The sequence below is a fragment of the Rhea pennata genome, chromosome 11, assembly GCF_028389875.1.
Source record: "Rhea pennata isolate bPtePen1 chromosome 11, bPtePen1.pri, whole genome shotgun sequence".
Classification (NCBI taxonomy): Eukaryota; Metazoa; Chordata; class Aves; order Rheiformes; family Rheidae; genus Rhea; species Rhea pennata.
This window is the reverse complement of record NC_084673.1, coordinates 21,041,394-21,110,812: the sequence shown is the minus strand read 5'-3', so window position 1 is coordinate 21,110,812 and position 69,419 is coordinate 21,041,394. Positions and strand designations below refer to the sequence as shown.

Here is a 69,419-nt window from a genome sequence, read left to right as displayed (position 1 = left end):
ATCTGTGGTTAAAGGTCTATTTTGGCCAGATACGAATCCTCTTCCCAGGCACTCCTCCGCCTCACATCGGTGCACGGTTTTCTTTGGACGCCTGCGCGAGCCGAAGGGGCCATGGCAAACGGGTAGCAATACACAGAGACCGGCAGGCCTGCGTACACGTCCCGAAACAGCGCGGCTCTCACTGCTCATGGCCAGAGGAGTCAGCGCTCTTCCAGGACTGAAGTCATCTCCCTGACGTTTGCAAAGGAAGGGAGTAGAGAGCTCCACAAAAACTTGCTATCCTTCTACTTTCTGCACGGAGGACCATGCAAAAGAGGTGAATAACTGATATAACTGATACAACTTACCTTCCTCCCGCTTCCTAGCCAACTCTGTTCAGCTGCCATATGCTCCCACTGACTTGCTGAAAAACACAGTTCCCCTTATGTGTCACCACCAAAACCGGTTCCTGGTGCCAGGGCTGGCTGGCGTCAGGTCCCTGTGGCAGGACTCGAAGGCGGTTGTGCAGGGACAGCCAACCTGTGCCCAAGGGACCCAGCCCCAGCAAGGTCACGAGGCCCAGTGACACCAGCCTCGGAGCCATGGGAGATTCCCTGGAAACCACCACGATGGCCGAGGCTGTCAGTCAAAACTCTTTAGGGGTCACAGAATTTGCTGCGGTTGACACAGGCTGTTCAGTTCCTGTTGTCCTGCAGCCTGGCTGGGCTGGTGGCCAGACAGGGGACAGGAAGGCAAAAGAGGAGAGCATTTAATGAGCTGTCAGGGCCCAGCAATTACAAGCTGGGCACAAAGAGCGATTCTCAGCATTCACTAGGGAACTGGTGCCCAAGCCCCAGCAGTACGTGCAGCCTGCACCCGTCGGGACAGGACCAGAAGGAATAAGCAACACGTAACAGTGAGCAGAGGGAAACAAAATTGAGAGGTGAATCTAGACCCCTTTCAAGCAGCCCAACACAAAGTTACATGCTGAAGGACAAGGGATGGAGGCTGGATTTGCAGGAGATGGTCCTCAGTTGTGGGTGGTGACACAGCCCGTCCCCAAATCGAGGCGTTTCTACTCCAAGTAAAAACTGGGGTCCTACATACATTTCTGATGGCCATTGGGTCACTAAAGGAAACTTAAGGGAATGGGAAAAAAAGAAAGAAAGAAAGGAAGGAAGGAAGGAAGGAAGGAAGGATTTGAGGTCTGAAAAAATTCCCAGCAAGGATAGACCTACAGACCATCAAAGAATTTAGCCTAGAAAAAGACTGGCATGTGATTTGGTCACCACATTTGAGAACATACCATGGGAAAACACGCCTGGAGAAAAAGGATCCCTTTAATCTCCTCCAAAAAGCCTTAGAAAGAGCAAGCCTTGAGAGCTTCCAGCAGAAAAAGTCAAGGAGACTTTTCCCCACATTTTTAACAGATAAAATGACTGTCCCCAGAACAAACTGCCAAGGGAAGTGGAGGCATCTTGCCTCTTCATTAGTGGCATCAGATACCCCTCTGTACCTCAGGAAAGAGACTGAGCTCAGCAGAAAGGTAAATGAGTGAACCTACACAGCCAGGGCAAGTCATTGAAGCATCCCTCCTTGCCTTGAACTCCCTGCAGCAAAAACCCCACTGCCTTGCTAGCTACCCCCTCATCATGAGCCGGCTGGCTGGAAATGAGTCACCGCTGCTTCGGACATCTGGGACACCCCAACTACGAAGCTCTGCTGTGCCTCCATGCGGGCAACCAATACTGTGCCTCAGACTCCCTGGACAGATGGACATGTATTGTATACAGGCTAGGAAACCTCAGCTCTGATGGAGGCATGGGACATCCCCAGAGCCAGCTTAACCCTGACCACACACCGCTTTATCCCTCTCTGAAGATCCTGGATCAAGCTGCCCAATAACAAAGTCAGCAAGTTTGGCTCCTGTTAGATTTTTTTTTCCTCATAGAAGAAGATGACATGAGATGGAAATCCCAATAATGTCTTCAAATGGGCAGGCTCTGGGTTTCCATTTCAGACAAACCTACTCACTCAAAATAAAATGTTGCCCACTACAAAATAAGCTTGTGTCCCATGTGCCTTCCATCTTTCCTGCCAGGACGAACCCCCACAAGCTTTCACAGCCCGGCTTGCTTGTATGCAGGGACACAGGATTCATGTGAGGGATCCTGTTTCACAGGAGGGACATTTATGAATAAAACAGGGAAAGAAGACGCTTTTTAAATCTCTGCAATTAGTGTCTGCTAGTATGAACATACAGATTATAGATCTCTTGTCCTAAGTGCAATATAAGTGTGTTTGTAGCGTAACATCCCTAGTGCATCCAAGGCATCACGGATCAAGCCTCCTCCGACTTTGGAATTTAAAGCTGAACTTCTGATCTAGAAAACATTAGCCCAAGGGATGAGCTATACATAACTGCACAGATGCCAGCGTCACTCCTGTCCTTGCAGGCACATTGTCCTCATACACACAAAGATGCTGCGTGCAAATCCTGCTGCTGCTCATGCAAACCAGCCTGCTCCATCTTTCAGAGCACTGCTGTGTACTGTGCGCGAGCAGGATTTGCCCCTGTTCCCATAGCTGCCTTGGTACTGCAGAACTAAGGAGAGCCAAAATTATCAAGCCTGTATTTTTTAACACCTGAATGACTCTGGCTGGTCTTTGCGTACACACAGGGATTTGACCGATGGCACAGGAGAGTGCAATTTCATGCAGTTGCTCTTCAGAAGCACATTTTAAATTGGTCTCCAAAACTTGCCAGCTCTGTCACTGGAATTTCATTAATTCCTAATGATGTGTTGGTGCCTCTGTTCGAGGCATTCTCACCGCCCACCACCTCTGACCAGCCTGAGAAACCTCTCCACCTTTTTTGCTGGGTCTTCAGCCTAGCAAGGTCCAGCCCTCTTTGATCTGGCATCTTTCTAGAGAAGCACCCCTGGTTCACAGGCATCCCTCCAGAAACCCCCTCTGAGCTTAGGTTTTTTGACAGTTGGATTTTTTTCTATTGCTTTTAAAGTCATCTCATAGGAATCATACTCCACTGATAACAGGAATGCTCTGAAAAACAACAGTTTCCAGCCTCGTGGCCAAGAGCACAGACTGGGCCAGCATCCTGCTCAGCCTGAAGCCCCGGGACAGCAGACTGAATCTTCAGTAACCAACACAGCAGTAACCATCACACTACTACAACCCTCAGTTTCAGTGTGTAACTATTAGCCTCCACATCGAGTTGAGTCTACTATCCTTTTGCATTATGCCACAGAAGCTAAAACAGGGGAATCAAAGTCTCATTTTTCAAGGCATAAGGCTGATATGCGGCCAGGAGGGAACTCTGGCTTTCTGTACACCCAGAGCACGGACTTTGCAGTCAGAGTGGAAAATTCTCTCATACCAAGTATCCAACATTGCTAATAATCAGATATTGATCTGGATGCAAAGCATGATGATCCTGCTTGCATATACTGTGCCATCAACCTTGAATTTATTTCAAAGCGAGAAGAAGGCAGTAGATGGTGGTTTAATGAAAACTTGTTTAATGCAGTGGGAGAATTGCCTATTGCAAGGGGCAAAAACCTAATCAAGGTTTTTACAAGGGTAAGAAAAATTCACTATTTCTTCCATAAGTCTATGGTTGTATCCGTGCTGTCTGAAAAGCACAGCACTCAGCACTGCCGCTGAAAGCACAGCCCCTATGGGCGATCAGATGCTGAGGGTAAGTCTGTCCCTAGCCATGACCCTGCTTCCTGGATGAACCTTGAACCTATGCCTTAAGTAATCTGTCTCCTGGAAGGACCTCTTTGAGGGATGTTGTAGGTTGGCTTAAGCCCTGCTTCTGGTGCTGTCTCCTGGTTGGACTTTGTATTTGTCTTGTAGCCTTGTTTCCAGCTCTGTCTTTGGCCTCATCTCCTTTTGCTTTTCTGGACTCTGGGTGAATGCTAGCCCTGACCACTTGACTGTGGACACTTGCCTTGTCTGGGACCATTGATGGACCTGGCTACCAGCACCTGGCTCTGCCTGCTGCGCTCAGACCCTCTGAGACTGCACGCTGTTGGAGCGGACAAGCTCACACAGCAGAGTGAGTATCCTGCAAGCAGCACTTGCTTAATATATGCAACTGTAACCTTCTTTGGACTCAATGGGTGCAAAACTGGATGGGACTAGCTGTATATTTTATGTTCAATGTTGCTGGGTGGAGCTGACTTAATCCAGAGCAGCCAGAAGGGCAGGTGGGATGTCTGCACATGGCTGTTCAACTTTGACATGTGGAAGGGTTTTTTTCCACCTTCCTGCTCTGCCCTTTCCCAGTGTGCTCCAGATCTGCTGCAAGGCTTTCCCACCTAGTGCAGGCAGCCTGAAGAGGGCTAATGAGCCTGTTTTGAATGAGATTGGCTCTGCTATAAAATGCCTGCTCTGCTGCAGAGGGAGCAACAGCAAAAGATTTGCTTGGCATTCATTTTTGTTGGGGTGAGGGGAAAAGAGCTCCTAAAAATTCTTCTCTTTGGTGCAGCATCTCGCAGGTGTATATCCTTGCTTGGTGATGCATGTGTGTGTGGGGGGGTGCATCCCCCTCCCTTGGGGCTTCTGCTTTCTCTTCAGACTCATTTGCAATTTCAGATTAGGAAAAATGCCAAGCCTTGAGGGTTTGTGCTTTCTGCTTCATCTGAGAGCACATTAGGAGATGCAGCCAACTGCATCAAGGCTGCTAGGAGACTCCAGCCACTGTGGCTGCACTGCTGTATGCAGGTCTAACACTTCCCTTAAGATCTCACCATTAAGTTATTCTTAGGTAATGGTTCAAGTGTCTGTGATGCCAGAGCTGTGCATCCTCTGAAGCACTTGCCTGGCTGCCAGTGTGGCCAATGCTAGTGCTTCAAGGGCGACAACCTAACATCTGAAGAGAGATGTTAGGGGGAGGAGCAAGAGGGGAGAAAATGCTCCTGGGGGTGGCTCTTACTCTAAAGACATGGAAGGGAATTTCTTTACATTCCTCATTGCAAGAAACAGTGGGAGTAATAATGCAAGAAAGGTTACGGTCATCTTCAGATCCTGGATGCAGCAAGTTCTCCATTGCACCAGTGCCTGGAGGGTGACCAAAGAGCCAGTGGACATTTCAACAGCTTCTTTTCCTAATCTGAGCCCCAGCTCAGTCAGGTAGCTGAGGCTTTCCTTCCTGTTCACGTTTGCTGATGCACAGATGGATATGGGATAATGTTTAGTGCTTCTGAACTTCCACAGCCCAATATGCCAAGAGATGCCAACAAGACAAGAAGCCCCGCATTTCCATCATCAACCATTTTTGTCTCTAACATCTCTGTAAAATAGTTCTTGCTGTTTATATGGGCTTTTTTCTACCGGCCATTCCCTTCAATCTCAGCAGTTTGCTTATTTTGGTTCTCACGTAATGGTCTGAGTTTCTTTAGGCACTGCACAGTTCCTTAACTTGCCCCTACCATATCAGCCTCGGCTGCACATGGGCACTCAAGAGCACAGTCACTGCCTCTGCTTCAGTGCTGGCTGCAGAGACTGATTAGTCTGCGCAACTCCACCAGTCCTTCGTTCTTCTCTGAAGACACCATGTAGTGGTGTGAACACTCACTAGCATTGAGGAGCTGGCCATCCTGTGGCCAAAAAGCCCTTTTCTGCAGGCAACTGAGCAACAAATAGATGGGAAAAGCTTCCAGCTGCTGGAGTTTGAAGCCATGGGTAAAAGGCTTAAGCCTCTTCCTCCCTTTCACAATGCTCTGAGCCTTCCAGTTCCTCTGCAGATCTATGGGATATTATTTGTAGGGTGATCCTCTCTTTTCCTGGTTATATGAAGTTGAGGTAGATCCTGGTATCATTAATGTGGATTAAAGTCCACAAGGTCTTGTCTTTCATCAGCGTGGATCAGGAGTCTTCACTGGAATAACTCTCCTATCAAGCTGGAGGAGGAGAATCAGAATCACAAACTCAACAGGAATTTTTTAGAGGGAAAAGATGGAGCAAGTTAGGACTGGCCCTCCTGGGCTTTTGGGGAGCAGTTGCTATGTGGGGCCATCCTTGCACTGTGTGGCTGCATCAGTTGCCTTCTCTCTCCTGAATGTTGGAAAAAAAAAAAAAAACTCAAACTTGCCATATTGGAAAATATCTTTGGTGAAAGGCACAGTGACAACCTCCTGGAGCTGTCAAGATGAGAAGAGACTCATTGCTGCTGATGCTAACTGGAAACCATCTGCTTCCCAGCAGCACATCGCTGCTTCCTCTGGTAGCACGTTTCAGTTTCCGTAATACATCTGTCAAACATCCTTGGCATCTCGGCTGTGGCACTTGCATTGACCTCCCCAAGCTGTTTGAGTTCTGGGAGACAATTTGTTTTTTCTCAGCCCAATTCACTGCGTTTGCTAGATTCAGTGCACTCACTGCTGCAGGTGCCAGCCCCTCTACTAGATTTGGGGCTTGTTCTCAGGATACAAGGCACCCTGGCTTTCTCCAGGGCCACAGATACCCCAATGCTCACCACCTACACCTACCCAAGCTGGGCACCAGCTTGCAGACAAGGTAGCAATGTGACTCTTGCCTTCTCCCTCTCTCTCTACCAGCTGCTTTCCAAACTAAAGAGCTTGGAGGAAAACTGCCTCTACCTCTTTACCCAGGTAAAGACTGGCTGAGAGTCAGGAACACCAGGGCAAGGAAGGTGATAAGACAGAAAATGAGTAACAGCTTTAACTTGTGCCATGACAAGCTGCTTTCATTAGGGGAAAATCAGGAAACATCACAGTAACCCTGACACATTGGCTATTGATGCTGCTGAAGGACCAGCCCTTGCTTTCCTAGACCACGCAGGAAGCCACCACAGGAGGGACTGAGAATAAGCAGTGTCACAGACCAACAACTGCCACCCTGTGGACTGCACCTGGCCTCTGAGCAGAGTGCACCTGCCCTGAGGATAGCAGCACACAGGTGACTCTTGTGTTCAGCTCCTTCCAGCTGCTGTTATTGGCAAGGACATGTTGGGCTGTCCATCTTCATCTCAAGTTACCAAATGTGATGGCTGTTAAGTCCTGAGAAAACCTCTGAGCCCTACAGTGGACCAAAACTTCAGAGGACCTTTCCTGCCTCCCCATCCAGGGACATTCACATCCAGTTTTGGCCTCTCTGGCCCTGAATGGAGTGAAATCTCCATTTGTTCCACACTGCCGTGTCCTACTGGCAAACTGTGCTGCAGCCTTGCTGCACAACATGTTTGTATCCCAGTCAGGAGGGGAAGCCCTGGGCCAGGGCACCTGGAAATGTGATGGGTGAAGGGGAGCAGCTATGCATAGCAAAAGGAGTTGGAGGATCACCCCCACTTGATATCACCTGCTGAGCAGTTCCCACTGTTCTACAGGGAAAAGTGATTTCTTTTGTAAGAAGGCTGATAATGTGGCTTCCTGTCCAACCATAGCTCCTAACTATTGCTTGGAATGGCCTTTTAGGCATATAATTGTCCTATCATCTCTACTGTGAGCCTGAAAAACCACTTTCCAGCTTGCTCTGGGCAGGGTGCTCAGCAGATGTGGGGAAGGGACAGGCCGGGTGCAGGTGTTATTTGGCTCTAGCCCCCAGTTGTGGCTAATCACTGCAATGGACACCAGCGGGGCCTTGCTGTTGATGCCCCTTGCACACAGCCACTCCTGCAGGATGTGGGATTTGCTCTCTGGCGCTCCAGCCCTGTGAACGCTTCCCTTCAGCCAAACAGATGACACCAGCCAAGTCCTTTGGGAACCTTTTTAAAGGAAGAATGAAGAAGAGGCACAGAAGGAATGAGGAGGGACTGATGGCACAGAAAAGCTGGTGACAAGGGGCTAAGCAAGGCAGGAGATCAAGGAGTGATGGAGGAGGTGAAGGTCTAAGTCCCATACCCTGTTTCTGACGGGTGATTGATGATGTGAAAAGAGTATATGGTCAAGGCAGAAACGTAGAGTTGCTCCTCCAAACTATTCCCCAGCTTCCAGCTGGCTCAGCCCCAGGCTGTTGCCTCAAATTGCAACAGATGCAAGAGAAATTCCTCTGCTCTTTCACCAGGCCAGGGTGGAAGATGAGGCAAAGTTTGGGTTCATTTTTTCATGGCTGTCTGGGTCCTTCTTGCAGAAGAAACCTAGTTTGGGACCAAATCCACTGCAGACTCAAGCAGAGCTGCTTGAGGGAGCATGTCTGCAATGCATGCTGCTGTCTTGCAGAAGAGACCAAATTGGCCATCCCTGCAAGAAGGTATTCAAGCCAGGCATAGAACTGGGTGTAAAGTACAGGCTGACCTCGCACAGAGTTGTCAAGCGAAGCAATTTCGTAGCTGGGTCCATCCAGCAATACTCCAGTTCTCACTTCAATCATTTTGCTCAGCCCTCGGGATCAGAGTTTCTGACACAAGCTCACCGGAGTCCTGCTGACCCCAGACTATCAGACATTGCCAGGAACTGGAGCACCAGAGTGCTGTCAGGAACCAGAGTATTTTGCAAAGAAGCAAAAGCTTTGGATAGATGCCAGAAGCCAGGGTAGTACAAGAAAAAATAAAGCAGTATATTGAAAATCTATAATCCTTGAATGGCGAAAGACAAAAAGGTTTGCAAATGAATATCAAAAGAACAGAATGTGCCAGACCCTGCAATCCCTGTTCAGGTCAAAAGCCCTTCTTTAGGTGCAGACACCCTGGGAACAGGCAAGTGAGAAAGGGCTGTGGGATCAGAGGAAAGCTGTACACAAAGAGGAAACAGCCCTTAAATATTTAAAGAAGCGAAGAAGCAGACACAGGAGTCAGGAAAAGGACAAGAGATGGGGATGAGACTCGGCTGAGCTCTGGCATGTCTGAAGGGACTTATGGCATGTGGCAGGAAAGGTGATGCACTGGGGAGCGGGCTAGGAGGGGTCCTGGTGGTGTGACATGTCAAAGGTGTTCCAGCTGCAGCACAGAGGTGGGAACTGAACCTGTCAAATGGCCTTTCTCAGCAGGCAGAAATGAGTGGTGGTAGTGCAACAGGATCAGACTTGAACTGTTGATTTGTGAGCTAAAGCAGAGACTAAACAGGGCTTTCTTCTTAAAAGAGGGGCAACTGATAGAGAGACCAGCAACCCCAGAGGTTTCTAAAACCATGGGTAGTGCCGAGAATGTGAGCAGGGGATGGTTACTCACTCGTTCTGCAAGAATCAAGTGCAGCCAATGAAACCATCAAAGTATCAAATATAAGAAGCAATGTTTTAGTGTAACTCCCAATTAAATAGCAGAGCTCCCTGCCCCAGGAAGTTTTGAAAATCATCAGTGCAGAAGGGTTCAAGAAGGGACAAGAGGAATCCATGAAGGACAAGTCTACCAGCAGCTACCTAGTGACGGAAGGGTAATGTCTACCTCAGGCCTGAACTCGTGAGTCTCGAGCTCAAATATTTGGCTGATGGGGCCATGCATGTAAGCTAGGAGCAGGCGCAGAGTCTGTCCTGTGGGGGCTGAAGCACCAGCTGGCATAAAGTGTGGAGGCAGCTCTGTAACGCAGGGAAACTTGCTTGCTAGGAACCAGACCCAGATCTACTGATTTTACTTCACACAAAATGGAGCGTGATCCACGCAGAGGACATACTGGTCTGATTTATGAAATGCATCTGTGCTCACTTAATTTGTTGCTAGCAGAAATAGCTATAAACACTAATGACACATGCCATCGCTTCACATAAAGCTGATAACCCAGAACTGCTGTCCAAAGTTTAATTAAATCCTGTTGGATTGCAAATGCCCCCCTTGCTAAAAATAAAATGGAGGGCAGGCCTTCAAATGGAGAAAATTCATCCGATCGCACCGAGGCCGGCGGGTGCGGGAGGAGCGGTGCTGACGGCCTGCCTTCCTCCCCCCCGCCGTCGCTGCGCCTGGACGGTGCCCGCGTCCGCGAGGGTCTGCTGCTCGCTTCACTCCACGGAACAGCTTCCCAGCCCCCTCCTGGGTGAGAAACCTTCGGCAGCACGTCAGGCGACAAAATGCTTTGGGGACTGAAAAGCCAAGGTGAAGAGCGGGGGCACGCGGAGGCACTGCGTTTCTAGGTCACCGGGCTAAAGGCTATCGGCTCAGGAGGGACGGAGAGTCGCTGCTGGGCACCGGCTGCTTCAGCAGCACGTATGAAACGAGCTGAGAGGTCTCAGTCCCACCAGCCCTTCCGGCGCGAGCGAGCCGTGCAGGGGGATGGAGCCGGGAAAGCCATTGCTAACGGAGAAGTCATCGGTCTCGGGGCGCTTATAACAAAATAATTTCCCACTTCTCCGATCAGGGCCCGCTGCCAGCGCTGGGCGATCTGCCCCAACGGGGAAAGGGTCAGGCTCCGGAGCCAAGCGGCCGAGAGGGCTCAGCTGGAGCGAGCGGGACGCGGGTGGCCGGCCCCGGAGCGGAGCTAGGTTGCTCCGGGCGAGGGCTGGGTTAGCGAGCCGGGCCGTGCCCCGCGGGGACGGTGCGAGAGCTGCCCCGCAGCTCTCCCACGGGCCATCTGCAGCTCCCCTCCTCTGCTAGATCACCGGCATCTCTCCCGGCGCTGATAACTGGGAGGAGGTTTCAGCAAGCGAAAATTTTCCTGTAAAGTGCAACATAACATTAAATCATGGCTAAAAATATTCCTGAAGAGCTTTATTAATAAATGCCACAGCATTTTTTTTCCCTCCCTTCTTCCACTGCAAAATGCTCCAGCTCTAAGCGCAGCACTTGACTAAATTGCCTCTTAATCACAAATACCTCCGAAGGCCGGATTCTGCAGCAGAAACCTTAGCCAAAAAGCCTCGCTCCTAGAAGGATGCCATAAACGCAACTGCCTCTTAACCCGGTGGTTACCGTGGAAAGCCAGCCCTGCTGCACACGTGCTCTAAAGCAGAGGCCTTAACGTGCTGCTCTAGCCACGTTACACGTGCCTGCGCGGATAGGTAGCTAGCGGATGCTGTAAAGCGATTAGGAAGCGGGCCTGCAGGCAGCTCTTCTCCTTACGCGGGTTCTGTTGCTCGGCCGTTTGGTGCCTTGGAGACAGGGAGCCCTTGGAGCCGCGCGGCCGCCAGGCGTGGGATCGGCTCCCCGGGCCGGGCGGCCGCCCCGCACCGCTCCTCTCCCGGCAGCTGCTTCGGAGCCCGACGAAACCCGCGCGCGGGAGGAGTTAGCTGAGGTTTCAGCCCCAGAGGAGTCACAGAGGAGTGGGTGACGCTAAGCGCTGTTGATCCTTCTCCACCTTTAATCTGCTCCGCGCCTGGCTTTTTCCCGCGAGTGCCCGGGGGAAGTACTACGCCTCGGTCTTCAGAGGAGCAGGCGCGCCAACGGAGCTAGGGGATGGGGCAGTGCCAACGGCGGAACGAACCCTGCGTGCATTTTGGCCGAAAAAGGCCCCCCCGGCCCAGCAACCACGTGCTGATTCCTAATGGCTCTTTACCACCAAAGGGGAAAAAAAAAAAAACCTTCAGCGACGTTTCTCCCTTTACGCTCGGCTCGGTAAAAGCCGCTGCTCTTTAGCGAGCGGTCGCTGCGAACAGGACGCTGCCTGGCGAGCCGGCCCCGGTCCCGTTCTCCCCGCTACCCAGGGCGCCTCGATAGACCGCGGGAAGCTCCCTGGGGAAAGCCAGCTCCTGCGCTTCGTCGCGGGCCTGCCGGACGGTTCGCCCCTTCCCGCCGCCCGGCGCCTCCTGCCAAGGGCCGGTGGGACCCGTCGGTGCCACCTCCTGAGCCGCAGGCTCTCGGGCGCACGGCGGCCGGGGCAGGCGGCTCAGAGGGTCAGGCTTTCGGCTGTCCGCCAAAAAATAAAACCAGAGGAATGCTCACGTTTCTTGGCCGCAGGGCTGCTGTTCGGAGCTTGTCGAGATCTCGGCACGCCCCGCTGATTTGTCGGCTTCCATAAAATGGAGGCTGAGTGTCTTCAGCACAGAACTGGGCCAAGGGAGGTGATGGCTCAAAGCAAACGTGCTTCAGCTCGGGCTTTCTCTGGGGGCTCCAGCTCCTACTTCAGAAGTAGCCACGTGGGGACCCACCACGAGCTACGTAAGAGCCCTTCTCCGGGTGGCTCTGGGTTTCCAGCAGAAAGGCTCTGTGCACATTAGCCCTCCCACTGCCCTAGGAAGTGCTGCTGGGCCAATGCCCTCTTCCACCTCTCCTAACCATCCGGCTGTCAGACTGGATCTGCTGGCCAAGAGGATAGAGAGATACCACCCAAATGCCTTGTCTTCAGCCCGAATGAAGCTACCAGCCTTCCTCAAACACAGGCGCCAAGGAGCGGTGTGCCTTGGCACGCCGAGGTTTCAAAGACCAATTCTGCCACTGCTGATCCGCCTACACGTCCGGGGCTCGAGCTAGCGTCCGGCCGAGCACCTCCGAGAGCGGCCAGAGGCAAGGCAGCGACGGACAAAGCAGCCACGCGCAACGCTAAAGAGCGCCGGTCTCGGCTCCTGGTCCGCCAGGGTTTTACCATGCTGACGCAGCCACGAGGCAGGCAGAACTCGACCGACCTGCGAGCGATGAAATTAAAGCTCCCCGCGAGCAGCTGAATCACGGAGCACGGGGGCCGGGCTCCGCACCCGTGGGCGCGCCAGTGCCTGCGTGCAGCCAGCCTGCAGGGGTGCTCCGGGCTTGGGGGGGGGGCAGATGGGGTGATGCCCCGGGGGGCTGTGGGGAGGCTCTGGGCCTTGGAGGAGCTCCAGGCCAGCGGGAGTGGTGGTGCACGGCTGCCGTGGGTTGCCGGGGTCGACGCAGTGCCCTGGCGTACCCTGCCCTCCCCAAACCCCCTGCCCCATGGAGACCGCAGCTGCGGGGCCTGGTTTATCCACCCACCCCACAGCTGCAGGTGCAAAGTGGCAGAGCTTTCCCCCCACCCTCACAAGGGTGCAAAGAGGCAAGGGTCCCCCTGCCGCACAGGAGTGAAGCAGTGGGAGACCCACCTGCCCATGCAAAGATGCAAAGCAGTGGGACGCCCCTCTCCCCGGCCGTAAGGGTCCCAAGCAGCAAGGAACCTCCGTAGTACAAAGAAGCAAAGCCCTGGGAGATCCTCCCCCCAATGTAACGATGCAAAGCAGTGGGGACCCCTCCTGAGGCAAAGGTGCAAAGCAACGGGAACCCTCCCCCAGCAAGATGCCAAGTGGTGGGGGTGCCCCGATGCAAAGGTGCGAAGTGGTGGGAAACACCCCCTGCAAGCAAAATGCCAGTGGGGATGCCCATGTGCAAGGATGCCAAGCGGCAGGGGTGGCACCCCCCAGCGCCAAGCTGGAAAGTGGTGGGAGACACCCCTCCCAGGCAAGGATACAAAGCAGTGGGGACCTCCACCCTGATGCAAAGGAGCAAAGTGGTGGGAGACACCTTCCCCAGGCAAGACGACGGGTGGTGGGGACCCCCACAGGCAAAGATGCCAAGCAGCAAGCCCCCCCCCCCCCAATGCAAAGGTACAAAATGGTGGTGGATATTCCCCTCCATGCAAAGGTGCAAAGTGATGGGGACCCTCCCCATGCAAAAGTGAAAAGTGCTGGGAGACAACCCCCCAAGGAAGATGCCAAATGGTGCCCCCCCCCATGCAGGGATGCCGAGTGGCAGAGATTCCCCCCAGTGCAAAACAGCAAAGCCATGGGAGACACCCCTCCAAGCAAGATGCCAAGCTGTGGGGACCCCCATATGTGAGGATGCCAAGTGGCGGGGGTCCCTCTGATGTGGTGGGAGGCACCCCCTTCCATGCCAGCATACAGAGCGGTGGGGACCCCCCCGATACAAAGGTGCAAAGCAGTGGGAGACAGCTCCCCCCATGCACAGATGCAAAACAGTGGGAGACTCCCCCTTCCCGATGCAAGGATGCAAAGTGGTGAGGGGCACCCCCACGCAAGGACGCAAAGCGGTGAGAGACCCCCAGTGCAACGATGTCCACTGGTGGGAGACACCCCCCCTTCCGATGCACAGATGCAAAGTGGTGGGGGACCCCCAATGCAAGGATGTCAAGTGGTGGGAGACACCCCCCCCTTTGATGTAAGGATGCAAAGCAGTGGGGCACCCCCCACGCAAGGATGCAAAGTGGTGGGAGAAACCCCCCCACACACACATGCACGGATGCAAAGCGGTGGGAGACCCCCCCCCCCCGCCCCGTTCCCGATGCAAGGATGCAAAGCAGCGAGGGGCACCCCCCCTCCTCCAATGCAAGGATGCAAAGCGGCGGGGGGCACCCCCGACGCAAAGGAGCAAAGCGGTGGGAGACACCCCCCCTATATGCACGGATGCAAAGCGGTGGGACCCCCCCACCCCGCAATGCTGCCGAGCGGTGAAGCTCCCCCCCCCCCGCAACCCCCGGCGCTTCCCCCGCCGCCCTTGCAGCGTCATGCCCCGCACCCCCCCCCCCCCCCCCACCGCCGCCGTCCTCCCGCTCGCTCACCTGGCCCGGGGCTGCGGCTGCTGGGGAGGGTCGGGAGCGCGCGGGGAGGGGGGTGCGGGGGGGGGGGGGGGGCTCGGCGGCGGCGGCGCCGCGGGGCGGTGCAGGGCTGCGGCGGCCGCCGCCGCGCTGCCCGGTGCGCGCCTGCCCGCCAGCCCCGCGGCGCTCCGCAGTGCCCGCACGGCGCATGTGCCCCCGCCGCCGCCGCCCCGGAGCCCCCCCCCATCCCCCCCCCCCCCACACACCCCACAGCCCGCACCCCACCCCACAGCCCACGCCGCGCGGGGGGGCGCGGTGCGCGGGGCCGGAACGGCCCCACGCACCGCGACCACCCGCGCGGCCCCGGCTCTCGCTGCCCCCCCGAAGTTCCCGTATCGCCTCGCCCCCTCGCTTCGGAAACCCCGACCGACCCGTAGGACCGAGAGCTCGGGTCGTCCAGCGCCCCTCAGTACGGACAGAAATCCCGCGGAAAGCGAGATTTAAGACCTGAGTTACATCACCGATGGAAATCCGGAGTAGCCGAAGCGCCGCGCCCGGAGCGTACGTGTACGTATATGTACCGGCTTCGTAGATCGTCTTTCCAGCTCTCGGTCTGGTTCCTCCATCACAGTATTGACACTGTAGCCTCACTTCTCCCTCCGCACCCCGTAACATCACCGTTCCTCAGGCCTCCCCGGGGTGCTCCCCCCTCAACGCCCCCTCAACACGGCCGTAGCACGCTCGTGGGAGGAAGCAGTCTGCTCCATGCCGCATCACATAGCCGCCACCTTTCGGATGCTTGTCGTGTGTTTAAGACCTCTTCCTGGAGGTGAATTGCTCGCTACTGCTTTGGGTCAAGGTGTCCAGTGGGAGTTCACAGCTACCCTACGGTGGTGGCACCTTCCAGGCACCTTCCTGCCCGCCTCGGCCTGTGCCCCGGCAAGAAGAGGCCCAGCACAGGAGCAGCGCACGCATGCTGCTATAAATTCAGCTACTACTAGAGGGCAGAATGGGCCAGACTAGAGACCGGCTTCAGCTGTGGAAAGAGCTGGGGTGAGGGAAACAGTGTTTGCTCCTCGCTTTCACTTCCATGGAGGCGCTTTGGGAAAGCGCAAGAGAATCTCCGAGAACAGAGCGACTATCTGCAGCGTGGTTGGAGGTTTAGATCTGAATGAGTCATGCTTTGATTTCCTCCTGAGTGCTCCAGGGCTGGATTAAGGTGGGTTTGTAACGGAGGTGCCGGTTAGAAAGCATCACCAAGGTAGCAGGCCTAAAATCCTTCTTCCCCGGCACATCAGCCTGCTGTACCCCCAGCAGAAGGGCCCTTTGGGCTCCGGTCTTCAGATTTCTGTTCAACAAAGAATGTGGAGAATATGGCTGGGGTGGGAGCCTGCTGGCCCTGCGCATGTCCCCCAGCTGTCACGGGCTACCTACAGCTGACGGAAAACCAGTGACTCTGCGTGTGTGTCAATACACAGGTCCCTCAGGCACGTCCTGGCTGCCAGCTTGTGCCCGGGGGCTCCCACGGCAGGCGCTGACCAGCTAACTGCTCGTGCAAATGCCCCTCGGCAGTTTGCTGCAATTACCAGTGCCCCGCGCACGTGTAGCAGGTGGACTCGGAGGTCTGCAAAGTGAATCCCCACAGCATCCTTTCCGAGAGGGGGGACGCAGCCAGAGGCATTTCGTGTTGAGGCGCTCAGTCCTTCAGCCCCAAGCCTTGGAGGCTGCTCCTACCTCTCCCCGTCCTGTCTGCTTGGACGTGGCTCACGGTGGCTCGATGCGGCGGGGCAGCCGCGAACGCACTGAGCGGGCCGGTGGCGCTGGCGGCGCCGGCGAGCTCGGGCGGCTTGCAGGGCGCGCGGGCGACGTGCCCAGCTGCGGAGCGCCTTGTCCCCGGGGACACGTTCGCACCCTCCCCTGCTAGCAAAGCCCTGGATTTGCGTCCCACGGCCGATGCTGCAGCTCCCTTCGGCAGCATGCGGAGAACTGCACCAGCGCAGGGTAATCGCAGGGCTGCACCCGCCGTCCTCCAGTCGCTGGCCTCGGCACTTCGGGAAGTGAAACCCCGCGTGGCTCCCGCCGAAAGCCGGGAGGCCCGGGAAACCGGAGCTCGTGGGCAGGCAACCCTAGGTAAGCCTCGACTGCCTGCCGTGGAAACGCCTCGAGGCCCAGATGATTATCACTGTAATTAGCCTCTCTGATTTTCCTTGGTGTTCTATAAAATATTAATTTGCAGTTGGATGCCTGCCTCCTTTGTGCGCCGTCTCGGAGGCCGCTGGCAGCGGCGCGGCCCCGGCACCTCTCGTGGACCTCCCGCCGCGTTGTCCCGGCACCGTCGCCGGTGGTGGGAAGAAACCGGGTCGGCGCTCCGGCCGCTTCCTCTTCCCAGCAAACACTCCCACTCGTCCCTCCTCTTTTAAAGATGCAGAACTGGTGAAATGCTCTCGCAAATGGCCCTCTGGCAGCCGCCGCCGCCGTTCCAGGTTCCCCTAGCTCCGCGGCTCGCCGGCCGATCGCAGGGCAATGTTACACGGCGGAGAAACCCCATGAAAAGCTACTTCTCGCTTTGCGCGTCCGCATGCCAGAGAGCAAATATTTCCACCCGGTTGGGCACTTTGCTTTTGGCCTTTTGCTTTCTTCCCGCTCCGTGGGTGTGCTTGAAGGGGGAGCCCGCGGGAAAGGCAGCGGAGCGGGACGAGAAGGCTCCTCGCGGGCCGGCGAGGCTCGCCTCCCCGGGGCCCCGGCTCGGCGAGCGGGCCGTACAGGGGCTACGCCGGTCAGCACCATTTTGCTCCTGAGGCCTGGTCAAGACAACTCCACGGTGGGGCTAAAGTCTCCATCGCGCCGCTGCCCGTCGCCGGGGGAAGCAAAGCGAGCTTGCAAACGTGTGGGTAATTCGTACTCTGCTGCTAGGATGCAGCCTGCTGCGAAGCCTCCCCAGGCGTTTGCGTAAGGTATTTCCACGCAGTCGCTCTTCCCCGTCTGCAAAACTGACTTTGGTTTTTGCAGCTGCCGGTACCTTTGGCGTAAGCAGAGGCACCAAGGCTCCTAGACTTGGGCCGGGCCTCCTGAGCCGCTGCCTGCCGTCACCGCCCAAGGGCTTGCCCCGAGAGGGGCAGAGGAGCACACCGCAGCCTCCCGAGCCGCTGCGACGGGGACGCCTCGCAGTTTTGTCATTGCCCGCCAGCACGGGGGAGCGGCTCTGCCTCTGTTTTCCTATCTTTTTTTTTTTTCTCTCAGTTGTTGATACAGAGCAGCAAACCCCCTGGACCTGGTGCTTCACTACAAATAAAGGCTGCTCCGGCTCTTGCAGAAGAGAGCGGGGCTCTGCCTCCCCCCGGCGCTGCCTGGCTCGCTCCCAGGCGAAGTCCCTGGCCCCAGGCTAGGCGCCTGCACCTGCCGAGGCCGCGACGTCGGGCAGCCGGGCCGAGGGAGGAATAATTATTAACACGCAGCCTTGAACCTGCTGCCGAAGGGAGGCGGCTGCGGCCCGCGGGCGGCCCTGGCTGGCGTCGGCAGAGGGCAGTGGAAGATGCTCCCAAACCTCCCCGAGAGCCGCTCGGCTGCAGAAACGGGGATCCGGGGAGGAGACTCGGCCGGAGGAAGGGAAAGAAAAGCGCAGTCCTCCAGCGGCGAGGCTGACCCGGGACGGGGTGTGCTGCCGGGCACCCCGAGGCGCAGGGACGGTTTCTGCTGCCGGAGGCGAGCGGGAAGCAGGGGCAGCTGCGGAGCCCGGGGGCACGCTGCGCTCCTCTCGCTCTGCCATGCCCGTCCGGCTCCGGTCTCACTAACGCGCACGCCGGTCACCAGCGGGGCTGAAATCGCCGCGAGTCCCGCCGGGCGGCAGGAAGCGGATGGCGATGGAGCGGCAAGAGACGCCAGCGGCGGCGATTCGCGAAGCGGCGTGGGCGGGCAGGCCGCGGGGCTGGGCTCAGGCCCTCCGCCTCCACGGAGGGTCGGCACAGACGCGCGGCGAGCCGCAGCGCGCGGGCAGAGGCGTCGCGTGCCCGCGGCCTGCCGCTGCGGGGGCCCGGGCGTTTCTCCCTGCCCGGAGCCTTCCTCCGCCGAGACGCTGCCGGGAGAGGAGGGAGAGGAGCCGGCGATGCGCCCCGGCGTGCTGTATTCTTCGCCTCTCTGCATCCTGCCCTGTTCCTTAGCAGACATTTTTAATTAATACCCCTGCAGCTAAAGAAGGATCGTGGCAAGGTTGGGATATATTATTTTACTCTGATAGAGATCTGACACTGACACAGACATCAGGGTAAAGAAAGAACAACTTAAACTTGGCGTATACAGGAGCGCAGATAACTTGAGCGTGTTAAAAGACAGGCTTTTACATATTGGTGGGTTCGTCATTACGGAAAGCAGAGGAAAGGCAGAGATATTTCCAGACAAGACAAATGCAGCTCCCCAGCAGGTTCGCACCGCTGCAGCTCCCAGCCCCGCGTGGCTTTGGGGTGGGAGCGCCATGAGGTCGCCCGCGCCGCTCGGCGAGCACCCGCGCGCGAGCGGCGCGGGACGAGCGGCTGCCTCTCGGGTACGTCCCGCAGCTGCTGAGGCTGTAATTAAGCAGGAGGCTGCTCGCTCCGCGGGGCCCGCCACCCGGCAGCAGGAAGCCTGCGTGGCTTCGGGCTGCCGTGGTGAAGGCGCTCGCGGGACCTTCCTGGGTGAGGGATCCTGGCGAGCTGGAAGTTGTCCTGGCAAAACGGGCCTGAAGGGGAATAAATATCCGTGCCGAGGCTACGTTTTACTACCCGGCTGGCCCGCTCTTGGCGCCTCCCTTATCCCGGGCAGCAGAACTGGTCGGTGAACATCTGTCTCGGTCAGCGGGAGGTCAGGCGGCTCCCCCGGGCCGCAGCCCCTGGGTGCCGGGGGTCCCCGGGGTGCCCCCCGCACACTCCCCCGCGCGCGGTGGCGGCGGCCGGGCAGGGCAGGGCGGGCGGCGCGGGGCTGCGCTGCGCTGCGCGGGGCTGCGCTGCGCGGGGCGGCGCGGGGCGGCGCCGGCGGCGGGGACCCGCCCCGGGGGGCTGCGCCCGGCGCGGGAGGCGGTAGCGGCGGCGGCGCGGGGCCGCCTCGGAGCGCCGGGGGCGGGCGCGGGCCGGGGGGGCGCTCGGCGCCGCCGCCGCCGCAGGTAGGGGCCGGGGCCGGGGCCGGGCGGCGATGGAGGAGGAGGAGGATGGAGGCGGCGGAGAGGAGGCGGGGAGCGAGGCTGCGGCAGCAGCAGCAGCAGGAGGAGGAGGAGGAGGAGGAGGAGAAGGAAGGGGGGGCCGGGCGGCGGGGCCGGCGGGCATGTGGGACCGGCTGCGGGGCAGTCGGGCGGCGAGCGGCGGCCGGAGCGCGGCCGCGATGGCGCAGCGCGGCGCGGCGGCGGGCGAGAAGGCGCCGGCGGCGGCCGAGGGCGCCGGCGAGGGCGAACCGCGGGCCGGGGCCGGGGCCGGGGCCGCGCCGGGGCCGCCCGGCGCCGCCGCGCCCTTCCAGCCCCCCGACGGCGGCTTCGGCTGGGTCGTGGTCTTCGCCGCCACCTGGTGCAACGGCTCCATCTTCGGCATCCACAACTCCTTCGGGATCCTCTACATGATGCTGCAGAGCGACCTGGGCCCGGGACAGACGGACCCCACGCTGGAGTTCAAAACAGGTGAGGGGCCCGCGGCGCAGCCCGCCGGGCCGGCCGGCAGCGCGGCTGCCCCGCGGCGCCCGGCCGGCCTCTGGCCGCGGAGCTGGCCGCCCCCGCCGCGGCGCCGGGCCGGCTGCGGCGCGCCGCCGGCGGGCTTGGGGCGCGCTCGCCCCGGCAGCCTCGCCGCCGGGAGCGCAGGCCCTTTCCGAAGCAGGCAGCTGAGCGGGAGGAAGCTGTTTTCTCGGATGCATTGAACTGTGATTGCTCCCTGCCCCCCTCCCCCCCCCTTGCAGTCGTTACTATATTTATCTACAACAGTATCAGATGTTTCGAAGCTACTCTGCAGCCAATTAAAAGTAATTCATCTGAAAAGCTTGCCCTCAGCCAGTCCAGCCTGACGCGCTCTGGAGTAAGGAAAATAATGCGAATCAGCCGATACGAGGGAGCTACCTGTTTTGTGGGGCTTTTTTCCTAGAATTGTTATTATGTTTTTTTTAAGTGCCGTCTCTGCTGTATCTACTGGCTCGCGCTTGGGGGTGGCTGCAGGGAGAGCATCTGTCTTGCAGACACGCTTCCCAGGAATTGTATCCGCTCGATTATGCAGGCGAAGCCTGGCAGCATTATCTACGTGTGGTTGCGCAGAGGGGTAGGGTCTGTAATTTTTGGTGGTCTTCAGCAACGAGGACCGCAAACAGTGCGTGACAGCGTGCTTTGGTGGGACCTAGAGGCCTCAGCGGAGGTGGGGGCTGCGTTGTGCATGGACGTGCAGAAGGGGCTTTTGCCTCTGCAAAGACCTCGCTCGCTATTTCAGCAGCCTTGGCAGAGAGCTGCCGGGGCGACGGTCCCCGAGGGCGGGTTGGCGACGGACACGAGCACCCGGCCTGGCCTCCTCTATCGCGTTCCTCTCAGTGGAAAGATCACAGTGATCTTCCCGAGGAAAACCCGCGGCTCACCTTGCTTTAGTCCGGTGGGAAGGGACAAGCGCTTAGCGCTGGCGGGGGAAACTCCCAGTGAATGTGTCGTACCTCCGGATGCTTTGGTGGGACAGCGGTGATGGTCAGGGACCGAAGCAGGTGCTGGCAGGGCTGGGGGGTGCGGGAGGAGTTTAAGGGCTTGCTGTGGGGACCACCGGAGGCAGAGCTGCCGGCGTTCCCTTCGCTCGGCTAACGTCAGCTGCGGCCGCGAATGTGCAAGAGGAAAACAAATTCCAAGCTGGATACCACATCTAAGGCTCGAGAATTAACTACGCGATATCGCTCCCGGAGAAGGGATGTGCACGTGTAATTGAGGGCAGCCAGCGCGTTGCCCGGAGCTGGGAATGCCCGGGTAACTTTAATTCCTGTGACTGATGGGCTACCGGAGATGTGTGCGTGTGTGTGTGCTGGAGCTCCAGGAAACTCATCGCGCAGGTGCCCGTTTCCTGCTCGCCGCGATCCTGTCTAGAAAGCCCAAGGCGCAGCCGTGAAGGCAGGAGCTGTAACAAAAGAAATGAAAATAATGAAATTTTGGGTGGTTTGCAGGCTGCGTGCCCGAGACGGAGTCTCTGGGAGTCAGCATCTGTCTCCCACTCCCGAGATCTGTTGATGCGTGGCTCTGACCGCGCAGAGGCCTCTGAAAAGAGAGGCGTGTAGGCGTGCGCGGTGAGCCCACGCCGCGCACTCTGGCTGCCTCCGCGACGAGCGCGCGCTTTGGCCCGTTGGTAGCAGCCGCGGGCCCAGCGTGGCGTCTCCAGGAGGCTCCTCCCGGCTCCGCCAGCGCCGGCTGCTCTTCCGGCGCGGCGGGCGCGCGCGGGACGCGAGCTCGGGCGGTTGCCGTTGGCTTGGGGAAAAGAGCGAAGGGGCTCGAAACGCCTGGCTCGGCGCCTCCTCTTCCCCGCGCCGATACGGGGCGCCGGGCGAGTCCCAGCGCGGCGGCGCCGCGGCCGGGAGAGCATCCCGGACGGTGCGGGAGCGGCGAGGCCGAGCTCGGCCGGCTTCCCTGATGGATACCATATGTGCCAGTCGGTAGCAGCAGTAAATCTCCGGGCTCCAGCTTCCCTGTGCGGGAGCCGAGGGCAGCGCCAGGGCAGCGCGGGGGCCCCCTCCAGCCTCTCCCACCCCACCGGCTCCGGCGCTGCCATCCCTCCCCTTCGCCCGTGCATAATTTCCCCACTGCGCTCGTTTGCACGCAGCCGTAATCGGGAAAGTATCGTAGCCACTTCGCAAGCGCTGAGCGCCCTGGCCGTCCTGCAAAGAGCCGCACCGCCTGTTCCTGCTCCAGCCAGCTGGAAGGGGGCCGGTGCCCGGCTCTGCGGCCGCCGGCACAGCGGGCTCTCCCGGGCTCGGGGCTCCCCGGCTTGCTCTCGGCCCCGCTCTCGGCCAGGGGCTTTGCATCGGAGCGGGGTTTTGCTTCTGCTGGCGCTGGAGCGGGCGCCGGCCCGGAGCGAACAATAGCCGCCGCAGCGCCCGGCTATAATTATCCGGGTTTATTCCGTGTTTGCATCGGTCACGTTTTCACGCGTTTGATCTCCAGGCCCGCAGGATCCTCCGAGTTCAAATTCGGGGTCAGGCTTTGAAAACAAGCGCTCTCGCAGCGCCCCGTCGAATGCATAGGCGCCTTTGTTTAAAGGGATATACCGCGGAGGGTACGTAAACAACGAGCCCGTGACCAGCGCCGCGGCCCCGAGCAGCGTGAAGCCGGGGACAGGACTTTCGCACGGCACGCTCTGTGCTTTTGGGTTTGTTTTCTTTCAAGAGGGGAGGGTGGGTGGGGGGGGAATCATCGGGAGAAGCCGCCGGCGCTGGAAGCGAAACGCCCGGGAGCGCGCTCGGCCGGAAAGCCGCGGCTCTGCTCCGCTGCGGAGGCGCCGCGTGACGTTGGAAAGCGGCCGCCCCGGGGGGGCGAACGGGCTGATTTCCCTCCAGTCGCGCGAGCGGCGCGGTCTCGGCGAGCCGGGGGCTGGGTCCCGAGCTCTGCCCCTCGGGCGAGGGATGCCCGCGGGAAAATTCCTCGCCGGCGGGACGCGAGGCAGCCGGGGCGCTCGGTCCCTCTGCCTCCTGCCGCTGCGGTGGGTGAGCGCCGGGGGCTGAGCCCAGGCGCTTGGGGCCCGGCCAAAATCGGGTCCTCGGGCGGGCTGCGAGAGGCGACCTTTGCCCAAGGCGTTCGATTTGGGCCGGTTTTACCGCAGCCACCGCCTGCGTGGGCCGGAACGGGTGGTTTTTGTGGGGAGCCTGGAAGTGCCAAGGGTGCCCAGAGCGCTGCCGTCCCCGTTGCCCGTCCTTCGCGGGCGGGCGAGCGAGCCTGAGGGGCTCCAAGGCAGCGTGGCACCCGCTCCGTCCCCGAGCCTGGGAGGGCTTCTCCTGAAGGTGGCACTGTGGATGTGCCCTCCTTACCCAGCTCCCCCGGAGGTGACGCTGGCCCCCGAGCCCCCGCCAGCAGCGGGAGCAGCAGTGCGCCCCGGCCGCGGAGCCCGTCCCTTCTCCCGGGTGCTTTTACTGCGGCCCGGCGCCACCCAGGTGGACCGGGACGTCCTCCTGGGATGCCCAAGGCCACCGAGGATGTCCTTGCCGCCTGTCCTCCTCCAAGCCTTTCTGCCCCGCTGTCCTGCCTGGTGCCCCATTGTAACCAGCGGGTGATCCGTCTCCTATCCAAACAGGCTTTTTACATTTAATTTTTTCGTAGTTAACCCAAAGTCAATGAATGCCTCGGGGTAGGATTCAGTTATTGAAATACCCCTTCCTCTGGCGTTTCAGGTGCCGGAGGTGTCCTGAGTAGCCTTTGGGCAGGCTTGGGTCTGCCCTTGGTCGGTGTAGGTCTGCTAGCCCCGGGCTGGGTGCCCAGGGCGTGCAAAACAGCCCGCAGCTTTGCAGATATTAGTGTGCAGGAGCTCTGTTTTAAGGGAGAATCTTATTCGTACACCCAGGTGGTGTTTTGAGGTGGTACTGGCGTTGCTGGAGGGTGACCTTCAAGGCTGGGGGGATCCCATCCGCTCGGGGCGAGAGCACCGCGCCACCCCCGACGGGGTTTGCTTTGGAGCACCTGCAGGCTGAGAGCAAGGCCGTGCCAAACGCACCGCTGTGAGCTTTTCTCCCATTTTCTCCTCAGCGAGGAAAAGCTTTGCAAACCTTTTCTGTATTTTCCCGTTTTTGAAATGGAGGGGAGGGGAAAAAAAAGCCCAACCCATCCGCGCAAAGGATGAATGCGGGATTAGCAGCACGGTCGGGCTGTGTACGCAATGCACCGCGCGGGGCTGGTGGAAAAGCAGCCGTCACGGGGACGTTCATGCCGTTTTAAGGGGTTTTAGCTTTCTTTTAAGCGTCCTCCAGCAGCCAGCGAAGGGGACGCTTCAGTCTGGGGCGTGTTTCCCAGCGAGCGTCGTACTGAGGTGGTGGCAGCTCCACTGACCTTGCTGTAGCAAGTGCAAAGTCATGTCTGGTGGGTCTCTCTGGCCCCGCTTCCCCGGGGATTGCGCAGTCATCCCTCACCCGTTCATTTTCTTTTTCAGTCACTGCTGTTGCGGCAAAACAAACAAAAGAGCTTTGCCGTGGTTTGAGCCCGTTTCGGCCTTTTCAGAAACTTCCAGACAACCAGGGGGAAAAAAAAATCAAAAGCTTATGGTTATTACACTTAATAAAGTGCAATTTTTGCTTTTTTGTCTGTTTCTTAGACTCTTCCCCTGCCCTTTCTCCCTTCCCCACTTGGGCAGCAAGATTTCTTCTGAAATTAATTGCTCAAGGTGTTTGGATGCCAAATTTAGGCTCCGTTGCCGAGGCTGTCCTCTCCTAGATTTTCAGTCCAGTTCAGCACAGCACTGTTTCTTTGCACCTCAAATCCCAGTGATACTGTGCTGGGTAAGGAGAGGTTGTGGTAGGATCTGAGGTTGGGATCTAAAACCATCGACTCTTTAGGCTCATAGATGCATTAGCAGAACCTCTCAAGCATCTATCTCAAGGAGCATTTTACAAAGTCAACGCCCAGAATCTTCCGGCTTGTTTTGTTGGTTAAGTATTCTTCAAAAATAACTTTGTTTCCTCTTTCAAAGGCATCCAGAGCTTTCAGTGCAGCTTGGAGAAGCTGAGCACAGCAGGGAATTCAACAGAAAGTGGAAGTGCCTTGTACCAAGAAACGAAGGAGCGGTTTCATTTTCCCTTCTCAGGGAATTCCAGAAATACGTCAAGTTAACACGAAGGAGCAGGACTTGGACACCAGGAGAGGCAGTGTAAATCAGAAATCTTTTACAACCGGCCTTTCTAAGAAAGGGTGTGATAAGGGAAGGGGACGCTGGAGATTGCATACCCCGACTGTCGGAAAGCAGGCCAAGCAATGCTACAGCATGGAACGAGCCGGGGCAGTTGAGTTGTAGGACCTTAAAATAGACCTGAACCATCTGGTTAGGTGAAACTCTCTACCTGGAAGGAGACAGCAGCCCTGCTGATCTCTGCGGTAGTCCCCTGGGAGGAGGAAAGCAATTCCAGTTGAGTGGGATGGTTCGTGCATGACTAGCGAGGGTGTTGCCTCGTACCCCTGCAGCTACCCTTGCTGCCCGCCTCCTCAGGGCAGCACTTCTGCTTGTGGCTGTCTCCCTCTCTCCTTATCGTGCATGTTGATTGATACAGTCGGTTGAGCTCTCCTGTGGGTTGTGGTACCTCCCATGGCCCAGGCGGAAGAGCGGTCCCAGGCTGGCTTGGCTGCGGGAGGACCCTGTCCTGCAGAGCCATGCTGGGCTGATAGAAGAGGCTCATCTTACTTGCTGGTGCATCTGGTACCATTGGGTGCTGTGTGCTGGGGGAGTAGGGCAAGCAGGAAGAGAAGCCATCTTCTCATCTCACGGAGAGACAGGTCTTGAGGGTTTTATAACTAACTAAGGGGTTTCCTTCAAGTTGGGTGGTGTGGCAGTGGCTGACGCTAGAGCAGCAAACCTCTGCATCAGGTTTTCTGAAGGCATTAATCTTCCCTGGTAGGGTTCAGTGAAGAGCTAGGTTTCCTCTGTACGCTGATATTAGGAGCCAGAGCACTTTTGTCCCCAAAGAAGCTGATTAAGGGCCATGAGCCCCAGAAGCCAGGGCACCAGAGATCTCACCCGCTCTGTCAGAGTGAAGCAAGGGCAGCACAAGCTTGCAGCGATGGTAGCACCTCCACTGCCCTTTACAGACCAAATCCTGGCTGAGTTCGGGTGTTTTCACTGGTGGGGAGGTTCAGCAGAAGTCTGAGTTGTTTTTTGGTTCAGACATGGTAAGAACAGTGGGCCTGGGAGCTCCAAACTGGAGATGTGTTGGGAGGCTGTAGTGGTTTGTGTCTCTTTCTGATGGGCACCTTCTCCTAGTGCTACAGTTATGGGTTGGAGACAGCCCTGCATAGAGCTGGGAGCCTGTAACACCAGCTCCCTGTAGGGTTTTCTAGGGAGCTGTCAGAAAGAGGAATAACCTGGATTTTGACCATGCAGCTGGCTGTCCTTAGCTGTAGGCGTGAGTGTTCGGGAGCTGATCGGCATCGACAGGGCTGAGCACCGTGCTATTTGGGTTAGCTCTGCAGCCCTATGTGCTTTGGAAAGTCCCTGAAGGAATGTCTGAAGTCTGTTTTCATAACCTGCAATGAGCAGGGGGGAATTAATGCTCAGGGCATGGGTGGCAGTAAACAAGCTATGATATTATAGTGTTAATGGGGAGCTAATCCCAGTGGGACCTGCTCGCTGGTAGCTGCTGTGTCGAGAGGAATTTGTTTTCTGGATTTGGAGCAAGTGCTTTCGGTTGGCACCATCTGAATATAGGGACCGGGTAACATTTTGCTTTTTCATTCTAGTGACTCTTTGGGATCTCTGCCAGAGCTAGGCTAAATTCATGTCAACAGCTAGATTGACAGTGCATCTGTGCAAAAGCCCAAGGACCTAAATAAGGTGCAGTCTAACGGGAGAGCTCAGCTGTGTGTGGAGGCAGCTTCTCCATCTCCACGACAGCATGGCTGAAAGCACTGGGGTTTGCGCCCTCCCCCGTAGCTGGGGGTTTGGCCCACTTTGGGCTGGCATCGGGGAGATGTAATTAACAGATCCCCTCGTTTTGTGAAGGGCTTCACCAAAATCCCTTGGTCTACTCTGATGGTCTCCCCATCACCTCTTGGGCCCAAGAAGTCCTCCAGCTTCTCATACAGGCTGAGCAGGTGCAGAGGAGGCTCTGCAGGTGTTTTTCAGACTGTAACCAAGACCACGGGATGTGGCCTGTCACCAAGACCGGTGCCTCTACTCGGCGCTCGAGGCCTCTCCCAGCCGCTGGTTTTCGTGGGGAGTCACTTCTCCCGTTTTTTTGTGCCCTGGAGATGGAGGCGAAGAAGACCGTGTACCCTCCCGCGCTCTGTATGCTGATCATGCACATACAAAAATGCTGCACCCACTACAGCCTGGATTTTATTTTTTTCTCTCCCTTCCTCGAAGGCTGGATCATTCCATCTTTCGGCAGAAGGAGACACTGTCTCTTGGCATTTAACCCTTGAGGAAAGTAGGGCCGCGTGTGCGGCGCGCAGGACGCGGACGGCGTCCCCGCTGGGTTCGACGCCGGGCCGTTTCTCGCGCCGGCGGCGGCGTGCGCGTTCGGGCGGCTGGGGCCGCGCTGCGGGGAGCTTGGTTCACCCCGGGCTATTGCCGTTCATCCACCCCAAGACAGTTGGGGCGGTTGCAAAACCCGCATGACGTGTGCTCTGAACTGCTGCAACACGCTTTCATTTGTCCGCGGTTCGAACGTCTCCCAGGCACCTCGTACAACAGGTCCTGCCGGGTGCTGCGAGCCCGTTGAAGCCGCAGCGGTCCCGTTCCTGCGCGCCGGGCGGCCCCGCGGCGGGCCGCGAGCGAAGCCACCCGCCGCAGCGGGGCCCCTCTCGCGCCGCTCCTTAATCCGCCCGATCGCGCGCCCCGCGGGCCAGCCTCGGACGCGGCGGGCGTTGCAACTACGTTTTGGATTAGCAGCCTTTTATTTTATTTTTTTTAACCCTCTTTTATTCACGGATTCCTTAAAATCACCCAGTGCGCGTACAAGCACCTTTAGGAGCCCACCATGCATCGGTTGCTCCGTGCAGTGTAGCAATTTTTCCGGGCTGCCTTTCCCGACTCCCTTTGGATCAGCCCGCAGCCGCCTGGGAGGAGGTCGCCGCGCCGATCCCAGGCTGCGGCTTCCCTCTGGGGAAGCGGGAGCGCCGGGCGAGCGTTGCGGGGTGCTGGGTGCTGGTGGTGGTGGTGGGGCGGAAACGTGACCTGGGAGGCTGCAAGCCGCCGCTTGCCTCGCCGCGGGCGGCGCGCGGTGACTCACGGCCGGCGCCGCCGGGCTCTCGGCCGGCACCGAGCTGCTTGCTCGCCCGCCCTCCGCCCCGCGGCACAGCCCTCCGGCGCGGCCTCGCGGCGCGCTGCACGGTGCCAGACCCGCCGGCGGAGCGGCCGCGCGGGGCGCCGGGGCAGCGGACGGGGCGGGCGGCGGCGGCGGTCGCGGGAGCGCGCTCCCTCCTCGCTGCCTCCTCCCCAGCTCTGTAGCTGGATTTAGGAGCTTAGTGAGAGCTGCAGGTTGGGTTTCCTTGGTTTTTTTTATTTTTATTTATTTTTTTATTTTTTTCCTTCCCCGCTGGGAGCGGGGAGATCCTGCAACCTCCTGCTTCGGAGGCGCCTAAGCAAAGCGTCTCAGGCTTTTGGCCTTAATCTGCACGCCCTCCTTTCCCCTGCGTAAAATGGAGGCAAAACCCTTCCCTCTCCGGGGAGCACTGGGCGAGCGAGTGTGTTTGCGCTCGCCGGGCAGTCGGGCGTTTCAAGGGTTATATAAACCCCGGCCAGAAGCACCGAGAGCTCTTGCAGGGCTGGCCGTGGCGCCCGGTTGCTACATGCTGCAGCCAGGCACTGAGCAGCCGGGGGAGAAGAAAACGTAATTGCCGCTTATTAAATGAGCGTCGTACCTCGTGTGCGCGATCTGAATTGGGTCCTCTGGAAAAAATAGTGGGTGATTAAAGATCTACTATAATTACATAATGTATACGCACAAGGCGATGAATTAAGGTTGCCCAGACAAGCTTCGTTCTGGGATTTCCCAACTTTTGTGGGCTTAACGTTGCAGTCATCCTAACGTGCTTCTACCGTGGGGGGTGTAATTACTGATATTAGAGCCGAGCCCAGAGCCCGGCGAGGTTGCGTAAGGCTCGGCAGATACAAATTGCCCTTAGTCGGAGTCGCTGCTTGTTCACTGGAGCTTGCAAACTCGAGAGCCAAAGAGGTTGTGGGGCATCTCTCTCTCTCTCTCTCTTTTTTTTTTAATTTTATTTATTTAATAGGTGCAGAGCTGCGGCTCCAGCGAGCTGAGTGACGCGCTGTAGATCAAACCAGCACCAGAGAGAGATCTCGCCCTTTCCACGTCCAACGTTTTTGCTGCAAAACCCCAAAGCCTTCCTTTCGGCTTCGTCGAGGCGGGGGGTAGCAGGGTGGCGGGTGCATCGCCCCTGGGGACGCAGCGCGACTGTGGCCGGTCGCGGGGACACCACCCATTCGCCCGGTTACAGCAGGTGGGATGTTCTTGATCCCTGGTCAGCTATTAATCCCCATATTTTCGCAAAAGCACGTTTATTTCTTAAGCTTTATGTAAACAGTGGAAGCTGGGAGCACTAGGGGGTGGGGAAAAACTTGTCCGGGATTAAACTCGCATGGAGTCAAGCATGCCGAGCTTGTGAGCCTGGGGAGAGCTTAATTAAAGTCAAAGGCAAACCGTTTCCAGAAAATAATCCTGGCTCTTTAAACGGGATATTTTTGTTCTGGGCCCAGAACATCTCCTTTGCCTCTTTGGTGTCAGCTTTAATAACACGCAGCGCGATCTCCAAGAAAAACAAATTGGAGCTCTTGGAAGGCGTTGCTGCAGAGATAAAAATCTGTAACGGTGTTGCTGGTAACACCTCGGGTTGTTAAAAGGGGAAGACTGCGCGCGGTCTGATTCACGTCGGGGCTTTCTCGTGACCGCGGGCACCGCGGGAGCCGGGCGCGCTGCGAGGTGGCTGCTCCGGGGAGAGACCCCCGGCCGGAGGGCGCCGCTGCCGAGCCTGCCCGGGAGATCGCGCGGTGGCGGATGGTTTTCCCCGGCCCGGGCAGTCCCTGCATGCCCTGGGTCGCGCTGCTTGGGCTTTGGAGGACTTCATTTTGCTTTCCTAGGGCTGGCGAGCACCACCCGGCCGAAAGCTCGCGGGATCGGCGTTGGCGTGGAGGTGAAATGCTAAAAGACCTTCTGGAAAAAAATGGCTCAGGCATTGGATTTGGGGGGAAAGCAAGTTTAATGAAAAATCAACTTAAACTGGGGCTAATCTTTTCTAAAAGTCTGAACAACTCATGAGAGCGCTCCCCGAATGGACGAATAAAAACACCAAGCCGCCAGCTTGGACGTCCCAGTGCGACAAAGTCCCACGTGTTTCTGGTTGTACCGCTGAGCCTGCTGCAGTCCTCTCTTTTTTTTTTCCCAGGGAAAGCCTCAGTATAGGAAAATTTTTCAAAAGTAGCCTATTAACTGCTGGGATGCTGAACCAGAGATCTGAAAAGGTCTGGGGAAGAGGAGCCTAACCAGAAGCCTGCACTTGAGTCTCTCAACGGTGTTTTTACGTGCTCGGTATAACATGCAGTGAGCGCCTGCTGAAGGCCCCCAGCCCCCCAAAGCAGTGCAGTAGGGTGAGGAAAAACTGCCTCTTTCTTCTACGTACTTTGACCCTGTTCAGAGTTGACCAGCTGCTGGTCTGAAGGTGGCAGAGGGCTCTGAGGGTGCCCAACTCTTGCCTGGTTGCAAGCTGTAGCCTACAGGGAAGGGAAACCTGCACCGGCTGCAAGTGCTGGAGCAGGTTTGCCATCACAGCCTTCTTCAGTGGGACGAGGAAGCCCACTGCTGGTGGCTGGTCCTGTCGTTCCTCCTCGCCATCTGCCTTGAGATTGTCCCGGGTCTGCTGGAACCGGGTCCGTTTCGGAGCCTCGGTGCTGGCTGGCAGGAGCAGAGAGGACTTGGCAGGATAACTTGGCCCTCTCCGTTTTGTAAGCAGATCCCTCAAGGCTCCCTACACTTAGCCTAGGAAAAGCCCAGTGCTGAGGCTCGACTCCTGGGTTTGCACTGGGTGTAATTTGGGCAGAAAACATGCTTTTTGATAGGCAGGCTTTAAAATGACCGGCAGGAGTACGTTGTCCGCCGCATAATCCAAATCTACCGTTGCGCGCCAGTGGGGATGCTTGTGCGAGCAGGGCAGGGGCCAGCCCTCGCCTTGCTGCCCTGCCCGGCTCCGTCAGATAAGGAAATTGTATCTTTATCGCTTAATTGCAGCAGATATAATAATAGGAGCATGCTGTTGAGATAGAGCATTGCCACGGGGTAAGCATCGGCAGTGTTTTCTTTTGGAATAAACCCGGGGGGCCGCGGCGCTCCTGGAGGCTTGTGGGGCTCTTCCCGCCGCCCTCGGGCCGAGCGGCGCGAGCCCGCGCGCTCTCCCGGGCCTCTCCGCCCTTACCGCCGCGCGTGCCCTGCCAGCTGGGAAACAGGCCGGGCAATAAAAGCCGTGCCGGCTGCCCGGAGGCTCTTTTGCACCGACGCCAGGGAAGTTTTCCTTGCACTCGGTCAGCACTCGGCTCGACAGGAGAGGAGCGGAGGATGAAAGGGATGTTGCCGACCTGCTTCTGGACGGTGCTTTGATTGCTCGGCTCTGCGCTGCAGCTTGGAAGTGCGGTTTCCTTCCCTTTTTCTGTACCGCCTGGCGGGTTTCGCGCTGGGTCTCCCGGCCCGCTCGGTCCGTGCGTGTGAGCTTAGTGCTAAAGCGAAAGAGCCTGACTGCTCTCAGGAAGCAAAGCCTCCGCTTATCCGCGCGGCGTGGTCCTTAAGTCCTTACGCTTGCTGGACGCGGATTTTCCTCTCTCGTTCACCGAGTCACGTGCGACGCGGCTGACGGGGCCCCTCCACGCAGAGGTGGGCATCGTCCGCTTCTCCTGAGCACCGGCGGACGTGCCGGCGGCTGGGAGCTGCTACCAGCCGCCGCCGCGGCGTTTCACGGCCACTCCGGTTGGGACCAGGTGGGCAGGTGGCATGCCAAGGCCCTCTCTGAGCACGGTGGGAAGTGGTGATTCACTGCGTGGATGAGTCAAGCCTTCCGAGCGGAGTTGCAAGGAGAAACCTGGCTTGGGAAGGGCAGTCCCAGATGCAAGGAGAAACCTGGCTTGGGAAGGGCAGTCCCACTGCAGTGGCAGGTGCCTTCTGGCTTCAAGCTCACGGCGGGGAGAAATACCCACTTCAAAAGCAGCTTGTAATTTCTGCTTTGAGGAAGATGAACAGGGCTCCCTTTCAAGGACCGGGGCTGCGTGGGTGGCAGCAAAGCCTGCGGCCCGGGCAGCACGGTTGTCTGCATGCAGAGCAGGCCATGGTCAAGGTTCAAGGGAGAGCCGTCATTTCAAAGGAAGGGTGGAGGGAATGGGGACGACACTGGGCTGGAGGAGGAGACCACACTGAATTGGTCTCACCATGCTGGAGTGAATAAATGCCCAAGGGCAAGCAAGCCCAGCTTAGTAAAACGCTCCCAAAACGTGTGGTCTTGTGTAATGAGAGCGAAACAAGCCGTGGCTTCCTCCCCCAGCCCATTGGTACCAGCTGCTTTGGAAGCCCTAACAAATGCCTGCCTCAAAGCAGGACTTTTTTTCTCTTTCTCTAACCTGTGCTTTGACTCTTCAGGAGCTTTTGGCCGGACTCAGTGTGTCTGTTGCTACCTGCCCAGGTCCCACAGTAATAAACATATCTTGCAGATGAAACAACTCCTGTCAGGCTCCCCAGGTCTCATGGAGCTCAGAAGCAGGTCTGCAAAGGCTGGCTGCTACCTGGGGCTGTTGGTGGTCTCCTCATCCATCTCCTGCCACTTCTCACTAGCTGTTCTGGGTCCTGCTGATGGAGATCTGGGTCGTACCACTGTCCTTTGGAAATCAAGGAGGGGAAGAGAGAAACTGAGGCTGAGGGGAGGCTAAGCACCCTGAGGTGTTAGTGATGGAGCCAGTGATAGGAACCAGGCTGTATCTCCACTGCCCCTTCTCCATGTACGAGGCCTGCATCATTTTCTGTGTGGGGAAAATCACCAGCAGCTTTGCGCAGGGCATGTCCCTCCTCCAGACCATGCTGCAAGCAGGAAAACTGCACTTGAGCAACACGCCGTGTGTGGGAACCTCTCTTCTTTATGAATCTCCACCAAAGGGTGCAAAGCACTGGGGAGCCCCTTTGGTAGTACTGTGAACTCCTGGGCTGCTCCTCAGCGCTGTGCTATCACTGACTGGCTAGTAAAATACATGCCAAGGTAAACCGTCATCTCTCAGGGATACTCACTGGCACATGATACAGATGTTTTTTGCCCCAAACAAGTGCCACAGATGTTCTGTTCCTTGGCAAAAAGGCACATGCTCCTTGAAGGAGAAAGGTGCATCTCATGGTTCCCCAGTCTGGGGAGAAACCCAAGTGTCCAGCTGACTGGAGGTAGGGGCTGGTGCCTGGTGGGCTCTCCATGCCCCCCATGCATGTGGTGGGGCACATCTCTCTGGCTGAGCATGTCACTGCTCATAGTCCTGTCTGGCTCTGGCCAGGCTGCATTAGGCTTCCACCATCTGCTGCGTCTGGTTTTCCAGCTCTAGCTCTTCTAAATTCGCTTGGTTGGGAGAGGGCCTGAAGGGCTTAATTCAAATAGATTCCAATAAAATCAAATGCATTGCCAAAAGATAATATATCATGGTGGATGGCTTTTTTTCCTGTTTTTTAAGCCATTCAACTCTACCCTGCTTCAGATCATCAGCCAAACAGCTCCAAAGTGGAGGTATTTCAGGTCCTGATGTGAACTCTGTGGTTGGCGATTAACTCCCTGGTACCAATGTCAAACTAAATCCTTATAGCCCAGATCTTAATTTCAGAGCTTCAGTTTCCCTGTTCTTTGGGCAGCATTCCCCTCTCCCATCCCTCTTCTGGCTCAGCAGCCAGCTCGGCTGCCTTGTTTCACTGCCTGGTAGCTACCTAGCACCAAGCAAATGCCCAGCAAGAAGATACATCCCACCACTAGGAGCTTCCCGGCTTCTGAAGAAACTGCTGGAAGGATCTTTCCTCGCTGACTCTCTCCTTGGGGCTGCGTTTCCCAGACCTCTCTGGTGGGTTGCTCAGCTCCCAGGAACACAGTTGCCAAAGCCTCTTCCCTGGCATGCATGCATGGCCTCTCTCCTTCGCTTCTGCGGTGCCACCCCGAGCGAGGCAGGCAGCGATTTTTGCCCTACCAAATGAAACACGCTGCATGAAAAGGCAGCTAGAGAGAACTTCTCCGAATTGGTGTCTGAGAGCGTTTTCTCTTAAAAGAGAGATTGTTGCTTAGACTTTTATCAGAGGATGAAAAAAGGAAGGGGGAAAAATAATCCAAAAAGCTGTTGAAACAATAAAACCAGGCAGCACAGCAAGAAAAGAAACATCTTAGAGGGTTTTACTAGTTCCTCTGCTTCTAAAGCTCTTGTTGCAAATTTCAGGAATTATCTGAGACATTGTCCAGTGATGTTAGCATCACTTCTAACTGTTTAGCATAAGATAACTGGGTTTTTTTGTTATTTATATCACACCCTCTTCAGTTATGCTGATTCAAAGTCAGACTAGAGTAGGTGGGTATTTTGTTGCCTTCCAGAGCAACTGGCTTTGTGTGGTTTTCCTGTGGCTGTTAGTTTTCCTCAGCTCCATCCTGGGAAGACTGAGTGGTGGAGCAGCCTCTCCAGATGAGGCCGGGAAGGTATGCTGGCTGCAGATGGGGACTAGGGCATGGGGGGGGCAAGGAGACTTTCTTGGGTTGTGCAAACCCAGTGCAGCCTGCCCTGGTGCAGCTTGGCTCCTCATCTGCATCCGTGGGGTTGCTTTTCCCAAGAGGCACCTTGAAGATGCACCCGCAGAAGTTCATCACCCCCTCCCTGCTCCTGCTCCACCATCCCAGCAGCCCTCCTGGATATTCAAATTCAGGAGAGTAATAAAGAGCTTGACAAGTTGCTTCATTATACATGGTTCACAAGATTGGTGATGGTTTTCCCTATTAGTCAGGGCTGATGATGAGTCAATCTCCTTTTATGTTCCCTTATGAATGAATAAGTTTTGGCTCATATGCAATGGCCAAACTGGTAAGCACGATGCAGCTGGTCTTAGTCTCATTATCAAACTAGACATAACTAAGTCTCTCTCTATATACATGTCACATAATCTCCAATCAGCTCAGCTTTTACATGTCCAGCCAGGACTGAGCAGTTGTCCTGGTGTTCGGGTGGGATTGGCAGCAGGTCGGGAGGCTACCGAGCACCAGCCACAGCTGTGCTGAGCTGCAGCCGAACCAGCTTGGCTGCATGCAGGGTCCCCACAGGTGACTGATCGGCTGATCCAAGTGTCTTTGTGAGTGTCAGTGGCTGTGAATGAGACATGTGGAGGTAACCCCATCAGCAGTTTCCTCTGGAGCTCTGGTGGTCCCAGGAAAGGCTCGTGAAACAACTCCAGGCCTTTCATTCCTCCCAGGCACCAAGATTTCAGCTTTGTGGCTTCAGCAAGAGCCACCACTAGTCTTGCATGGCCTCTCCTCCTCACTTTGCCCACTGATCTTCTTGGCTTTCCCCTTGACTGATTCCTTTACGCCTCTATGACTATCCTTCATCCTTGAGTCACTTAACTTTCATGGCCCCGTCAAACCTAGTGCTGAATGCAGCATTGCCGTACGGAGATCCTCGTCGCAGGGGTTCCCATGCTCTTTGCCATCTTGGCGTCACTGCGTCTGTCCTTGGTCAGTGCAGCAGTCTGGCTGTTTTTGTTGCTGAGAAGCCAACCTGTCTCCACTCCCATCCTGGCTTTCTTCCAGGAGATGCAATAGGAGGCGGAGGTCTTGCTCCGGGCATCCTGAGCAGCAGCACAGGGCAACATGTGTGCTTTGTTTTAAGGTGATTTCAGCTCCAAATCACGTGCGATTGCTGCAGAGCTGCTCCAGCGGCGGGGCTCCGCTGCTGCAGAGCGCAGGCTGTCAGAAAAGCCCTGCGGCTGAGCTGAGACGTCTCCCAGTGGACAAGCAGTTACTGATTGATTTGGTGACACCTCATTAAAAAGCTATAAAACAAAAAGTGTCTATGTTCCCTCTCCCCGGGGATGCGGGAGTAGGACGGACCGCAGAGGCCAAGATCTGAACGTTATTGTGAGGGCTGCAGCCAGTGGCCTGAATGCTCCTGCTATATTCCAGCAGTGCAAAATAGCCCTTTAAATAAATGGGCTGGTGACAGCGCATGCTGGAGAAGCCGACCTGCGCGGAGGGGCTGCCTGCACCCCCATTTGGGGGGCTCCCTCCTCCCACCCCATGGTAGCGAGGCGGGTTTGGCACCTCTCCATTCGTTTTGAGTTATTTCTGCTCCTCTCCACAGACCTGTGTCTGATATTACTGCCCGAGCTGTTGGTTTAAGCAGCAGGAGCAGGTGACTTCTTCAAAGGCAGAATACGTCCCTCTGCCAGCACGGTTTTCTTGATAGCAGTGTGGAGGAGCAGAGATCCTGCCGAAACAGGCTGGCATCTGAACCGAACGTGTCCCAGCGACCTGTTGTGATACTGCCGGTGGGATTTAGCCAGCAAAGCGATACTCTCGGGTGAATTTCCAAGGCAGACTTTCCAAATCTCCATTCAGATCCTCATTTCTGTCATGCTGGAAGTCATAATTGTCCTTTCAGAGGAAGAGGATGGGGAAGGAGAAGCTGAAATCAGTGGTTTCACTGGAACTGGGTTGAGCTACTGCTTCTTGTTCTGCTGCAGTCTCCGGGACTGCGAATGTTTCCAAAAATCACCATTATTTCCCTGTAGTTTCCCTTCTGCAAGAGGGAGACAGCAGCACTTCTGTACTTCTTCTGGAAAATGGGCAAGTGGGAGGGTGGAGATCCCACCAACCTTCCAAACCTTGGGGAGTGGGTGGCCTGCACGCATGGACGCGTGCACCCCCACGGGCTGTGGCCGCCCTGGCGCCGCAGGACTCCCCTCCCTGTCCGCTGCCGGCCCTTGTTCCCTGAAAATCCTGGCAGGCTTCAGCTGTGCACAGCTGAGGCCGTTTGGCCTTGCTTCTTCCCCGCAGACGTAGGGGGATGGATTGACTTTACACAAGGAATTGAAGATAAGCGACTCAACTGGACCAAGACCAATCGCATGCCTGATATTTGCTGAAATAGGGTAATTTGCCTGCTCCTTCTTACATCCACCCCAGAAACGCAGTGTTTTCACAGCAAGGAAGAGGACGGTCCCTAACCGTGGCGGTGGGATGTATGGCTTTTAATCCTGGATTAGAGGAGGGCCAAACCCACGCAGTAACCCACAGAAACCTTCACGAACCTCCTCTTCCGTTCCTGGTTGCGACTTGAAAGCGCTTGATGCAGCAGAAAGTGGAGACGTTTCTCGGGGGGAAGCGCATTAATGTTTCACCCGGGTTTGAACCGGTTTGCTGCCGAGGCGCTGAAACGCCAGGGCTGTCCCCAGTTCCCCTCGCTCTCATTAAACATTGCACGGCTCAGGGAAAGTGCCGCTCTGGTCTTTGCACGGACGCTTTGTAGGCCAAAGCCCTCAGGGTTTCGCTTTTTCAGTATATGTGTATGTATGTATATGTGCATATATGTATATGCACATAGATATACGCACATATGTATATATACACTATATATATGCACATATATTCATGCACATGGATCTATATATGTGGGTGAGTATATACATACTATATAGGTATGTATGTCTGATTTATATACATACCATATAGGTATGTATATAAATTTGTGGATGCAGGCGACCGGCACGCTCGGCTAATGGAAAAGTGAGCGCGGGGAGCCGCCCTGCGAGGGAACGCTGGCGCCTCGGCGGTGGCTTTGCTCCCGCCGCGTGCCGCTCCCAGGGGTAGCCCTGGCTGGTGCCAGCGCTGCAGAGCGGCTGCCGAACCCGCTGGGTGTCTGAAAAGCTTTCAGATGAGAGCAGGTCAGCCAAAAGTAACACAGCATTGGCAAGGGGGTATAGCCTGTTCCTTTGTGGGGAAAAAAATAAAAAAAAAAAGAAGAAAAGAAAGAGAAAAAGAAAAATTATTGGTGTGCTTTGGTTTCTTTTAGCTGTTGGATTTGCTTAATTGCAGCGTGGTGTATTTTTCTGAGATATCCAGGTGTTCTAAAATGTATGCTTTTATACAAGGAAACAACAAGAGATTAAAATCACGGGGATATTTCATTCCTCTTTTGGCCTCTGGCTATTTGGTTTAATGATAATAGGCAAGTCTTGTGTAGCTTGGGGATTTTTTTTTCCCATCAGTAGACTTCAGAAGCAGTGTCTGACGGTGTAAGTGTCTCCTTGCTGTAGAGATGGGGCAAACTGTGGCCCGGGAGCTGGAAATAACTTGCTGCCGGTCACCAGGAGAAGAGCCCGGGTCTTTCCGCCGCGTGAGCTGCTTCGCTGCACACGCGCAGCTCAGGGCGACGGGGTTTGGGAGGCTCCTTGGGATGGGGTCCCGTCGGGCTCTGGTGCAAGAGGACGTGCCCCACCGCTGGCATGGGCTCTGCAAAGCCGTGCCCAGAGCCCACGTGTAACAGTCCATTAAAATTAGGTGTTAACTTCATTTACGAATGAAGCTCGGGGGCAAAACAACTTAAAAGACGGCTCGCGAAGCCTTGAGAGAGGCCTCCCTTTGGAAAGCGCTTGGAGCAGCTGTTGCTGCTGTGTAGACTTTCCTTTCATATTTATAGACACACACATCCTCTTTTATTGGGCAGACCTTGTCTTCAGGGCCTCATTAATTGTAAGCAAATAAGTTATGTAACTGAAATATTTTGATAATGCTCTGTCTGCAAGGCAGCTCTCCATGGGTTTAGCTGAGGAAGAAAGCTGTCGAGAGCGAGGCAGGACGCCTGGGCCCTTGTGGACCTTGCCACCAGTCCGAGCAACGCGCCTGGTTGCCCAGTGTCGTATCTGTAAAACGAAGGTCACCATTATTTGCGTTTTGCCTAGTGTTCAGGTGGTGCCTAATGGGATGTCCATGGACTAATACCAGAGCTGTTGTTGGACGGGACTTTGAAACATGGAGCGTTTCCAAGCTCTGCGCTGCTTGGAAGGAGAGGCAGGAACAGAAATGCCTTGTGCACCCCAGCAGCAAATGCTCTAACGTTGGCAAAAATGTTGTGCTGGTTCACTTTTCTCCAACTTAATCCAAAGGAATAGTCCATTTCCTGGGGAGAAAACTGCCAAGGCAGCCCTCATGTCTCAGCATAGCTTTGTACCTCCATCACAACTTCTGCTTCTTTCCCTGCAGTCCCTTGAAGACCATTTGCTTTGGACACAAGCTCAGAGTATGAGCACAGGGCATCCCCTTCGGGGCTGCCCGCCACCCTGGTGGCGTGTGCTCCTCTCTGCCTGCTGGAGAGTTTCCAGTTGGACCAGCATAGTGAGTCTCCCACACTTTGTTAGGTGCTGGTGCCTCATTGAAGCACTGCCCTGCACGCGGCATGCTTGCTGTCATGAGCCGGTGGAGGAAGGCTGCCCGGTGGGCTCCTATCCTGCGCCAAACAACGCATGTGCGTGGCCGCTGGGGAGATGGGTGCCCAGAGAGCACTCCAAAACAGGAAACGGATGCTTGCATTCAAAAGAGAGCTGCCAGTGGGGCGGATGTTTGCATGGCGGCGGATATCGTATGAGGGCAGCCCCCACTGACAGCAGCAAAGCATCTTGCTGAAGCTCAGGTGGACGCATCCTTCAGACATTTCTAATTGGCAAGGTGGCATCACGGGGAATGGCTCACATGGTGAGGGGAATAGACCCTGAAGGCCACCAAAGGGAGGCCACTCTGGCCACGCCAGGCACAGGAAGAGGGGTTTGCATTTTTTTTTCCAACCATTGGCCACATCCTGATCTGTCGAGGGGGCTTGAGATCCTGGTCAGGGCTCGAATCTCTGCTGTGCCAAGCATGCAGCAAGCCCGAAAAGGCAGTACTAGGAGCAGGCTGGAGGTGAGAAGGGGTCAGCACCAAGGGGCTACAGCTAGGACAGGAGCGAAGACCTCGTCACACCCTCCTTCTCTGCATGGAGGAGTCAAGCTGCTTCCCAGGGAGCAGCTTCCTTCCTGCCCTGGAGTTCTGCCCTGCCACCACAAGCAAGCGACACTCATCAAGCTCCGCTTGGGCCCAGGACAGGCTGAATAGCACCACTGCCAGGAAACAAAGAAATGAGGTTTGCAAGGGGAGAGTTTTCTGTTTGCTATTTTAGGCATGCAGTAGAAGTAACCTTTAGACCTCCCCTCTCACAGGATGAGGTTGGGGGGCCTGCCAGGTTGCTAACGCGTGTCCCGTGGAAAGCTCACCATCCCGTCTCCAGCGCTCAAGGAAATGTTCTCTGCAGCAAGGTATGGCCTCTTGCTTAATGATCCACTTGCTCTGCCTCAAGGGAAGGAAAACTAGCCCGCTGGATTTTTGGCTCCGCTGCCTGCTCAGGCAGACAGAAATGCGCTCATCTGGATTTTGCAGAATTGCTAGAAGTAGTGTCCAAACGGCTGAGCCGCTGCCGGCTTCCCAAGCAGTCCTCAGTGTGTCAAGCACACGGCCAGCGGGCTGCGAGTGGTCCGAGACGTAGCGACGGAGGTGGTGTGCATCAAGCAGCTCTGGGAATGTCCCCTGGCTGTAGGCTGGTGGGACGAGGAGAGTTCTCTGCCTTTGAGGCAGGTGGCTCTTCCCCGTTTTACTTAGCTCATGTGGCCAAGAGTGGCTGTGATCCTCCCTCAAAAGTTGGACATCTCAGCTTCTCCGCCAGGCCGCCGCATCCCTGCTGCCTTGGCTTTGCGACTCCTGTGTAACCCCTGCAGAAATGGGGAACAGGCCCATGGCACTCCCCGAGTGGCTGCTGTCCTGCGTGAGCACAGCAGGAGCCAGTCGTGGAGCCAGGACGATGATGATTTTGGGTCATTGCAGCTGCAACTCATTAATCAGAGGTTTTCTGGTTGCATTTTTTTCTGAAGTGCCTTTACAGACTGTTTATTGAAAAGTGACCCAAAATAAACTCTCCCAATTTGCTCTTGGCACTGCCAATGTGAGTTTTCTCCGGAGACTAGTGTGCAAAAAGAGGAAATTGAGGATGCTGAATGTCACGGTTGCGGAGAGGTTGGCCTGAAAAGCCAAAGCAGGCAGGCGTTCTGTGCCTGTCTGCCCTAGTGTAGGGCTTGGCCATGTATTTCAGGAATATGATGTCCATGTAGGAGAAATCTGTGCTCTTGGTTAAGGAAAAAAAAAAAAAAAAAAAAAAAGGTTACTGCAAAAGAAAATATAAGCTTGAAGTTGCATTATTTTAAAGAGGGCACATTTCCTTCTATAACTCAGTCCCGTCTTCGGTCAAGTGCTGCCACCATCTCAGGGAACTGTCTCATAGCACATGTCTACCCAGGGCACACTTTGGAAGTTACAGTCCCTAGGAAGCAGGATGCTGCTTAGGCTGGAGGGATGTTGCCCTTCCACAGGCTCCTCCTTCAAGCTCTCTCTCCATGCAGTGTTGGCAGACTTGCAGCTGTATCAGCTTACAGAGACTCCCTTGGAGTCCACCAGGGAAGATCTGGTGTGATGGCACACCGCATGAATAGCTCATGAGGGCTGGAGGTTGGGTCTAAAGCCAGTATCTCTCCTGCCCTGTTTGAAGGTCCTACTTTATCCTCATGATGTCACTTTTTTTGTGGCCTCTGGGTATTTGGGTTTCTAATCAGTGGAAATACAATAGCGTAGTCTACATATCTAAGCCTGGAGATGAAGCCTGGGCTATATAAATCCCTGCCCTCAGCATCTGGGATTTGCAGTAGGTTTCAGAATTATTTGCTGTAGGAGGACATAAAATCTCTGCTGTAGGCACTAAGGAGGAACACAGGGAAAAATCTTCCAGAGCAGCATTTCTGCATGAGGTATTTTCATTAATGACTTGGATGAACTGTAAGTAGAGGGGCTGTAAGCACTTTGAGAGACAGGATGTGAGCAGAAAATGATCTTGGCAAATCAAAGAAATGGCTCAGTTACAAATAGGATGTGATCATATCACTAATAGGATGTGATTTGACAAGAACCAGGCAAAATATTATACCTTAGTAGGGAGTGTCAATGGAATGAGTAAGAGGCAAGGGATGATTAATTATTAAACAGTCCAGGGGGGAGCTGGGCTTATAGCACATCAGCAGCTGATCAGCGTGTCAATAATGTCGCACTGTAGTGAAAAAGTGAACCATCCACTGAAAAATGTGAGCAGGGGAGTCGTATACAAGACATGGGAAGCCATTCCACTATGGGACTGGTCCTGGGAAGCAGTCCACTGTGGGGGGCCTGCGTCTCTGCTGGGCACCATCCATCAAGAAAGATGTGGGCCAACTGGAAGGAACTGAGGAAAAAAAGAAAAATGATCAGCTGTCTAGAAACCATGGCCGAGAAGGAATGGCAGAAAGAGCCGGTGGTGTTCCTGCCAGAGAAGGGAAGATAGGAGGGGATATGTAACTGCCTTCAGCTCCATAAATGTTACTAAGAAGGCAATAAACCATTGTGTTGTCCAGTGAGGGACAGGTTAAAAAGTGATACATTTAAATTTTGCAATAAGGAACATTTTGGTTAGACTTCAAGGAGAAAATTTCTTACTGCAGGGGTAGCGAGATGTTGTAATAGGTTGTCTAGAGAAGGCTTGAAATGACTGCCACCAGATGATTTTAAGAAAAGGCTGGACAAATGACTGCCAGGGATGACTTAGTACAATCAGGGATGGGAACAGGACATAGAGGTGCGGCAATGGCACCTATTGGTCTGAAAAATGGTGCTTTCAGCGCCTGGGCTGCCCACTTACATCCAGTCCAGAAGGAGGAGCTGAATGAACTCTGGAGAGCATTCTGGTTTTATTCTCAAGTATGCCGTGACTCTTTCAGTTAATAGGCAGGACTGGCAAAGGGCTGGAAGTATTTCTCTTTCCAAGTATCCCTTAATTAATTGAAAGAGAAGGTTGTCAAGTACCCAGTCAGAAGGGGAATAAAGATCTGCATGAGTCTGTGACCAATGTAGGATTTTACTTCTATTGATTCTCTCCAGCGTCTTTGTTTTCCCTTTGAGAAAAAAAGGGTGTGTTTTTTTTTTTTTCCTCCATTTAACAGCTATTTATTTCTTGGCAAATGGAATGAATTCAGCTGAGATAAATCCCACTCATGCCAGCAACTTGGGTTGAAAACTTCTTATGTAAAAAATTTAAGAGTAGAACAGGGGTGTCATTTTCCATTCCCTGGCCCACCAAACTCCTGCTCTATTTTTCTTGACAGTATGTATTTCACTGTATCATAGAGAAGCAGGTTGGATGTTTTTACTACTCCTTTTTCATGTAATGTTGACAAGAGCTATGGGAGCTGTAGTGGGAAAGAACGTGGACTTGAGCTGAAGGGTTTTTTTCTCTCTTTTAACAGAAAACAGAAGATTGCTTGGGAGAGGTCTGGCAAGGAGGGAAACCTTGCTGTCTCTTTGAGTTTGGGGAAAAAAGCATCGTTTTTCACTCCATCCTCCAAGCAGACTGCTCAGTGGATTCCCAAACCCAGTACAGGCAGGGTTTCCCAGTGGGCAGGGGAGATAGAAAGGACCTGGTTGTTCTCCAAGGGAAGGAGCAGTCTGGGGTCTGCAGTTCCTGAGGGGTACCCAACCTGCGTCCTGTCAGCAGCCAGGAAATGCCGTTGACTAGTGAGCAGCTGCATTCCCATTTTCTGCCCACGCTTGTGAAGTGTTGTAATCCCCCCAGATGCTTTCCCGTCTGCTTCACCACTAAGTATCATTGGAGATTTTTGAGGTTCTGCAGCCGTGTTATAGCTGGGGGCTTGGCTGTAATTTCACCAGCTGGCAGATGCAGATGCAAAGAAGGTTTCAGTGCTGAGTTTTGCATTGGGAATAGTTGCTCATGGAGATCTGTACAGTGTCTTCAGTGTGTGCTGCACCTGGCTGGGAGATGAACCACTGACCTTGATATAACAAGGCCCCATTTCTCATTGCCCTGGCTCAGTTGGGCCTGGGAGATGCAGCTTTGCTTTGCGATTTTCTCTGATGTGTTCTGGAAGGAAGCCATGACCTCTGCTTTCTGGCAGGGATCACAAAGAAAGAATGCAAAGCTGCTGTTTTCCAAGGAAATGCTATAAAAATGATTTGCGTGGGTTTCCTGGCAGTGAGCTGAAGTGCAGGTGAGCTTCCCACATCTGCTGTGCAAAATGCGGGGCTCAAAGCAGAAGTGTTGAGGTACCACCAGAGCTGAAGGGGCTGGTATTCTCCTTTCCTAAAGGGTCGCAGGCACCCCAAAAGGGGCAACGCTCTTCTAGGCCTTGTATTACAGGTGCCACAAAACGACTGTCAGGGAAGCTAAAGCCTCTTGCCCAAGATGTTGCTGAGATCCTGAGGCTGAAATTGGGATTGTAACCTGGCTTTCCTGTCTCGGTCCTGGGCTGGGGCCGGCTGGCAGTCTGCCCCTTGCGGGGTTGGTTGTGTCCTGGCCCGGCCAGGCTGGCGCCTGCTTGTCCTGCCTTATTGCATCATTCTCGCCCTGTTTGCAGATGGGTCAGGTTTGCTTATTGCAGCGGTTCCAGAGGTGCCTTGTTTGAAGCCTTTTACCCATGGGATTTTATTTTTATTTTATGATTTCCTGACCTTTCTCAGCTCTATACTGTCTTTTGTGGACTAAGATGTTGTGCAAGGGAAACATTGCGTGTTTTAGAACAAAGCATGATTACACAGCCAGCCTGAAAGCACTCAAGGGTTTGGATAGATGACCATGTCTTGCAGAACGTTCTCTTGGCACTGATGATTTCCAAATCACAGAATCACAGAATCACAGAATGGTTTAGATTGGAAGGGACCCCTGGAGATCATCTATTCCCACCCCCATGCTCAAACAGGGTCACCTAGAGCACATTGCACAGAATTGCATCAAGGCAGGGTTTAAGTATCTCCAGAGAAAGAGACTCCACAGCCTCTCTGAGCAACCTGTTCTAGTGCTCTGGAAGGTAGGAGGTAAAGCAGTGGAGCAAATTCCTAAAACTCACTGCCCACCCCCTAGTTGCTCACTTTCTTCCCTGTTGCGTGTGGTGCCCATGTGTTGGCATCTGCTGCAGTAAGTAGACACTAGTCTTCCAACTTCAAGAAGTGGCCACCATGGGAATTTGAAAGAAATGACACATTTGGATCTGAGGGGAAGGAGGAAGGAAAAGTATCACCACAGCCCTGCTGGAGGTGGGAGGAGGGCTGAAGTTCTGCAGGGGTGACAGTCCTTGCATATGCAAGTACACCAGACACTGCATGGGAAGTGGCTGCGGCATAACTGCTGAGCTGTTACCCAAGTGAGTGCTTTGCACACTTGTGAGTGTTAGGAGGAAAGGTTAATCATAGTCAAAGCCTAGTGAAGTTTGCTCAGGTCGCGGCTTTCCTAAAGGCTTGACATTTCAAACAAGCAACAGCCTATGTCTGGGGACACTGCTGACTTGGACTGTTGGGGAGTTACAGGGTCAGACAGCACAGTTAATAATTACTGAAGCATGGTCAGCTCTGGGACCTGTCTCACTTCAGCTGCATGAACTGTTTCTCCAAAAAGTGCATCCTGCTGAGCCAGCATGCTGACCCAGGAGGCAACCCGAACCATGCCAGGCATTGCAAGGTCCAGTCTTGCTCTGTGTGGTGCAGTTGGTTGGGTAGCACTGAGCTCATGGGGAATGCATGACCTCTCCTAAGGACCAGGAAAAACTGGGCCCACTGTTTGATCCTAAAAGGAGAAGCTGGGAACTGTGAGGGGGAACAAAAGGGCAGAAGGGAAAGGAAACTTGAGCTTTCCTAAAGGATTTTGCGAACTACAAGTGATGCACAGGAAAGCATCTTGTTCAGTAGCCATGACCATTCATTGAGCAACATGTGTTCATCTCTGCATAAGGCAAAAAGTCCGAGTCACTTCCAGGTGAGTTTACAGGCTGCAAGGCAGACAGAGCAGAGGTATGCTCTGAGCATGCTGAATAAGCTTTACTTTCCCTTTCATTTAATAAGATAGGTATTTTATTCATTCCCCTCTTGGTAGAAATGTGGTCACCCAAAGAACTGAGCTGGAGAATTTGGAGCAGCACCTGACCACCTGGTCTGTAGCCTTTCTTAAGGCTCTTCTCTTCCTGCTCTTTCTTAATTTACTGGGCAACATCACACTTTGAAGGATCTGGGGCTGTTACTTGCTTTTGGTGATGGACAGGTTGGTGAGGGTGCCCAGCACTGCTTGGTGGGGAAGGCACTGTATCACAGGATGACGTAGGTTGCAAGGGGCTCTGGAGGTTGCTTTTTCAGCCGCTTGCTCAAAGTAGAGCCAACTGTGAGCAGGTTGCTCAGGACTTGTGCAGTGGGGTTTACTCTTGGGAGGAAAGGGCTGCTTGCAAAGGCGACATGCTCACTTCATTCTAGGAAAGGTGGTGGGAACTCAGATACATGTGAAATACAAAACATTAAGGCCAGCAATCAAGAATCTGTGGTTGTAGTTCCACTTCTGCCTGCCTCACTCAGGGTAAGTTGTGGGGTAAGTTGAGGGTAAGGAGATTTGTGGTCTTCCCCATCCCTGCCACTTGCCTTGGGATAGTTTGGGCACTTATCAAACACCTCCATGAGCTAACTTCTCTCTCCAACCTGGTAGAACTGAAACCCAGCAAAAGGAATAAGGGGGGCTTGTGTGCACTAGAGTAGTGCATTGAATGGCTCAGGGAGAGATCTGAGGAGTGGCAGAGCCAGAAAAACATTAAAAAAGGCAAACAATGGAAAGAACTGGAAGTAAGCGCCTGCTTTTTGGCAGCAAGGAGGCTAATGGCACTGCCAAGGGGCATTTCTGTGAGCTCCCCTGGAAGCTGTGTGGTACGTCGGGCCTGGAGGCTGGTGGGAGAGGGCCAGGGGCTACAGGACGGGGCCAGCAACACTGAGCGCTCGCTGCTGCCCTTCCTGACTTGGGCAGGGACTTTTTTTTTTTTTTTTTTTTAAAAAAAAAAAAAAAAAACTTCATTCTCTCTGTGGGTGTGTTTTGAAAAGGGGCTTGGGAACAATGTGGATTAACAAGCAGCTAGAGAATTAAATGCAGGGCTTGAGCCTTCAAATGTGTGTGCATTTCAGAGCGAGTGTTTGTGCCAAGATAAACTCTATCAGGAATAAACATCGTTTGACATGAAAGGCTAATTGCAGATTGGAGCTCTGCATGTAGGAGGAGGGAATTTTCACCAATTAAAGTGGAACTTTTCTGTTTTTCTTAAAACTGCTGGATAAGAAACAGCCAGGGCTCAGCGAGGTGTAGTGGGAGATGTTTGACAGCACAGTAAATGGCTTTGCAGAGTCTACTTTTAACCAGTTTTCTCTTTTATCTGACAACCCTGCAGGGAAAGTGTGTCCGTTGGTTATCTTTATGACAGGCACAGCAAGAGAAACCCCTGGGCGTTTTGCCTTGGTTAAGCAGTCCATTGAGTTTGTTTCAACGCCTGGGCCTCTTGCTGGAGGGACCCAAGAAATGCGCTGCGGATGTCAGAGGTGATGCGCAGCTGTGCTGAGCCTCCAGAACTTGATTTTTTTTTTTCCATACTAGATAGTCTCTGCCATTTTGTTTAGGCAGCTGTTGCATTAGGCACCAAGTGCTTTTGCACAAACATCTACAGGGCCATCAAACTTGAAGAGCTCCTGCTTGAATAGGTGATCGCTGGGGTCTGGCTGGGGGAAGACCTGGCACAGGGGAATCTGTTGCTTGTTCCAACACAGAACCACTTGCAGATAAAGAAACATCATGAGTGACTGCAATAGCAAGGTCTCCAAGTTCCCTGTGGGTCTAAATCATGGAAGGATATTTGCAGCTGCTGGTGGGTTTGAGCCCATATGCTCTGATGACCGTGTGGTTTTACAGGATCGTAGAAATCCGTGTTCAGTGTTCAGATTAAGTTGTTACAAGCATCAGTGCCATTTGTTTGGTAACCTTAGTATGTGGTAGGTGAATCATCTCTCAAAAATTGTAAACCAGGAGACACAGAGAATAAAACCTTCCTGGCCTGCTGAGAGAAGTGCTCAGAATAAAAACCCAGCTTGGGTGTATGGTGGTTTTCATCTGCAGAGCACATGCTACTTTATTGCTATTGGAAGAATTTCATGAGAATTTGCATTTCTGGACTGGCTCTGGATTTTTCAAGGTGAAGTAAGAGTCAAAAGACAAATACTTCTCCCATATCTACAGCATGTCTTTTGGTGCATGGTCCTGAAGCCTTGCTGTGGAGGGGAAAGACATAATTTAGTTCAGACGTGGGCCTGAACACCATTTTGCCCTAACTAGGCTTCAATTTTATGGTTTTGGAATAGAACGATACAAAATGTGGCTTGGGTTGAATTTCAGAGATATTCACTGCACAAACCTCATGCAAACACTTTGTGCCTGCTTCTTGCCAAGCAAAACCATGGATTTGTCCCTGTCTCTGCTTAACATGGCCACAGGGCTGCTAATATTGGGACCTTTTCACACATAAGCTGATATCCTTCACTTAGCGGTTAAAGGAGATTGAAATGGCTGGTGTGGCAAGGAGAGGCAGAGCAGTGCTTGTCAACAGCAAGAAGCAGAAGGAAAGTCCTCGGTCGGGATTTTACTTGCTGCCATTTGCAACCAGCTATTGCAGCAGGATGATCTTTGCAGCACCGAGGCCTGGGAGGGGATCTTGGGATCATCTTTCTCATATTCTCTGCACTTTAATATTCCCTGAATCCTTGAGCGAGACAGAATGGAGAGAGGTCAGATGAGGAAAGATGTGATTTTGCAGGGGGGAGGAGGAGGGTTCAAAGTACATTTCCAGCCTGTTCTGTTCCAATGCCCTGGACTCCTGAAACAGTCACAAATTGATTTTTAAGTCTTCTGTGGCAAAGACTTGATGGGCACGCTTTACTTTCTGGTCTGTTTTATTATTCTTGGTCTCAGGACCATGCAGTGATGATGGTAGCTAATGACTTTATCTTGCTACCACTTCTCCTCTGTCAGCCACATTCTTCCTTCGTCCCTTGTAATGCCACTAAGAGCAGGACACTGAAAAGAGGTCTTATGTCCGACCTGGCCTTGTGCTGACTTGCAATTTTGTTTTTCTTGATAAGTTACAAACAGACAGTGAAGTTTGTTACAGATTTGAGTTGTGAAAATCCATGATGGGTGAAATGCCATTCAGTGGATACCTTTGATGTCCCGGTGCATTGCAAAAGGTGTTAGAAGTTTCTGGAAACAAGTTGGTTCAACTTGGATGCACACACTCTCGTTGGGGACCTTGAGTTTAGCGGAGCTGCAGCAAATTTGAACTTGACTTCGAAATTAGGCGGATGGTCATGAGCAGCAGGGTCACATCATGTTCAAGACTTGCAGCTCCTCAGCCAAACTGGTGGTATGTACAGTCAGCCTGCTGTGGTGGGACACATGGAGTACATTAGCTTCGTTGCTTTGCAGTGGGTCATCTAACTCCAGTTAAGCTCCACTGGCAGTAGGGTAAGAGACCGTGTGTGGTCTGTAAATACAGCTTGGTTGATGAATGGTAATACATTAACCCCGATAAATATTACTGTCTCTGCACCGCCAGTTGAAGCAAAGTCCTTTGTGAACGTGTGCTGCATGTCAGCTTGACAGTGGGAGATGTCCCAGCTTTTGCCGAGCTGGGACAGCACACACAAGGCATAATTTGGGTCTGAATGATTAATTTTATTCCAATGTCCAGGTTGTTTTCCAACTGGGCCTGTTAGAAAGGGGGGGGGGAGTTAGTGAAGCTTTATAAACAAGGACTTTGCTACAAAGCTTTAGGTTATGCTACCAGGCAGGGCTTGCTAAACACTTAATGAGTTTGTATGTCCTCTAATGCAGTGGGGCCAGGTGGGCTGTGTCGGCGCGTTTGCGAGCTGCCTGCTCCAGCACTGCCTGTCTTTCAGAGGGAAACCGGCTGCCTGTCTGCTCCACAGAAGCTGCTCCTTAGCTACTGCACAGACCCAGGCGCGTTTCCCTTCCTTCCACGTGCCATGGTGACCTCCTTAGGCTGTGACTTTGCATCTCCCTTTATTCACATCTTAGCAGCTCTTCCCCAGATTGGACCTGGCATATGCTGGGTGTCAAGTGTGTTAGACCGAACTTTACTTTGAGTCTGCAACAAAATGATGCAAATTATTTTGTAAGGGAGTAAGATAAAACATCTGCTAGATTTTGACTGCATAGAGAGAGTTTTTATGGTCTACTGCCTCCCCGAGCCTGCAAGGTTGTTTTGGCTCCTGGGCCACCAGAGGATGGGGACCGAGTCAGGCTGAGAGGCCCTTTGAAGGTGTGTGATGAGGTCTGTAAGTCAGCAGGGTTCCAGCTGCCTTCCCTGTCCCCAGAAAAGCATCATCAATCCCGGAAAAAGGCAAAAGGTTACTTGATATCTTGGAGGAAAGATGTGGCAGGGCAGATGTGGGTGTTTGTTTGCTTCATCTTTTGCTGCCCAGTCTCTCCTCCGAGCAAAGCTTAGCACTTGCAGCATCAGCCACCAGCATCCAACCCCCTCCCAGCAAAGCCGTCCAAGAGGGAGGAACGGAGGGAAACGAGGGAAGACACTTCCTATGCGGGCCCGGGGCCGGATCTGAAGTCACCTCCTGGTCCTTGATCCATCCAGACTGAAGAATTTGGGTCAGTGGGAAAACTGCATAGCTGGGAACGATGTCCGTTCCTTTTGGCTCCCAAGAGATTAATATTTAAAGGAACAAATAGACTAGACTGCATGTACCTCATGGTATGCTTTTTAATGACGTTTTCTGAAAGCTTTAACAATGAGCTGAATACCAGAGGGAATTTGAGTCTGTGTCTCGGAGTGATTACTTTTTCCCCTTTTGTTTCTAACCTCGCTCCAGTTTTCTGTTCCCAGCTTGTTTGGCTCCATGACTCCCAGAAAACTTTTCTCGGATAACGGCAGGGAAGGGAGCTTGGCATCTGTTGGAAAGAAAGCATGTCAGCTCGTGGGACCCTGCTCTGGACTGAAACTCTTTGATCACCTCCAGCATCCTGGTGTCATGAACCCGTGCAGTGTGTAGACACTCACTATATTGAGGCATTGGGACTCCACCTTGGCGTTCACAGGCCCTTTAGGGTCCCCATATAATGGCAGCTGCTGGGTCCCAACGCCCGACTGTTGGTGTCCCCAGGACCAGTGTCACCTGCCTACAGGGTAACCGTGGCTGAAGCAAGCCTGATGCCAGGCTTCTCCCGTGCGGGCCCAACTGAAGCCCACCTAAATGTCATAGGGCAGTTGAACAAATGAGTGTAGGATTTGCAAGGGATTTCTTAAGGAAGAAATCACTCCTTGCTTTAAGCAGCACACGAGGAGATGCAGCTGCAGCCCATGCAGAAGCACATGCCTTTCTGCATTGGCTTCCTCCCTGGTTTGTGTGCCAGCTTGCCAAAGCCAGCTCTGGCCCTTTGGGAGCTGCCTTCCTTGCAAGCTCCAAGGATGGATCAGCTGTGAGTGTTGAGTCCTCTGAGCCCTTACTGAGCGGGGCCGGGGAAAGGAGAGCTTGACTGGGCCTCAGTGCCTCTATCTCTCCACTTCATCCATTCGCTTCTTGGAGATGTTCAGCCGCTGTCTTCCTCCTGCCTGTGTTGAAGGCCGTGTTGTAAGTGACAGCTTGCATGAGCCAGCTACAGCATTGCTGACCCTCATGTTTAAAAATCATAGGTCATCTTCACTCCCCCCAACACACGCAAAGGAAGAGTGCTTTAAATGGGATTCTTTAGCTAAACAGTGGCTCATAAAGTGTTTTGTATTTGTGAAAAGGCATCTCTCAGAGGGTGGGCTTTCTGGCTGCAGAGCACGTGCAGGACCTTGTGACCGGGCTCCCAAGGGGGATCAAGCTGGAGACTTTAATGAACTTGTTTCGCCCTGCACAACACCCAGCTTTAACTGTTTCTGAGCCTGTTTGGCCGCACGCTGGGTGCCAAGCGAGGCATTCCCCGCCGCGCAGAGCTTCTCTGGGGCAGCGCAGGGGTCTCTGCAACGGCACCGGGCGAGGAGATGCCAGACAAAGGGAGCCTTGTTCTCCCTGCTGTCGTGGTGAGCCTGCGCTAGGAGTGCCGGGCGGATTTTCGGATGCTCGGTTGCGCTGGCAGCGTGGCCTCTCCCGACTGATGAGCCATTTCGTCCTGCTGAGAGCCAGCTCCAAAATAAGCCCCTTCAGCTCTGGCTTCCAGTAAGTGGTTGGACACACAGCACCTTGAGACTTGATCAAATCTCAACCTGATTTACGTCCAAATTATGCACAGTACTTGAACTAAGTCCAATCCAGCACTGAGCTGGATTTTATCCATACTTTCTTTTAGACTCTGCTGCAACAGTGCTTGATCACAGTGCGTTGCTGATAAGACCTCATGTGTCTTGTGGGGGCTTGTATTTGTGTGTTTAAATGTATCACCTCAATTATCTGACAGAGGATTTTTGAGGTGTGGCTGGGCTAGGAATTAATGATTTGATCCAAAACCCACTGAAATCAAAAGCAAGATTCCCCCTTTTTTCCTGTGGGCTTTGACTCAAGTCCCAACTTCTCTAACATCTGAAGACCTGCTAAACTGATGTCGTGACAACGGCTGATTAAACCCAATGCGTTTTCCACCTGAGGAAAGGAGATGTCTGCCATTAGGATCAGCAGTGATCCAGGAAAGTCCACGAGACACTTGAGTATCATGTTAAGCGCATTTCCAAAAACGAGTCCTTCTAGGTCCTCCAGGAGCTGTGATCATTGCAGCGCAGAGCAGGTCTGGGTCCGTGACTATAAAGGCAGGTTTGCGGCTAAATGCTGTAGAAATTGTTTTTTCTGAGCTGTGATTTCTCACCATTGCTTTTCTCCAGCCTTTCCCTGAAGCTCAGTAAAAGGCACTTTCTGGGAGATACAAGAGTCTTCTTCACAGCAGCTTTGCTGGCACAGCTCTCTCCCTCTCCCACATTATGCTTCCCACCAGCTAAAATACGAAGGTAGTTGTGAAACCTGCTGTTGAGGGGTTATTTTGGTGCAAATTGCAAAAAGCATCCCTGAAAAAAACAGAGCACGGGCTTGGGCCTTAGCAGCTTTCCTGTGGCTAGAGCTTGCGAGGAAGGCTCCTCGCTGCTCCGCGTCTCGGAGAGCTGGATCTCCACCAGCCTTCCCGGCTTCCTGGGCCTTTGGGAGGGCTGGCGTGGTTGTGAAGGGCTGTGAAGACAAAAGCGTACTCTGGAAGTGCGGCTGTTGTTCTTACTAATTTTAACTTGATGTTATTACTGAAAACTATTTTTATTCATTGCTTGTGGTAAGCTGCTTCTTTAAGGTAGAGCAATTTGCCATGGGAATCTTTGCATTGTTTACTGGTATCTCCCTTTACCAACTGAAATCTGTAGCAGCTCCCCGTCGCTGAGCCTCTCACGTTGGGTTTGCTTCGGCCCCCGCAGGTAAGCATGTGTTTTGGGCCGGAGATTGCTACTGCTCGTTTGCATGTAAATCTCAGGATTATTAAGATCAGAATCTGGCCCTTTAAATTTAATACCTGCTTTATGCTTTTATTTCTGTGTTGCTTAAAGCAATTTCCAAAAATAACAAACTTCAAACATGATGGGGCTGTCTAACATTTTACTGCCTTGGCTGAAGTAGAAGGAACATTTCTGAAAGTATATTATCCAATTTAACGAGCCTTTCCCATCCTGGCTTTTCTCCCACCCCACACCCCCTTTTGTAGTTGTTTTGGACGGCTCTTTGGAGTGGTGCCATCTAATCCTATTAGAAGGACTTTCATTACACTGTGCGCTGTGTTTATAACCAAGAAAATTAGCTAGAGAGGGGGTCTGCTCCCTCTCCCTCGCTCTTTTTCATTTCATATTGTGTTGAGACAGGATCCAAGTGAGTCCCAAAAGGTTTCTGCTAGGCCTCTGCTTTCCTTTTTTTACTTCAGTCGGAATTTATTAAGGAATACTTCAGAGTAAATTGGGTTCTTGAGAAATTATAATTAATTTGGAAGGGTCAGTTCTTCCCAGGCTGAAGAGGGCTTCTTTGTGTGGTCCCTTTTGAAGGGCAGAGACTGAAGAGGTTGTTATGTAGCAGGCATTTTCTTTTAATAGGGACCTGGATATTTTCTGAAAATCTCACGGCTGTTGAAGGTTGTTACCGAGCAGGGCTAAAACAGTGTGCAGAGCTCTTGGTTTTGGTGCAAGCGGCTGGTCATATGCTGAAGCCTGGCTGGGAAAAAAGCTGGGATCCCGCGTTTCCCAGATTGCTGGTAGTACAGCCCGGACAGTGGATCGCTGGAGCCCCAAAGCCGCAAAGGTCATCTCACTCTTATTTATAGAGAGATCTGTCAGCGGGTGGCAACACATGGAGGCCAGCAAGCAGCGGGGTCCGGCTGAGGACTGTGGGCACAGCATGGCATGGGCCAGCCTGTAGTGGTGGCTCAAGGTCCCCACGTTAGTCCCTGCTCCATGCTGCTGTTCAAGCACCCTGGGTTGGCAGGAGGATCCCCACAGGTCACCCCTGGAGAATTAATGCCACAGAGAAATACTTAACATTGCAGAACCACATCTCGCAGAAGCTAAAACATGATGCTATCGAGACATGTGGGGGCACGAAGGAGGAACGAGCCCAGGGTCAGGCAGATCTTTGTCTGATGGCACTTCCCTGGAGAGCCAGCGTCTGCTGGGCTGCCCTGCCTGCCTGTTTGCTCGTCGTCACTGTGGGATTAGGCTCCTTTCTTCTCCAGCATGGATTCAGTCTTTCCTTGCAGTGCCTGGGAAGGCAACAGAGCTGTTGTGACTGCGGGGAGAGCATCCCACATGCGGCAGCTGAGACACCAAGGGAGGGTGAGGAGCAATCCTGATTGCGGCGCTCAGTCAGAGCTTGGCACTAGCGGCGACTGAGGATTTTGTGTGGGATTGTGCAAGGAGACTGCAGTCGTTCACATATGCAAGGGAGCCGAGCAGATCACAGCGTCATCTTCTCCACGCTTTGCTTTGCAGCCTTGTTGTCTGTGAAATGAAGCCTCTAGGACTGACCCAGCTGGACCTTTGTCCTCCTTTTCACGTGAAAAGGCCGTCTGGGTCCCCACAGCTTGGAGCGCAGTATCAGGTGCTCCAATGCTGGTGCAGGAGCTTGCTGTGCATCGAGAGTTGCTCCTCAGCTCTCAAAATCTCACCAATTCGTTGCTCTGCAGATCTCGTTCCACCACGGCCTGACAGCTGTCGGTCTGCTCCAGGGTGCCGGCTCTTCCCTTCTCATCCATCTGTCCCTCGTGCCTTCCGCTGAGCCCCACACCTTGGTCAAGGCCTAACACCTCCTGCACTGCGTTCCCAGTTTGCTTCTCCTCAAAGCTTGCAGAGATTTCTGTTTACCACAATGCTTTTCTTGAAAGCCTGCCTTTCCTGTAGAAAGCAGTTAAAGAAACCATGAAAAAGAGAAGGTGGAGGGCAGGGAGAAGAGGAAGGGCTAAACTGATCTCATAAGAATGAAAGTTTCTTAAAAAAGACGGAGAGACAGACAGTGGTTTTCTCCAGAAGTAGGTAGAAAGGAGACATGAGGTCATGTTCCTGCCTGGATATCACCCAGCAGAGCTGGGGATGTAATTTAACCTGATGTAGCTTTGTGGGCCTCCATGAGCTTTCTGAATGCAATTTTAAGAACATAGTAGTGGTGAGACATTAATCAGGGAGAGCTGTTGTCCCTTCCCACGGCTGTAGTGTCTTTGCTTTTTTGTGTTTTTTGTTTGTTTGTTTGTTTGCTTTGAACTTCTGAACCATGCCAGTCTCGCTTGGTAGGGCTTGGACCTCATCCTTTTAAGTGTTGCCATTTCTCTGGTTTTCATTTCTTGTTGACGTCGAGGTCCCATAATTTGAATATCAAGAGCTGCTTGCTAGGGAAATTGCCATTTAATTAATAAGCCTTGCAAGTTCTGCTTTGGGTATGTCCTATTGCTGGTGGGTTAGGGAAGAGCGCTGCAATGAAAAAAAAAAATGCATCCAATGTTATAAGAAAAGCCTCGTGGCAAACAGGGAAGGGTAGGAAATCCTGCAATCCTGCCTCTGTAGGGGGTGAAGAACAATGATGGATTAATTGTGGCACCTAAAAAGGCAGAGCTGTAACTCAGGCTGTCGCACTCCTAATAGCCAAGAACTGGGCACAAGGGACTCTGAGGTCCTCTGAATCCGTGAGTGCTCCTGGCCGTAGAGCCTGTTTCATGCTTAGAAAGAGCGTCAGCGGAGCTGTGTGCAGGCCGTAAGAGCAACCAGAAAAAGATATTGCAAGCTGGGCTCCTTTCCTAGGCCACATAGGAGCCCAGCAGAGGTGAGTAAAAGGAAAAATTAGATGTGCCTCCCTCGCACAGGTAAAGACACTGCTGACCTCACCACGATCAGTGTGAGCAAGGTCGCATGCTCTCGCTGACGCTGGCAAGGAACACAAGCGTTAACGGTCATATTTGTGAGCTGTATCGTTAATTAAGTGTACAACGGGACTGCCTCTCTGTGGAGACCACCTCCAAAGCTGGAAGCGGTCCCCGATTTGTTGTGTGCTCTGTATTTTCTCGAACTGGCACGCGTTCATTACACAATCCTCACCTTCATATTTCTTCTCTCTCTCTCACTCTTCCTAGCATGGGTCGGTGCTTTGGCCATGGGGATGATTTTTTTCTGCTCCCCCATCGTGAGCATCTTCACGGACCGGGTCGGCTGCAGGACAACAGCAGCCTCAGGAGCTGCCATTGCTTTCGTCGGACTTCTCTCCAGTTCGTTCACCAAGTAAGGCTGCCACTCGCCTGGCCGGGGGGCTAAGGGGTCACGCCACCCTTTGGCGAGCTGCTCTTTTTAATTCCTCTCCCCAAATCCCCTGCTACCGCACTGTTGCTGCCTTCTGGTGCAGATCAAGTGTTTTCGATCTAGCTGAGAGGTCTCCTGGCATCACTGCAGCCCATGTGCAGCCCACATGCACACAGCGTGTTACTGTCCAGACTGAGTCCTGAGTTGCTTTTTTCTCCTTAAATAACAAGGGAATGAACTGTAACTGAGTGAGGAACTTTGCTTCATGGGATTTCAGCTTTCAGGAGCTTCTCTGCTCATGTGCTCTTAAATTTCTATGCTGTGCTTCATTTAATCTTTAAGATAGGCAGCGAGAAGTTGGCAGGCCACTCACAGGCAACACAGAAGAGACACTTGAGGTCAAAACTGTTGTCCTTTGGAAACAATTTCACATTTAATACTGAAAGTAAAATAATATTTCACTGGTTACACCTGGCAAGAGTTAATGGTGGTCACTAAAGCATGAAGTGCTCAAGGGAAGCTGAAAGTTTCCATGTGCAGGAGCTTGGAAGTCAGGAATGTAGATGGGGTTTCGAGCAGTTTGTGCTGTTCCCGCACTGGCTCCGAAGCCTGCTGGTTTTGACACAAAGCAGAATGATTGCTACTCCGTATTTTGTATGGCTGATCCTTTCCCACAGATTTCCATTGGCAGCCTGTCACCAGTGCGCATTTTGGTAGTAAGTCTACCTGATTTAGTGTGATAGTTTTTCTGACCCCTCTTTAGGGAAGCAAAAGAAGTCACCGCTGGTGTCCTCGTCCTAGGTGTCTCTCCTTAGATATAGCCTCAAAAGCTCAGTACTTGGGCACCGTGGAGACGTCCTCCAAAGCATCGTTTGCCCAAGCTTGTCTGAATAGAGATGTTGCCGGCAGCTGGATTTCAGTTGAAATCAATATTGTTTTAATTAAAATGCTCCCAGAAGTGTTTTTCAAAGGAAATGCACTCTTGTTCCAAAGAGGACGACTTGCCTGCGTGCTGCCCAGAGCCGCCTTCGTGCCAGGCTCGCTGCTGGCGCCGGGGAGGCCGGCCTCTGACAGCCGGCTGAGCAGGGCCTCCCAGTGCTCCGTGCTGGGAGAGAAGACGTCTCCGGGGAGTTTTACATTGTGCAAGAAGCATGGGCTGCCTGCTGCTCAGCCACATGATGGTGGGCCTCCATCACTGGCTCCTAATGAGAACCAGCTCAGCGCAAGGAGGACTTTTACCCTGAAGATCAGTGTCTGATGAAACCCTCAAGCTTGTCCCAGACATTGGTTTCCTGCAGAGATGTGCGTGCGTGCCCCATTCCTAAACCAGCAGGAGGGTCTGACAGGCTGTGGCATGCCAAGACCTGTCTCCGTGGGGCTGTGGGAGGCCCCGCTGTTACGGTGTGAGGGTAGAGGCAGCTCTGGAGGCTCTGCTACGTGATGTAGCTTCTGACTGCTCCCAGCAAAGCCCCTCACTGACCCCACGGGCAAGCCTGCAGGGGTGGAGGAGCCATTTCAGCAAAAAGCTCATGTGGCTTTGCTTTATTTTCAGTTGTAACATGCAGCATCGCAGCACACGGGCCCTGCGTCGTGCCTCCGGCAAAGCACGTAGCGCGGGGACTGGGGCTAATTGCACCTGGGAGGCTTGGGGTGCTGTAGCCATCTCCTTCAACACCGTGAGCTGTGGCATGGAAGAAACTGCCCCTCTCACTTCATCCACAGATGATGGCCCTTTGTATTTGAGAAGATAATAGTGATTGGAGAAAGCCTCATCAATCCTGAGGGAAAGCGCCTCTGAACTCCTGGCAGCGCACAGGATCAAAGAGGCACAGCGCTTCCCTTGTAATCTTTTTTTCCCTCTAATCAACGAAACTTTGACTCTTTTTTCCCTTGTTGTAAAGTGTTCGTGCGAAGAAAAAGCACTCTCGAGACCACATCACTGCCAGTGGATTGTTGTGTTGGGCTTAAAAAAAATGCATGCAGAGAAAAATATTATTTCCAGGAGAATTCAGAGCTGAAATCCGTATTTCCTGCTCCTGCTTGCTCTTAGCTGAAATTCCTTTGGCTGCCTTTTAAGGGAGGAATGAAACCCCTTTGCAGCTGTACGCAGGAAGGGAAGGGAGGCCTTTTTATTGAGCTGCCTTGGGCAAAGCTGAGCCGGAGTCGGAGGACGAGCAGTGCGATTTGGAAGCGCTCCATCTGGATCACAAAGCCTGGGCCTAAAATTTGGAGCTAGCAGCTCCTACTCACCCACAACAAGGAAGAGGCTTTTTCACTTTGACGCCGCACAGCCGCAGCCGGAGGATCAGACTCGCGGGCCAGGCATCGCAGGGAGCGCACTGGAGCATGCCGAAATGCGTGGCAGCCAGAGGTGGTGACAAGCACAGTCTAGCTCCCTTTTAAAAGTCCCAAAGATCATACACCGCGCATCGGCCCCAAGCCTCCTCCCACGTCGGTGTGGGCTTGAGGTAGCTCTTGCCACCCCACCGGCACCGCTCGCTGCTGCCTCATCCTTGCCCAGCCAAACTCACTCAAGGGACACGTGGTCTTTGTGGTCCATTTTTTGAGCAATATGAGAACAGTCAAGGAGATGCTGTGCCCGAGCTGAATCCACAAGTCTCAGAGCCATGTGAACCCACACCCAGAGAGTCCTGACACCTCTCCGAGCAGAGCTGAAGATGCCTCAATCATTTGTCCATGCAGCTCGAAAGGCAGGAACCAAGCACCGGTATTGGGGCTTGCTGGCAGGCAGAGCCTCCTGCTCGCGAGGTGTTGGGAGCTCCGTGTAAAAAACACTAACTGAACGAAACGTGCTGCAAAGCAGAGACTGGGAGAAGGCTGGGGTTTCTGGATTTGTTGTAGCCGAGATGCTGACACGCAGCTTGGCAGCAAGAGGAGCAAAGCAGCTTATCCTCTTTCCGGACTTCCATTAGGTGCCTTTCAGCGAGCTTTGCTACGCTGTTAATCAGCCAGGGCTGCTGCTGGTCTAACAAGTATCAGTTGGGTTCACACTTCCCCTTCCCGCCAGTTTGGAGTGGGACATTTTAGCATGAAGGCAGGGAAGGACCGACGGAAATACTGGCTAGTTTGGCAGGGCTGTCGTCTGCTGGGCCTTGTGGGCCCCTCAAACCCTCCCTCCAGCTTCTCTGGTGGGGGATGATTATCTCGTCTTCTGGCTCACCTTCCCTGACCCAACTTCTGCTTCTTCTCTGAGACGTCGCTGTGTTTCAATCATATCCTCTGAGCCAGAGATGAGCTCCTGGAGCAGCTGGCAAGCTCCTCTTGCCTCCACTGCAGCAGAGCAGCTCCAGAGCTGCAGAAACAGGAATTCCCACCTTGAATCTGGCTGTAAGAGGAGCTGCATGCCGGTCATGAGCCCCCCAGGTGGTTCACCTCCTACTTCACTTCCCACCATGCCAAGGTTCGTACATGGGCCTTCAGCAGCAGGGACCTCTCCTCAGCTTGTGTTCTCTGCACTGGAGTTACTGCTCCTGCCTCCTTTCATCTTTCACCATTAATAATGCAAAAACTTTTTCTCCGAGAAACCTATATCTCCTGCTTTCTGCACCTATTTCACCTATTCATTGCCACACCCTCAGCATTTTCTGCAGTTACGATGTACAAGACTTTGGCATGTGGCTGAATTTCACTGTTGTCCTCAAGGGGATTCTTGAGGTGTCATTTCTGTCTTTGTGCGATGGCATTAAGGATGTTCTCCCACTAGAATAAGACCACAGAGCCTCGGCCACTGGGGCTGAACAGGAGCTATTGCAGTTGTGAGTTGTAAGTGAGAGGCAGCCGTTAGACAGTGACCTAATTATCCCAGGGAGCTGGAGCCGCGTTTCCCAACAGGCGACTGTGCTGGGGTGAGCAGAGCAGCTGGCTGATTCCCAACAAACAGGATGGGAAACCCTGGCTAAGAAACAGGGCTGAAGCAAGCCCCCACTTTCATGCCCTATTGCAGCGACGTCTTAACGCCAACGTGGAGCAGATGGGACCTGTGGCATTTGTCTCCCCTTATCCAAAATGTAAGATTAGCCACAGACCTGAAAGCTGGTGTGATCTAGCTGCAATCACTAGGACTGGTGCGTGGGTGGTCGGGACCCCCTGTGGTGTCCACAGCCCCCAGTAAGTGGGTCAGTCCCTGGCTCCCACGACGTCTCCATCCCTCTCGGGGCTTTGCCTGGGATGGCTGTGCAATCCAGTTCTTTGCTTAACTTCTGGTGGAGGATTTTTCTGATGGATCTTAGCTCTGGAGTAGGTAGAAATCGCCTTTCATGACAGCCGTTCCTCTTTGAGCAGCTGGGAATGGCAATCATGTTCTGCTTCCTACTTGGCTAGCTAAAGGGACAAGCTTGTAACGGAATAAATGATGCACTCATAAACATTTCCTCAACTTCTGACTGCTCGGTTTCTTTTGGGCTGCTGTCTTCTCACTTGCTCTGGGAAAAGCGTTTAATCTTTTACATGAGCACTTCTGAGAGCTGCAATAACCAGGACCCAGTTCCTGCAGCATGTTTAGGCTGGTTGGTGGCCCAGATGAATTAGCCCAGGTATTTCCGTCACACTCTCCTCCCATGCAGCATTTTGGCGGCAGACTTTTGCAGCTGAATGTATTGTGCAGAGGTAGAAAAAAATCCTTCTTCTGGGGAGAAACTTACAGGAACTCAAGAGGTTATTTGCACTGCCTAACTTTAGTCTCCTTTCTTAGCTGCTTCTGTTGGGAAAACCGGGCTAAAACAGTTGAGAAACGGCTCATTCCAAAGGGGCTCGAGTACTTTACACGTGCTCTGTAGAGCAGCCGCTTCACTCCCTCCTCAGATGCAGTCACTTCTGTAAGGTGAAAATGAAATCTATTAAGCATCTGATTGAAACTTCTGAAGGAGCTCAGAGAAGAAGAACATAATTAACCAGCCTGGAATTTGGACGGAAACGCAATGTTCTCGTCCTAAGTGCCTAATAATCAATGAGGTTGGTGCCTTCTGCATTTAAACACTGGCTGCAGAGTGTTTTCAATTAGTTATTTCAATGGAAAACGCCTGAACTTCTAGCTAAAAATAAGGTGCCTTGCCTGCCTTAGCAAAGCTTTTTTTACTGTAATTTAAAAGCTGTTCGGGTTAGGTAAACTTCCCAAGGAGAGCAGGCTGGCTGCTATCTTCTCCACTTCTCGCTGCAGAAAGCACTCCCTGGTTAGGCTCCATTTTCTCTGAGCTTTAACATGCCAGCTGTGAAATGAGGATAATCCTTGCTTTGTCTAGGGAATAAGCTCCTCAAGACCGGGTTGTCTGTGTAGTGCCCATGGTATGCGAGACCTTGGTCTTGATCTGTGAGGAAGTTTGTTTGCCCCTGTGTAACATGACCACGTGCATGTGTTTTCCCGCTAGGTCTCTTGAAGTTCGCTATTTCACGTATGGGATCATCTTCGGCTGTGGCAGTTCCTTCGCCTTCCAGCCCTCGCTGGTTATCCTGGGTCACTACTTCAAACGCCGCCTTGGCTTGGCAAATGGCATCGTGGCCGGTGGCAGCTGCCTCTTCTCTGTTTCCCTCCCCTTCTTTTTGAAGACAGTCGGAAAGGCCATCGGGCTGGCGCATACTTTCCAAGTACTCAGTGCCTTTATGTTCATCCAGATATTCTTGTCCCTGACCTATCGGCCCATCTTGCCACCTTCCTGTGACTCTCAGCATGATGGGCAAGATAAGACGGTCAGCCGGAGTGTGCAGCAGCAGTGCTGGACTCAGATGCGCAAGTATTTCAACCTGAGGGTTTTCCGGAGAAAGACCTATCGGATTTGGGCCTTTGGGATCGCTACTGCTGTCCTGGGATACCTTGTACCTTACATGCACCTGGTAAGGGCATTTTCAGGGCTGGAAGGGGAGGGGAGTCCCTTTGCCCCGAGTCAGATGGCTCCTCCTTGCAAACCGAGAAGAGCGCCATGAGCAGGTGGAAAGGTGGAGAAGGGCAGGAGGAGGAGAGAAACAGTGGACACAGAGCAGCCTAAAGCCTTGAAATTAAGAAACTGCTGCAGGCACTTCCTGTAAACAGGAATAGTGACAGAGGAGACGTGGCTTTTGAATGTTCTTACAAAGGACCATGTTGATTGCTCCCTCTAGACAACGTCTGCATCAAGCAGCAGCAGAGTGGTTGCTTCCCACCGCTGAAGTCAAATGACTCCAGAGGCAAGGTGGCAGCATTTCTGTCATGCTCAACTCCTGGGAGAAGAATTGGTAACGAGAGAGGACGGAGGTGGAGTTGTTGGCCCTTGGGTTTGCAATGTGCAGATGCTGTGGGCTCATGTCAGCATGGTGTGGACATGAGCATCGCAGCCACCCTGAAGCATAGTGAGCCCTCTGAGAGGGGTCCACACATATGTGCTCAGGATTTAGAAGTGTGTGTTCCTTCCAAAAAAATCCTTGCTTTAGTGTTTAAGGTCATTCCAGCTCATTCATTTGCAGTGTGTGAGATGAACTAACTTAGGGAGGATTAATGTCCTTATTTCCTTCCCTTCATCCTAGATAAAATATGTGGAGAAGGAATTTAAAGAAGACAAAAAGGACTGGATTCTCTTGGTTTGTCTTGGAGCCACTTCAGGGCTTGGACGCTTGGTTTCAGGCCGGATTGGTGACTGCATTCCTGGACTAAAGAAGATTTATTTGCAGGTAAGTTCTGCCTGATCCTCCATGTAGCTCCATGCTAACTCCTGTAGATCAGCAACTTGGGACACTCAGCTTAGTAACTGTCAGCGACGGATCTTAGATCCTTTTCCAACCATTAGCTAACACTCTCATATGCCATGAGCGAACAACATTTATTATAGGAGGGTGCACAGAGGAACAGAAAGTCCCACACCTGACCTCAAGTCTTGATAAATTTTGATATCGTTTCAGCATAAAGACTGTAGTCGTGTCTCTTTCCCTACCAGCTAGACACCCTCTTGCCTTCTTTTGGTTGTGATAAACAAACTGCTGAAATCGAGCAGATAATCCAGAAGATAATCCTTTGTAAGGCTTCTTAAAAGGTCCTTCTTAAGGGACTTCTCTGAGACAAGAGTGCTGGGCTCAGAGAACAGGGTAATGTTCTCGACCTGTTCAGTATTATCATCATTTAAAGTGTAGTTTTGGTCTTGATGGACTGCTAACTGGTGCTTTCTCTCCCTCCACAAGTCACTGTGCTCCTAGTGTCTAACTCTCAGCTTCAAAGTCATGGAGATATGAGAGGTTTCTGAGCAGCACTGATGATTGCCATTTATTTTGCTCCTCTGGATTCTGGTTTACTGTAGAAGGAGCAATTCTGCCAGCTTCTCAGGGAGGACAGGAAGCAGAAACCAGCTCCTCCTAGGAGGATGGATAGCATCTATTCAGTCAGCAGCATGGAGCTAAAACAGCTTTTGCAACTGCCTGCCTGTTTCCTTGTGGGAGAAGAGCCCTCTGAAGCCCTCGGTCAGGAAAGAGAAACTCAGCAGCACGAAAGCCATTGCTTTCTCTATTTCAGATGAGAAAGCATGCTATCATTCAAATCAAAGCATTGCGCTGGGTTTTGAGCCTTGTCTGCAATTCCGAGAAGTAGGAAGTATAAAAGCAAAAAGTCCCGTGGTCCTGGCAGAGATCCCAGAAGAAGTGAAAAGATGACCAAAGGCAATGGGTAGTAATGTCATCCTTCAGAAGTCGTCTCTGGGAGGAGAATCTCTGTGCTGTGAGATGTTCCTGACTCTGGGATTGTGCTCAGAGGCTGAGCTGTCTTTGCACGGTCTCATCTTTTTTTCCCATAAACTTCTCACTCATTCTAGAGAAGTGTTTGGCGGATCTTCTGTTCCTGGATCTTGTAACATCACCTGTGTAAACAAGCAACTTTGGCTTTGCTGCTCCTGTTCAAGATGCCTGAGCTTATTTTAATGGCCGGATGTTTTGAAAAAAATCTGCTATGATTTAAGCACTATAAAAAAAATCCACTTCCTACTGAATAAATGTTGGTACTAAATAGTGAATGCTCTTCACTGTGCTTAAGACCTTCAGTTATTTAGGAATTTTTCACAATGGGACAAAAGTGAAGGGCAGAGGAGGGGCAGAAAGGCATTGCGGGATGAGTGATCATACAGGTCAGGGGAGCAGGAAAAGGATCCGGACAGCAAAAGAGCCATCCGAGTCCCGGACCGCAAAAGAGCCATCCGAGTCCCAGCAAATGCCTAGAGCAGCTGCATGTCTTTCCGTGATGCCTGGTAGGGGACTGAGCTTACTAACTGCAGGATCAGTTGAGGCTACAAGTTTGAGGACTTGTTTCTCCTGGAGTATTTGTGTTACCTGCCCAACAATCTCACCTTCTCCTTTTAAGATGGAACACCCTCAAGTCACTGGAGGGAAAGTGCAGAGTGGCTTCCTCTTAGACATCCCTGGTAGTCCTGCAGCCTTTGGAAACCCTGAGCTCACCCAACCCTGCAGACACCTAACGAACATGCCTGCTTTTGTCTCTCCAGGTTGCGTCCTTTATGCTGTTGGGCCTCATGTGCATGATGATCCCCCAGTGCCAAGGGTTTGAGGGCGTCATTGTCATCTGCCTCTTCCTCGGCCTTTGCGATGGATTCTTCACCACCATCATGGCCCCCATAGCCTTCGAGCTGGTGGGGCCCATGCAGGCATCCCAGGCCATAGGGTACCTCATGGGCCTGATGGCCGTGCCCATGACTGCTGGTCCGCCGATAGCAGGTTGGTAGCACCTTGGTGTCAGTCCTGGACCCATCTATTGGGAGTGAGCAAACACCTGTAGCTGCTCTCACCTGTGGGGGTATTTTGGCGTGAGAGCAGATATATGCCTTTTAATGTTCTAGTTTATCGTGTTACCACAGGGGTTGAAATACGTATATACCATGTTTTTTTGTTGTTGTTGTTATGTTATACCTGTACATGCCCTTTCTACCAGCATTACGTCCTCAGCCAGTGAAAAATTCCTGTCCGTCTTGGGCCTGCCAAATTGCAGGAACTGAATCAGGCTGCGCTGATCGGGTGGCTGCTCCGTCCTGACACCTTGGCAAATCTCACAGCACAGCCAGTCTTTACCCTCTGGCAGCTCAAAAACTGGCTGCGTGGTGCCAATGAGTTGTAAGTAAGTCTCTTGTACAGGCTTGTTGCAGGGACTTTTAACATCTCTGGACCTTTCTCCAGCCTGATGAGAAGTGACCAGTGAGGGAGCAGCAAGACAGGCTCAAAAGCAGAATGAGTCTGTGATCTGTGAGCGTGTAAGCTAATTGCCCTGGAAGATAAGCTAAAAAATGGGGAGGTCATGATTCGTCTCCAAGGCAGTGTGGAATGGACCATAGGGAATTTCTTGAGCGGGGAGAAAATTCAGCGTGGACTGTACAGACAAAAAAAAAAAGCCCCACGTAACAGATGATAGAGGCCTTATTCTCAGGAATGTGTCACAGAAAAGATTAGCGTTTTTTAAAAGTCCTTTCGTACCGTGAGGTCTGAGGAATGATAAGCTCAGGCCCTGGATTACTGAATCCGAGTTAGAGAAAGAGACACCTGAACGCAAGTCTTGCAAAGGCTTGGGTAGGTGCTGAAGCATGCCGGCAGTCTGAACGTCCTTAGAAGTGAGTGCTTTGCCGAAACAGCAGAACGTCCGCAACTGAACCAGCTAAACTAAAAATTTATAAGCATGTCTGATATTCCTGAGCCAGCTCGATGCCATCGTGAAGGAACTCAGTGGCTGGAGAAGTCCCAGTGCTGCAGAACATCCTGTATCAGACCGCTTTGGCACAGTGTAGATGAAGGGACTCATTTCATAGACTTAATTCCCAGGCAAGTCGCTGTGCTTGAGAAAACCCACAGGGCTTTTCCGGTGTCGATGGATGGTAACGTGTTATTCTCTGAGGGTGCCAGGCCATGTGAGATCTCACTGAGCTAGCAAGTGCAGAGCATATTGGGTTTCAAGAGATTGGCTACTGTTTGTAATTGCCAGCACATATTTTTCCCTTTACATCCCCAAAATAGGCAAAGTGTCCTTAAGCGGAGCAGAACCTCCGGGTGGAGGAAATCAGCTCAGGAGCAGCCCGTGCCCTCTTTGCCTCTCTATCTGTCGACCTCGTGGCTCTCAAAGCGCTCAGAAGTACCACCTGAAACATTAATGCTGTCTCAGCCCACTTTCAAGGTCGTTCAAGATACGGCTGATCTTGTTCTGCTCTGGTTCTGGGGCTGGGGCTCCCATTCTCGGGATCCTGGCCACAAAATGGGGTCTGCACACAGCTTTGGAGCCAGGGTGTGAAAACTCCCAGGAGCGGACTGGAAAAGAAATGTTTTAAAAACCTGATCAGCAGAGCTAGAGAGCTGAAGTCCTCCCTCAACGGAGGGGACAAGTTAGCCGTCAGACTGACGTGGCTGTAACTGATGTTGCTTCTTTTCTTTCAGGATACCTCAAAGACTATTTTGGGAATTACCACGTTGCCTTCTATTTCGCTGGCGTTCCCCCCATTATCGGAGGCTTGGTGCTATCTGTCGTCCCCCTGGTTCATCAAAGGATGCTCAAGAAGCAGCGGCTGGATTCGGGCAAAGACAAGATGCTGGTTTCAGAGACGGTCATGAACGGAGAGCTTCTTCCAGGCTGTCCTACCTCCGAAGCACACGTATAAAGCCTTTCGCTGGGCCTCCACTCTGACACACGCACACCTAGACACACACTATTGCCACCAGCATCTTCTTGCTAGCCTAAGCACAGGCCCTTTTCTAAACGGACTGTGATTCTCAATGATTGCAGAGGCACTATGGTTGTAAAGGAAAAAAAAAAGTTCTTCTAGTTAAATGCTTTTAACTAGCAGAAATGTTCTTTTTCTTTGGGACAGTTTTGATTTCAAAGCCTCATTTTTTTCCCCCCTCTAACCCTTTTTCTAAGGAGAACTCTCACCAGGATTGACATCTGATCGACCTCCTTGCCCTTTTCCCAGTTTTCTATGTGTCACGACAGAGGTTTACAGCTAATAAATAGCTTTTTAAAGAGCTCGTTGAACCTTCCGGGTGTGCTGCCCGTGCCCTTCGGTGTCGCTTGCCCGGGTCACGGTCAAGCGAGCTCGTCCGTCCCAGTGCAGCCCGAGCGGTCCTGTTGGAGGCGGCAGCTTTCGAGGAGGAAATGCCGCTCTAGTCCAACGCAAAACCGAATAGCCGATCGGCGGTGGTCGCCCTGTAGTCTTTCTATCGTCTCCCGTTGTTCCGGAAACCTGCTTCGGGCGCCGACTCCTGCAGGCGCCGGCGGGAGGCTCGTGCAGGGGCCGCGGCTCCGTGTGCCCCTCTTCGCCCCGCGGTCGATGGCGCGCGGGGAGGTCTCGTGGGCGCTGCTTGCTGCCCGCGCCCGGAGCAGCCGGACGCTAACCGGCGTGTCGCGACGTGTCTGCTGTAGGCCTGTAAAACGAGCCGTCCCGTCGCGGGGCCCTTTCGCCGGGATGCTCTTCTGTGGCTGGTACTGCTGGTCACCTCCCTGCCTTGTCTTGGGAAGCAGGAGGTGCGCAGCCAGGTCCGGCGCCTGCGGGGGCGACCGGCGTCTTTGGGGCGCGTGCTGGAAGCCGTCGGGGCGGGCTCGGCTCTTCGGAGGACTCGGAGAGCAGCAGGCGCCTTAGCGGCGCCCGGGGCTGTCGCCAGCGGCCCCAAGCGCCTCTTCCTGCAGAAGGCGCCACGGGCCCGTCGAGGGCTTGGCGTGTGCCACGCGAGCCCCTCGTAGACGGTCACCACGGCGGTAGACGCTGGAGCGAGCGTTCGGGTTGACTAAGGAGCGAAGCTTTCTGGACATTTTTAATGGTGGCATGTAAGACGATTTGTTCACTGGCGCTTTTTTTGCATGGCTTTTGTACCTCGTTTTTTCGTTGCTCACAGCCCGCCAGATTTAAAATCCCCGCGGCTTTTTGGTAGCGTTTCTAGCAAGGGAGCTTGCAGCACTCTGAGCTCATTCGATTTTTTTTTGGGGGGGGGAGGAGGGGGCTGCATATCCCCGTTCACCCGTGGGAGCCCCCTAAAGCAGGAGAGGAGCCCTTCCGCGGGGCCGGCGCAGCCCGCAAGCTGCCGAGGTCTCCGGTGGGCCTGCCGCCCGCTCGAGCCCCGGATTTCATCGCTCGACCCTGCCGGCGGCACTGGCCGTGAGGGGGGCTCTGCCCGCGAGAGCGCCAGGCCGCTGCGAGCACCGCGGCAGCTCTGCGCCCCTCTGCCCCCCCCCCGAGTCCGCTTGTAACTTAATACGCCCTTAAAATTTTGTATTTGGAAGTGAAAAGTATTTGAGTGTGTGTCTTAAAGTACGCCTGTCCTTTCAAAATGTGAACTTCTAGTTCTTGGTATACATTAAAAAAAAAAAAAAAAAAAAGGATATTAGCATGTTTTTGTAAATGTTTATGAATGTCATTTAGAAGCCCTGTAGAATAAACCCGGTTTAAAAAGAAAGAGGGGGAGGTGGCGTGTCTGTCCTGCCCGCCGGTTTCGTCGCGCCTTTTAGACGCTGCCTCCTCGGAGGGGTTTTCGGCTGCCTCCCGAGCTGGCCCCTGCGGCGGGCCCGGCGCCGGCGGACGAGCCGCGGCGCCCTGACCTGCCCGGTTCTGGCCGGCGGCCGCTGAGTTGCTGCTTGAAGCATCCAGCAGCTTTGCTGCACTTTCCTCGAGCGCTTGGCAGCGCGTCCCTGCTCACAGACACCGTCTCCTTCAGTGGGAGCCGTCCAGGCTCGGG

General features: G+C 53.7%; 1 protein-coding gene across 1 annotated transcript; it reads left to right on the top strand.

Moving 5' to 3' along the window:
• Nucleotides 1-19,610: 19,610 nt before the first annotated feature.
• SLC16A2 (solute carrier family 16 member 2) lies at nucleotides 19,611-69,140 on the top strand. The gene is made up of 6 exons (XM_062584899.1): nucleotides 19,611-19,956; nucleotides 56,573-56,717; nucleotides 62,120-62,582; nucleotides 63,249-63,392; nucleotides 65,204-65,432; nucleotides 67,131-69,140. Exons 1-6 carry the CDS (start codon nucleotides 19,611-19,613, stop codon nucleotides 67,349-67,351), a joined length of 1,548 nt encoding a protein of 515 aa, XP_062440883.1. The 3' UTR covers nucleotides 67,352-69,140.
• Nucleotides 69,141-69,419: the final 279 nt, after the last annotated feature.

Bases quoted from the DNA above. Each gene is read 5' to 3' on its own strand.
- SLC16A2 (XM_062584899.1), top strand. From the start codon at position 19,611: ATGTGGGACCGGCTGCGGGGCAGTCGGGCGGCGAGCGGCGGCCGGAGC. The intron at 63,393-65,203 runs GTAAGTTCTGCC...TTGTCTCTCCAG, and splicing joins TAAAGAAGATTTATTTGCAG to GTTGCGTCCTTTATGCTGTT. The intron at 65,433-67,130 runs GTTGGTAGCACC...CTTTTCTTTCAG, and splicing joins TGCTGGTCCGCCGATAGCAG to GATACCTCAAAGACTATTTT.